This window comes from Nelumbo nucifera, chromosome 1, assembly GCF_055504915.1.
Source record: "Nelumbo nucifera cultivar China Antique chromosome 1, China Antique-T2T, whole genome shotgun sequence".
Lineage (NCBI taxonomy): Eukaryota > Viridiplantae > Streptophyta > Magnoliopsida > Proteales > Nelumbonaceae > Nelumbo > Nelumbo nucifera.
Window position 1 is genome coordinate 81,366,137 of NC_142649.1, and position 60,948 is coordinate 81,427,084.

At 35.1% G+C, this 60,948-nt stretch overlaps 2 protein-coding genes across 6 annotated transcripts; both read left to right on the top strand.

The window, feature by feature from the left end:
- Positions 1 to 12,287: 12,287 nt before the first annotated feature.
- On the top strand, positions 12,288 to 24,139 carry ALN (allantoinase). The gene is made up of 16 exons (XM_088886822.1): positions 12,288 to 12,475; positions 13,240 to 13,333; positions 13,707 to 13,824; positions 14,660 to 14,733; positions 15,060 to 15,136; positions 15,290 to 15,326; positions 15,408 to 15,493; positions 17,423 to 17,482; positions 17,798 to 17,946; positions 19,409 to 19,535; positions 20,612 to 20,767; positions 20,864 to 20,974; positions 21,534 to 21,644; positions 23,108 to 23,206; positions 23,623 to 23,766; positions 23,911 to 24,139. Exons 1-15 carry the CDS (start codon positions 12,392 to 12,394, stop codon positions 23,749 to 23,751), a joined length of 1,512 nt encoding a protein of 503 aa, XP_088742948.1. The 5' UTR covers positions 12,288 to 12,391; the 3' UTR covers positions 23,752 to 23,766; positions 23,911 to 24,139.
- Positions 24,140 to 42,887: 18,748 nt separating this feature from the next.
- On the top strand, positions 42,888 to 59,658 carry LOC104587178 (MLO-like protein 11). Of its 5 annotated transcripts, XM_088886826.1 has the most exons (17): positions 43,980 to 44,130; positions 44,468 to 44,711; positions 45,469 to 45,564; positions 47,076 to 47,133; positions 47,320 to 47,558; positions 47,688 to 47,804; positions 49,083 to 49,143; positions 51,175 to 51,269; positions 52,647 to 52,721; positions 53,951 to 54,036; positions 56,529 to 56,578; positions 56,867 to 56,907; positions 57,570 to 57,740; positions 57,839 to 57,874; positions 58,232 to 58,299; positions 58,398 to 58,458; positions 58,962 to 59,658. In XM_088886826.1, exons 4-17 carry the CDS (start codon positions 47,124 to 47,126, stop codon positions 59,352 to 59,354), a joined length of 1,503 nt encoding a protein of 500 aa, XP_088742952.1. In that variant the 5' UTR covers positions 43,980 to 44,130; positions 44,468 to 44,711; positions 45,469 to 45,564; positions 47,076 to 47,123; the 3' UTR covers positions 59,355 to 59,658. The 5 variants fall into 5 exon arrangements, with proteins under 5 accessions (XP_088742949.1, XP_088742951.1, XP_088742950.1 ...); XM_088886823.1 differs by lacking the exon at positions 45,469 to 45,564 and having other exon boundaries at positions 42,888 to 44,130; XM_088886824.1 differs by lacking the exon at positions 45,469 to 45,564 and having other exon boundaries at positions 43,052 to 44,130; positions 51,178 to 51,269.
- The last annotated feature ends 1,290 nt before the right edge of the window (positions 59,659 to 60,948 follow it).

Genomic DNA, 60,948 nt, shown 5'->3' on the forward strand with positions numbered 1-60,948 from the left:
ACTTATATTTTTTGTTTTCTTTATATAAATTATTATTTTTAATAATTTATTAAATTTTTAGAGATTATATCAGATTTAGATGTCTGATAACCTTAATATAAATTCGGATTGTAACCGATATTTGCGAGAACCAATCAAATCTACTATTTGTATTATCAGAAAGACATGATATTTGAAAAACTTGTGACTAGTCAACTATTATCATAAACATATTAACTATTGAGGTAGTATTTATCAAAATTAATGGATATATTTTAATTTTTTTTTGGTAATAGGGTAGATTTTAATTGGCCAAAGTTATTTTGGCACCATGTCTTTCAGATATCATAAATTTTCACTTTAATAAAACTAGCTAGTTGGCAGGGGTGGAGACAGAGGGGACCAAGGGGAGCCATGCCCCCCCCCCCCCCCCCTATGGTTCAAAATGTAAATTTTTCCCTCCCCCCACTCTATACCTCAATGGTTGGCCCCCTCTATGAGTCCATCCATACTTCATTTAGGTTTTGCCCCCCCCCCCCCCCTTATAAAAATTTCCTGGCTCCGCCTCTGCTAGTTGGGATTTCTTCCAACAAGATCTATATCCACACATCTCACCATGAGTGAGACCCACCAGGCATGAGATGTGTGGACATCGATGTGTTGGAATGTTTTTTTCTTGGGAAGAGATCAGATTTCTTTTGACCAATACTCACAGATGAAATTTCTACTTGACTGAATGACAAATGCAGTCCAACATCGATGTGTTGGAATGTTTTTTTCTTGGGAAGAGATCAGATTTCTTTTGACCAATACTCACACAAAGATGAAATTTCTACTCGACTGAATGACAAATGCAGTCCTCTTCGTTAACGGATGGAGATGGGATTTAGTCTTCACAAAATGATGCTCACACCGTACTTAGAGTCATCACCTACAACCATGTATTGGGAATGCCTCCATACTTGTATGTTTTTCTTCATGGGAAATATTCTAGATGCATAGTTGCAAGTGGTTGCGAGTAAAGTGTAAGTGCCATTTTGTGATCACATCTCAATGTGCATTGGGAACACTTCCTGAACTTGTCATTGCTAGATGTTCCCAATATATGGTTAGGATGTGCTGTGGGACATGCCCCGTAGGTTGATGTGTATGTTGGATTTTAATCTCATTAGAAATTAAATCCAATGCGTTTGTTTGGTCAATTACATGAGAAATGATATCTACACACTTGTTTTGAAAAATAGCTTTTCTCTTACAAAAACCAGTTTTGAACTTGTCCCACATTGGAAAATTACAAGTTTTGTTTTGGGTTTTTAATAGGAGCTGATTTACACTCCTTAAAAATAGAATATGAGAGTGGAGGTGCAACGTGCGTGCGCGCATGTATGCAGTGCAATGAGGTGCACTTTGCTCGCACTTCGCCACTCGCGTGGCTTGCGAAGGGCAGGTTTGGCCTTTTGGTGCAATGCTGACCGTTGATGTGATCAACGATCACGATTCGATCAAGTGTAATCAAACATTGTGTCTTTTCAATGTGTCTTTTCTGAACCAACACCTTCATGACTTTTATTTAAGGAGCACAAATCAAGCATTTGCACACACAGAAAACATTTTCGAAAATCACTCTCTCAATCTGATTTGCTACAGTCTCACAGAAGGTTTTTTTAAAGACTCTTCAACTTTGTTGGTTACAGATTCTCGCCCAAGTCTCTGTTGTATCCTGGGAACAAATTTGTTTATAACCCAACAACAAACTCAGTGAAATTAAGTGGGGGTACTGCCACTAGATGCACCTCAGAGCTTTTCCTCCAAATGTCAATGACCCCATTTCCCAACAGTGTTCCATTTTGTAAGGACTGAATCCCATTTATAGTCTATGCATCAAGTGCCGTCCGTTTGGAATTGGTATCTTCTCTTCATAGAGCATGCTTCACATTGACCTCACAATCACATCCCATTCTGTATTGGAAACATCTTCCCATAAATAATAAATAATAAATACTAAGTATAGGAGATGTTTCCCATATACAATTAGAACATGTTGTGAGGTGGGTGTGAGGCGTGCTGTGTGAGGATAAGATCCGAACTCGTCCCTTTTGTGGCACACGTGAATGAAAAAATACTTTTTTTTTCAATGGAAATATATTAGCTGGACTGATGGGACGTCGAATCAAAGATTCAGAGAATCACAAGCCCTCCCAAGTCCCAAGAATAATAAATACAAAAGGTTTCAATCTGCCCGTTTTTCCCAGGAACTGACATCACCTTTTTTTAATATTTTATTTTTATTTTTCCAGAGAGAGAACAAAGAAGAACAGAAAATAATCAAATTACGAGAGTATGTTCTACAGAGATGGATGATATATAATCTGCGGTGGAGGCTGTACTCTTGTATCAGTTTATAGCATCTGTTTTTATTTTCTACATCAGAATATCCTCTAAGGTCGGGGATTTGATCTCTCTCTTTCTTTTCATAAACTGAGACTCTCTCTCTCATGGTTGAGTTTTGGTTTCAGATTTTCTTTTATATTGACACCTTTTGTTGAGATAGTGTTGATTTCAGCAATTTTTTATTAAAAAAGAAAGATTTCTGTTATACTGTATCTATCAATAAAATAGGTTTGAATGATTACTTTTACAAAAATTGTTATTGGTTCAAGTTTCAAGCAAGTAATTTTCATTTTTTTCCATAAAATAAAATATCAAAGTGATTTCTAGTTCATTGTAATAATAGGATTATAATATTTTGATCATTTTTAGTTTAATTTATTTATATCATTGAATATTTGATTGCAATCCGAATGTTATCCAAATTCGAATATAAATGAATTAAATTTGGATATACGTTTATCGAATTTGATTTGATTCATTTGTAGCCCTATGATTGAGCTGTAGAATCTATTTTATTGATGTATTTATAAGATTTATGTGGGTTATTCTACCTTGATTATGCCATCTACATTGTCTTAGCATTTTTTGTGTATATTGATGTTTCTTAAAATGGTCATTTCACTTGCACCCAAAACACACACGCAAAAAGAAAACCAAACCAAAACCGAATTATAGAAAAACTGAAATAACTGAAACTAAACTTTTTAGTTAAAACTGAATTTCAATAATATATATTATAGCATATATTATAATATATGTATATATACTGAAATAAAATCTCATTATATTATATATTAAATATTGTATGTTACATATTATATATTACATGTTATATATAGCAAAGTTTGGTTAATTTGGTTAACTGAATTTCTAATTCTAAAAATCGAAACTGAAACCAAAATAACTAAACCGAAAAAATCAAAACCAAAATTTTTGATTTAGTTTTTCGGTTTTAACCAAATAATGCTCACCCATATTGCTCTCATTTTTCACACATGTGGTTATCTATTTAAATTAAATTATGAAAAATATAATAAGTTATAATGAAAGCCCTCTTTCTCCAATAAAATCATTCTTAAAACTCCTCTCCCTTCCCGGCCCCAATAGTTAATGTTTGTAACATCTCACTCCTCCCCATTTAAATCTCTCTTTAAGAGGAACTAGTTGGGACCTATGCCATACACGAGCTTTATTAAACAAAATTGCCGAAGGAGCTCTATAACATTTCCAATTTAGTCATGCCCATCTAAGTCTAGTTCAAGCATTTTTTTGGGTTATGTCTAATTTATGGGGTCACAATCTAAGTTGCACTTTAGTGAGAGTAGCCAATTTCTTATGGTCTAGATAAATTTGTATTGTTTTTTTGTATCTTAATGTTAATTTTTTTATTAATTTTTAAATTTCATTGGTTTGTTGTCATTTTTGTGTTATTTTTTAGGTAAAATTATAGAAAAACTCCTCTTATTACAATTCCATAAACCACCCTTGTGTTTCCATCCTAACAAAATCCTCCCCTATAGTTTTGAAAAAGTTCAAATACCTCATTTTTGTTAGTTTTTCAATAACAAAGACATGGAAGTTACCAAAATACCCTTATCATTATTAAGGTGTTACTGTACACAATTTAAAGTTTCAACTTTACCCTCCACTAATTTATTTTGCATGACAACTTTTAAAGAGTAATTCTCTATACTCTTCTTGGACAAAGTAATGTAAAAAGGATAAAGTGAAGTAAAAGGAAACAATTTTTTCCCAAGGTATTTTAGTAAATTTACATTTGAATGTAGTTGGTTAAGGGTAAATTTGGTATTTTAAAAAAGTAATGCATTATATCAGCATTTTCTATTTGGGATGCTAACGAAAGGAACGCATTTGCACTTTTTTCAAAACAATAGGGGAGGTTTTTGTTAAGGTCAAAACATGGGGGAGTTTCATAGGATTGTTATAAAATCCAAGGAGGCTTTTGTATTTTTTCCTATTTTTAAATGGAATTTAAATTTAGTTTAAATTAATTAAACTATATTTAAAGTTAATACTTTTTATTAATTTCTGTTTTTATTTACCCTTGTTAAATTTATTAACTATATTAAATTTTATTTTTACTGGAACTTAAGCTGGTTTTTAATTAATAAAAATCAATTTATTAAATTTTATAACTTTTCATGATGTTTGTAGCCCCGCTATACAAAAAAAAACTCAATTATTGGCCTCAAATTTTAATTTTTTGTTCATTTTCTTTATAAAAAATTAAAAACAAAAATATAAATATAAATTAGACCTAAAATAATATATAGATAGATTGATAGATAGATGGATGACGTGTCATGGTTTTCCTTGTCCAACAGTCCAACTTGGACAGTTAAACCATTGACCTGTGACCTAGAGGTAAAAATTATTTAGCCTTTATGTCAATTTTTAAAACAATGACTTTATTTGTTGAGTGAAATAAATAATATTTATTCTGAAATGCAAATTATTGCTTGATTAGCTAACTTAAAATTAACTATATTTTAAATGGAATTAGATTATTTATCCTAATAATATATCATTGAATATCTCTCCATTTCAATATAACTAAACTTTATTAATAATTATAAATTAATATAAATATATCTAATTAATATATATATATATCAAATGGATACATATATATATATAGACACTTTAATGGAGTAATGGAGAAGAGAGAGAATTAGTGGCATGGGTTATTGAAAGGGAGGGTTCAAGGGTTAGAGCAATGAGTTTTTTATGAGAAGGGCCAAAAATGGATTTGGGGGGGGGGGGGGGGGGGGGGGGGGGGGGCGGGGGGGGCATTGGAGTGGTGAGTGGAAAATATACATGAAAGAATGTAATGTAAGTGGGGATTTTTGGGCTATAAGGGAGCCATGGCTCCCTTGGGGCTTCTTTAGCTCCACCCCTAGGAGAGTTAATGGCATAATTAATAATGAGAGATGATTAAAGGAGTTAATGAGAAATAGAAAAGAAAGAATTAATAGTGAGTTAACTATGAGAGTTAAAAGTTTCAAAGGCAATTTGTCACTTGAGCTATTTTTATTTAATATTAAAATTAGAAAGATTCAAAAAAACCAGAAAAAATTAAGTGATTTGAAAAAAAAAAACAAGAAGCATGAAATTGCCACCTTGGCACATTATATTTTAATATTTAGATATAGAAAAGGGTAGGTGAGGTGTCATCTCACCACAAAGCTCACATAAACACCTTAACTCCCTCCCCCACCCCCACCCAATGGTTAATGTTCTAACATTATATGTATATATTTATACATGTGTCTATATATTAATATTTTTAAAAATGATATGGTTGGATATGTTTGAATCTATGTTAATATGATTGTAATTTTTAATTATTTTATTTTTATTTTTTAAATAAAATAAAAAATAAAAACAAAATGGTTGACATTATAAAAAGGGATAATAGCATATAAGGGCAACTTTTGGGCCCTAATATCAATAAAAGTAATATTTTTAAAAAAATATAAAAAATATGATAACTTTTGAAAAATAATATCAATAAAGGGTAGAATCACTGTTCATCTTCTTCCTCTTGCAGTCTATTCACCAGCGTTGCCGCTTGCCACCGCCCATCGCCGCCTCCGGCAGCGCCTCCGCCTATCTCCCTGCCCACCTCCACCTCCGCCTCTGGCAACGTTGCCGGAGGTGGGGCGGAGGTAGAGGCGGCGGCGGAAGTAGCACTGGTGGTTATTTCTCTACCCAACGCTGCCACCTTCGCCCACCTCCGCCTTCGCCTCCGGCAATGTTGCTAGAGGTGGGTGGAGACAGAGGCCGTGGCGCTGGTGGCGGAGGTGAGCAGAGAAATAACCACCAACGCTGGAAGCGGAGGCAGAGGTGGGCGGAGATAGGAGGAGGCGGCGGCGAGCAGCAGCGCTGGTGAATAGACTGCAAGAGGAAGAAGATAAATAGTGATTATGCCCTTTATTGATATTATTTTTCAAAAGTTACCCTATTTTTGAATTTTTTTTAAAAATATTACTTTTACTAATATTAGGGCCCAAAAGTTGCCCTTATATGCTATTATCCCTTATAAAAAATCACAGGGAGTGGGGATCCCCGCGGGGATGGGAATCCTTATGGGGATGGGGATAACCTTGTCCCCATTAGTGGGGTCGGGGACGGGGATGGGGAGAGGCCCCCTGTCCCAGCCCCATTGCCATTCCTACTCCCCCACCCCAATGGTTAATATTCTAACATCTCACCTCCCCCGTTAAATCTCTTCTCTCTTAAATGTCTTTCGATTCCTTTTTCATTCTTCTAATAAAGCAGGGGCATGGGTATAAAATAAATGGGTTTGTGTTAAGAACCAACCCAACCTTAAATATGGAACCTAGCCTAGATGCAAATTAATGTCAAAACCCAAATTTGCCAATCCAAACCTAACCAAATTTCTATTCAAGCCCATGCATTTGTATGAATTTATTTACTAGTTACTTAATATGCAGGGATAACATTCCAAAAGAAAAAACCTTATATACAAGGATTTACTTGGTACTCAAGTCCAACATAAAAGAGTATTAATACGTAGAAGGACGACAATCCAACCGCACATAGGGAATATATTTATACATTGCCATTCATGAAAAATATTCTCAGGGTCCATTTGGTTTGTAGTCGGAATCGGAATCGAAATCGGAATCGGAATTGGAATGATCCATTTTCATAGTCATTTTGGTTCAGGCAGGAATGAGAATGAGAATTAAAATCAGCAGGAATGAGATTTCATTCCAAAGAGAGGGGCAGGGAGTGGCCATTCCCTCAAATGGAAGAATGCCATTCCAGTAGGAATGGGAATGGGATTCCGATTCTTCCCAACCAAACAGGTGGAATCGGAATGGGCTATTCCAATTCCAGTTTAGCCATGGTTTTCGAATTGTCATTGACCCATACGGTTAGACTGTTCGGCCTGGAAACTGTTTAAGCAATCGGTTCCGTTTTACCCCAAACCCGATCCCTAACTAAAAACTATTGAATCAGTCAATGATCAATTGACTCGAACGATCAAACCGTTAACCCGATTAACAGTTTTTGCTGTTTTAGATTATTTATTTATTTTTAATTTTTATTACGAGACCATCCATTCAAACCGGATGGTCGAACGATCGGCCCAAAAAGCAATGACCAAAAGTGATGCTCGTCAAAATTGTGGTATTGAACAAATTAGTACTGGCCACACCGCCACAGGCCCACAGCCAACAAAATTGAATTCCCTTTTGCCCATGCTCAGGAACTGTAGACGATTCCGTCCCCCTCCCAAATTTCCTAATTTCCCTAGTTTGACAAATTAAATAAGATTCTGTAAACACAAAAAAGAAATGTTTGGAATCTTTATATAGTATCATAGCTACCGTGGGGATGCACCACTTGCACTACGTGCCAATGGAAGTGGGAGCATAAAATCGGTTGTCACTTTCTTATTGCTCCATATATAATCCCTATGCTATCTTTTTATAATAGAGTCAAATCACTTTTGTATTTGAATGGACAATGTGCATCAAACAACAAACCTTCTTTTCCGGGAAATTAATTAAAAAGATCAATTGAACGAAGAATCTTTGTGTAAATGACGTAATTAACTTGACAAGAAAAGAAGATTGATTGAATCTTCCACTAAGGTTCGCTTTTCTTGAATTGTCAATAAATTAATTAATGAAATTTTAATTTTCATTGATTAAGATATGGGATAAAATTGTCCTTTTTAATAATAATTTTTTATAGTTAAAATGACCATTTTCTTATTTACTTAAAAAATAAAAAGACATAGATAGATAAGTGTTTTCTAAGAAATACGTTTAATCCAGCTAAATAATTTCCCGAAAAGTGAATAGAGCCTAAAATTGAAGTAATTTGAGCATTGTTCATTTTTAAGTCATTTATTTGGGTAAATGTATTTTTATTCAGGTAATTGTTTTTTAGCATGATTTTTAAAATCAACTGGGTGACCGAACTGGTCAGGGGTCTGGTTACCGGATCGAACGGTTCGACCGTGAACCAAATGCTCGGCCCACTCTGACAAAAAAAATCAAAAAATAAAAAAATGGTCAAAATTGTTTGAACGATTAACCGCCCAGTTCAGTGGTTCATTGACCAAACGGTTTTGGGGGAAATCCGATTTTGGGGAAAACGGAACCGGCCACTTGATTAGTTCCTAGTTTTTCTGGTCCGATCCAGTTTTAAAAACCATGTTTTTTAGAAAACAATTAGTGGATAAATGCACTTAAACCTCCCCCCCCCCCCCCCCCCCCCCCCATTTACCGGAAAACGAAAGCATGGTGAATTCCGGTCAAATTCCGACCACCATTGGCAGCTTGATATCTCTGGCTGCTGGCGCATTGTTAACGAATTGAGAGATCTTCTCGTCTAAGAGTCCAAGGCTTGAGGAAGGAAGAGGTCCCTACTGGGAAGGGAAGCTTTGCAGAAAATGTAAGAGTTGATTGAGTTGGTTGAATTACAGCCTACCGGAGGCTGAGTCTGAGATAGTGCTAATTTTACTTTTCGAATGATGTATGATGTACAGCATTTTGTACAATAATTGAAGCCGGTTCATGCCCATCTTCCCCAAAACTATATTGGCTTGTTGGGAGCGTGCGTGTATTGGGACATGATCCAGATGCATAATTAACGTGCAGTATGTCAAAACTTATGCTGTGTTTGGTTGTAATGGGAATTTATTTGTACGATGCAAAACCATGGCAGTGCAAATTATGATTTACTTTTATTTCGAATTTATTGGAGTATAAATGAAGTTAATACTTCAAGCAAAATGAAATAAAACTCAAATTAAAATTAAACCAGAATCTACATTACTTTTATTTGTACTTTCATGCATTTGTACTAATGCAAATAAAATTGCACTACAACTAAATACAGCCTTGATGACAATATGAAGTAGAAATTTGTTGTGTTGTTGGTCAGTTGCCTTATATATGAAATAGAATTTGTTGCCTTGTCATGTATTTGCATCTGTTACACTTCTTTATATATAAAATAGAATTTGTTCCTCACATAGTGCATCTCACGGCTCACACCAACCTTGCAACACGTTGCAATGCATCCGAACATCTTCCCATGAATGACACATCGTTTGCATAATCTCTTGCAGTCTTGCATTGAGAATATCTCCCCCATTAAAAAAATATATATAAGTACGGAAATATTCCCAACGCACGGTGTAAAAGGCTGTGCCAACAGTGTGAGCACAGTTGTTGTGAGAACTGAAGCCGATCTCATATGGATATATTCCAGATGTGCAGTTCCAAGTACTGTGAGATTGGTGTAACGAGCGCTTTGTGAGGAGCAAAAGCTGGATTTGTTGTATTACTGTATGCATGTTCTGCATATGCTACCAACATAGCTGGTTTATATGATCTATAGCCACACATCTCAAGCATGATTACAGTCTCAAAAGTAGTGGCTTGTTTATATGATCTATAGCCACACATCTCAAGCATGATTACAGTCTCAAAAGTAGGATCCATCAATGACAACATTCAAGTTTGAAACACGTTTGAGATGTGTTGCTATAAATCAAATAGGAAATTGTGCTTGGTTCAAGTCATACAATTTTAATCAAAGGTAAATTATGAAAATTTCTCTGCGGTTTTTGACAAAGTTTTTAAAACCGGACTGAACAAGGAACCATTCTGAGGACCAATTTCCAGGTAAAATGGTCTGACTGTCTGGTTCGAATGGACAGTTTATTCTGACAAAAAAATTAAAAAACAAAAAAACAGCCAAAACTATTGTCTGAGTCGACAGTTCGATGGTTCAACCGTTTGAGTCAGCAATTTGCTGATCAAATCAACAGTTTTTGGCCAAAAACTGGTTTTGAGGTAAAATAGAACCGATCAAGTGACTGGTTCCCAATTTTTCCGGTCCAATCATTTAATCCGGTCTGATTTTGAAAACACTAGATTTTGACAATCATAAAAACTTCCTTTGAGATTTTACTTTCACAAAATCCCCCTGTGGTATTGAAGAAACCTACAACTAACTCCTTTTTGTTATTGTCTTGGACGGAAAACATTGGCCTAATGAATTTCCTTGAATCAAATTTAAATGAATAAAATAATTTTATTCTGTAAAAAACATTTGGTTTAGTGAAATTTATAAGGGCAAATATGATATTTTGAACTATATTGAAAGATGCCCTAAGATGTAAGATGTAAGAGTAATTTCTAAGTCTCTATTAATAGAACAAAGACGAAAGACTACAGGTTTTTGTGAAATTAGGGAGCAGGTTTTTGTTAAAGTGATACTTCATAAAAGGTAATTATGATAATCAGAAATTTTATGTTTTATCCTTCAATCAAATAAGTGAATAACACATGGCAACGCTTCTAAGCGAGTTGGGATTTCTTCTTGACAAAAAAGCTCTTCCCATTATGTTCCATCAAGATTTGTATCCGCCATGTTTTTAAACCTCAGTTGACCTGGACGATCGGAACACTCGGCTCGAGAACTGTTCAGGCAACCGATTACATTTGACCTAAATCCAGTTTTTAGTCAAAAAATATTGAATTGGTCAGCGATTTGATAATTTAAATAGATGAACCATCCATTCGTTGGAACAGGCCATCCATTCGAATCAGCTAATTAAACTGGTGATTAGAATGGTTCCGCTTCTGAGTCAGTTTTTAAAATCTTGATATCTACACATGTCAACGAATTTGAATCTATTTCTCATAGAGCGTTCCTCACACTAACCTCACAACCACATCCCACTGTTTATTGGGAACATCTCCCCATAAATAATAAATACTAGTACAAGAGATGCTTCCAATGTGCAACCATGACATGCTGTGAGGTCGATGTGAGGAACACTCTACAAGCAGTAGATCCAAGCTCCATGGTGTGTCACCATGCATGAGATGTGGCAGTTCCCATTTTAATGATGGGTCCCAACTCCCAGTTTCATGGTAAGTAAGATTATGTTAGTAGGATATGGGTACATGTTTTGTTGGCAAGAGATACTAAGTCTAGATGAATTCGGATCTGCTATCCACAAGATGTTCCCACATCTCTACCTATCCATGACATGACAACTGCACATTAGGAATATCTCCCTTGTCATTCATGGGAGATGTTACCAATGCATGGTGATGGTGCTCTGTGGGTATGGATGTGGGTTGCAGATCTCGAGTCGCCCTAGATGTGGGAATAGGATCTGCTCCTCATAAATGGGTGCTTCACAAGCAAGGTTCAAAATATCGATGTCTGATACACTGTTATGGGCATATCGGACGAATCAATACTCCTTTTGGTGGTTTTTTTTTTATTTTTTTTTGCCAACTAGTTCAGGGGAACCAGTTTAGGTCTTCGCTACACCTTGATCAAACCACCGATACACCCATTATAGGAGCGTATTGGTGGGGTATCGGAACGATACGTATCGGCCAATACGTATCGATACTTTGAACCTTATTCACAAGCACATCCACCATGGATTGGGAACATCGCTCGCGTGAATAATAACTAATAAAATAATACGTACGGGAGATGTTCCCAATGTATGGTAAGATGCGTGTGAGGTCGGTGTGAGGCGCCCTGTATGAGGAGCAGATCCGGTCTCCTCCTAGATGCGGTCCTCTTCGTTAATCGACGTGTCACGTGACATCTGTTTTGTCGGACACGTGAACAGAAAAATAATATTTTTTTTCAGCGGTGGAAATATATGAGCTGGACTGATGGGACGTCGAATCAAAGATTCAGAGAATCACAAGCCCTCCCAACAATAACAAATACAAAAGATTCCACTGCTGCCTGCTGGCTGTTTTTCCCACTCATGAGGAACTGACACCACCTTTTTTTAAATATATTTTATTTTTATTTTTTTCACTAATGACGCCACTCTTTTGTATTTATTTACCATTGGTTGGCTACTTGGCTTCCATTCCATTTCCATGTATTGAGAAATTCAGAGAGAGAGAGAGAATAGAGGAAAAACAGAGGAGAGCAGAGCATACAGACTACAGTGTGTTCTGCAGAGATGGATAATCTGCGATGGAGGCTGTATCCTCTTCTATCGGTTATAGCCTCCGTTTTTATTTTCTACATCAGAACATCCTCCAAGGTCGGGGACTTGATGTCTCTTTTTCTTTTGATAAACTGAGACTTGCTCTCTCTCTCTCTCTCTCTCTCTCTCTCTCCCTTGTCTGTTTCATCTCTGTTATATCATTTCCCTGTCTTCGATGTGATTGATTATGGTTGAGTTCTGGTTTCAGATTTTTCTATTATATTAACACCTTTTGTTGAGATTGTATTGATTTCAGCAATTTCTGATTGACAAAAAACAAAAAACAGATTTTAGTGATTTATTTAGTAGAAATATACATGAAATTTTATCAAAGTTTTCATTTTATCTCTCTGTTTTACGTTATTCATGGTTGCGTATTAGTTTCTGATATTTAAGTCCTTGAAATACTCTTCTATTTCTGGTAGTTGCCTATTGATGCATCTATTTATTTTGCGCATTTGTCTCTGCATGTACATGCGGGATTATATTTACGTTTATGTAATATCTTTATTTCATATTTTTATAGTGTTGATCACTGGACTCCTGCTTGACCAAAACCAAATCGATTCTAGATTTATAGTTCTTCAGTGATTAACTCTTAGGCAAGAGAGTCTGTTATTTGTTTTCTTCGTTTTAGGCAAAAGATTTAAAACATGTGGTTGACTGGTCAGTATATCTTGAGTATGAAGGAATTATTTTGCCTATTTTGGTTCCAATAGGCAAAAGATTTATCCATTGTATACTTGTATGTCTCTCTCTCTCTCTCTCTCAAAGACTAGCTTAATCTTAATTTAACCATAGCGTGCCCACTTTTGTTACAGCCAGCAAACACTGAATGCAGCCTTCTTCCTTATGAAAGTTATTGGATAACTAGCAATCGCATTGTTACACCAAAAGGGGTCATTTCTGGTGCAGGTTTGTTGTGCGAGATATCACATCTCAAATTTCTTTTTATATCTATTTGTTTCATTTTAAAATAGGTTGAAATTTTCTGAATTCGTAAAATTTCAATTGTATTCCTGCCTTCTTACAGCCAAAACTTTGATTTTCTAGCCTTGAGGGGAAGGGCTACCCCCGTTTTGTGTAGCTCACTTTCCATTTTCACCAAAAAAGGGTTTTATACTTTTGAGAAACCTTTGATGTAATGACATGAAGGTGTTGCCTTAACTCAAATTTATAATAAATAGGCTATTTTTTCCCTTCATTGCTCTATCAGCATCATGGTAAAGCTTTAGACAAAGAAGGCATTATGTTGATTAGTTATTTTATTTGAATCTGGAATGAGTAGTTGAGGTAAAGGGAGGGAACATTGCATCCGTGGTTGAAGGAGAGAATTGGCCGAAGCAAGGACAGGCACATGTGATTGATTATGGAGAGGCTGTTGTCATGCCCGGCTTAATTGATGTGTAAGATGCAGAAAACCATCTCTAGTGGTTTACTCTTTATCCTTTCGTGCATGCTAACCTAAATTTGTCACTTCATATTTATTTTGCTTGAAGCTATGTACCTTACCTTGTGACTCACATGGATTAATGATTCTATTAAAAAATATTAAGATATTGTATGTTGAAAGCAATTATAATTTCTCCTACCATAACAGAAATGATCATCAGAGATGCAAAAATGGTGGTAATAAAACCATTTCATGTTAGGTGAAATCTAAGGCACTCTCCAGGACTGGACAAATGTAAAATTGGAAATTAAAATAAAAAGTCATAGCCTGTCACTTCTATTCTCTTAAAAAATCAATGAAAATTTTATCTAGTTTTAATTTTTTGGTAAAATTTTATAAATTCTAATTAATTATATTTATTCTGTTCCCCCTCTCCCTTGGAGGAAGAATTCCTGGTTTTGACCCTCCATGTGAGTAATTACTAATTTTAGAATAAATTTTATTTCTTTTTATTCATTTAGAAGAACAAATATTTGCATGAAAGAGCTTCTCTTTCAGATTAGAAATATTTGTACATAAGATGATACAATATGAACAAGTACTTCATCTAACATGCAGCAATTAAAAATGTTATGATCATTAGTTTCTTATACAAATTAATCATGTACTATGATAATTTTGGGGACCACATGGTGTATTGGTGTTATTGTTTCAGTTGGTTTTACATGCAAGCACATTCTTGTGTTCCTAGGTAATCAATTAAGTCAAATGCACATTCATTATTTTATTTTAGATGGCAGTTTCTTTTTATTTGTTTTCTCTGGGTTATAACTATTTATCCATGGCAGTCATGCACATCTTGATGAACCAGGAAGGACTGAATGGGAAGGATTTTCTTCAGGGACTGAGGCAGCAGCTGCTGGTATGTATCTTATCAAGACTCCTTATTTAAGAAAAAAACATGTTCTCATAGATGCCTGAAATGTATGGCATATGATTCCTTATTGAACTTTTGGAGAATATAGTCAATGTATAAAGATTATAAAGGCAGAATGCATCTTCATAGCATTGCCTCAAAATGCATTTGCCTTTATCAGTACATGTATACATTTTGCTTGTGGCTATGGGTTGATACCAGACCTCCATCATGTGGTGTCTAACTATTTAGAGCATGAAAATTTAAAAGGTTTTATTATGGTCGGTGTGCAAGAGCTAATGATGCACTTGTTGTAATCTATGCTTTTTCAGGTGGTATAACAACATTGATTGACATGCCTCTTAACAGTTTTCCCTCCACAGTATCTGAAGAAACTTTAAGACTAAAGGTGACTATTGCATGCTTTCCATAAATATTTTTTATCTTACTATATCCATTCTATATGACAAAGTTCATTCTCATTCTATATTCTATTTGTGCTTACTTATTTCTGTCTGCCATGTATGACTTTACTGATCATATTCTTTATCCTGGTTAACAGGTTGAAGCTGCAAGAAATAAGATCTATGTTGATGTTGGTATGCTATTTGAACTATACCTTGGCATACTAATGGAAAGTTGGAAACGGTAGTAATTGCAGTTTGTGTTTATGCCAATAGGTTTTTGGGGAGGTCTTGTTCCTGAAAATGCATTTAATACAAGTATTCTGGAGGCTCTCCTTAGAGCAGGTGCTCTTGGTTTGAAGGTAACTGAATTAGGGTTGTTGTTGTTGTTGTCATAATGTCGATTCATGGTTGAACTGTTATCCTCCGTGAATCACTCAAAATTGGAAGAAGAGTCGACTTAGTTCATCAAAATTCTTTCATTGTCTAAACCCATTGGTTTTGTGCTTTTCTCCAAGGGATATTTTCTCTCTAGGATTAATTATTATGTACAATTATGTTGCTAGAATTTGTTAAATTTTGGAATTTCTTTTCAACTTGGCATTTAACCTGTTTAGGATTTAACATTTTGCATCTTGTACATTGTTGATATATTTTTATGGTACAATTACATTTCTTTGTACTTTCACTTTTATGCTCTTCCTTGATTAGTTGGTTAATATTTGAACCATTTTCTTAGTCCTTTATTCTTATTCCTTTTATCCCTTCTTCATGAATGCAATTTTAGCTTTGCAAAATTTGACTGGACTAAAATTTTTTCAAACACCACAGATTAGATATTCTGTGTTTCTATTCCCTTATATCCTGGATGCATAGGAAGCAGGATATCATCGTTTAAGCAAGTATGGAGAGGCATTTATATGCCATGGACTACTGAACCTTTCCTTTCCAATCTTAATTCTTTTAGAACAAATTATTTTACTCATTACAACCTTAATTCATTAGCAAATCAAGTATGTCCTGGCAAATAGCCATGCTGTTCCATGCAAGTTTTGGAAAGGACATGTTTTGCTATGTTCTGATGTCTACCTAGGATCAGCCCTGAATTTAAGGGATCTTATATGCATATATTACCTATTAGCATGTAATATTTATTATTTTTTCAACTTTTCTATATTTAAGTGGTCCATATTAGCTTTTCTCATGACAAATCTCATGTTTGTAGGACTATTTTAGATGTATATTTTCTCTTTTGGCAGTTCATTGTTTTTTGTTCAGGAAAATTTTAAGTGATCCATATGTATGGATGTAATTTTTCATACTGTTACGCCTCTTGATAGTTTTAACAATATTCAAAGGTCTCTTGACATGGCACTGAACAGGAGTGGTGAAACAGAATTCATGTAACTGTTACGCCTCTTGATAGTTTTAACAATATTCAAAGGTCTCTTAATATGGCACTGAACAGAAGGAGTGGTGAAACAGAATTCATGTAACTGTCCCGTATAGGTGGGACAAGGCTTAGATGATTATGAACATTCAGAGGTCATGCAAGTTTTGGAAAGGACATGTTTTGCTATGTTCTGATGTCTACCTAGGATCAGTCCTGAATTTAAGGATCTTATATGCATATATTACCTATTAGCATGTAATATTTATTATTTTTTCAACTTTTCTACATTTAAGCGGTCCATATTAGCTTTTCTCATGACAAATCTCATGTTTGTAGGACTATTTTAGATGTATATTTTCTCTTTTGGCAGTTCATTGTTTTTTGTTCAGGAGAATTTTAAATGATCCATATGTATGGATGTAATTTTTCATACTGTTACGCCTCTTGATAGTTTTAACAATATTCAAAGGTCTCTTGACATGGCACTGAACAGAAGGAGTGGTGAAACAGAATTCATGTAACCGTCCCGTATAGGTGGGACAAGGCTTAGATGATTATGAATATTCAGAGGTCTCTCTTGTTCTCCAAGAACTTCTTAATTTAGAAGTACAAACACATAAATGGTTTGTTTTTACTCTCATGAAAAATTGATTTTGTCTTTCATCATAAACCTTTTGTTAACTGAATGTTCATGTTTTTATCTGTAAATGCTTTCTTTGAAAACGATTGTATTCTCTTGTAAGCTTGATAAGTATTTAGTATATGGTCTGAAGGTAAATTGATCTTAGGCCACAGATGATCTGCATTTTCATTGTCTATTTTTTAAGCTTGTGTTCCTTCCCTTATTGGAGGTTTATGTCTTCTGACTCCTTATCTTCTTTTCTGTGTTTTTATGTAGTCTTTCATGTGTCCTTCAGGGATCAATGACTTCCCCATGACAAATTCAAGTCATATAAAGGTTTGTATTACTATTTTTTTGTATTATAAGAGTTCCTTATTAAGGTATACAAGGAATCCAGATGAAATAGCCTGATATTTGTAGTTATATAAAATTTACAGAATACTATCCTGATATTAGTTTGTTATTTGTATGTTCCCAGATTGCTTTCCAAAAAATATGCTAATTTCTGCATGCACAAAATGTTTTTCTTGGGTTGGTTTCTGCAGTATATGCATATGCACATGCATTATACTCAACATACATTGTCAGACTTCATTTCAGAGCTGATACATGTGTTCCTTTTTTATGATTTAAACTTACTTGCTTCTGTAGGAGGGACTGTATGTACTGTCAAAGTTCAAAAGGCCATTACTTGTGCATGCTGAGATTCAACCAGATTCTTGGAGCCATCTAGAATTGAAGGATGGTATGGAAGACCCTCGGTCTTATTCAACATATCTTAAAACTAGACCTCCTTCATGGTAAGATAGTTCTATGATGTTAACTTCTCATCTTTTAAATAAGTGAACAAACTAATGTATTTTATCTTAGAAGTATTGTTTTCATTATGGATGTTTTAAGCATGACCAAAGTTGTGCATTTTAATAATAATGAAAATAGTTGTAGAAAGCATGGAATACAAAAAAAGGACCTCAGAAAGAAGATATAGAGAAAAGGGCGGAAAAAAGAGGATAACCAAAACATAAGGGTTATAAACAACCAGTAGAAAAGAGCCTTATGCCAGCAAAAAATGAACCCCTTCCCAATACATAGACCGTCTCCTAAGACCCTTTCTGTGAAGCAAGTTTGCCCTCCTGCTTCTGTCGTACAGCTTCTTCAGGGGTGGACCTTAGAGGGCCTGACTGTAACAGGCAAGCTTCTTTGGAAGATCTTTCCATCTGCTATCCTTTGGGCCCTTTAGAAGGAAAGGAACAGCCGTATTTTTGACAACCTTTCCAATGACATAGTTTCAGTCAAAAACAAAGTTATATGTTTTTTATGTTCCTGGTTAAGTGTACAAAGAGCTTTCACTGGAGCTCAGCTTTTTTTTTTCTTTTTGCAAGCTGGACCATTCTTTATCTGATATCTGAAATCTTTTTGTAAATTCCCATTGTACATGGGCTGATGTATCTGGTTTATCTTTGCAATACAATACTTTACCTTCTTCAAAAAAAAAAATAGTTCCTATTTTTTTGGTTTTCTTCCTGCCTGGACATTCTCTTCATAAGAATGTTCCTATTGTAATCCCCAAGGAGCAGGTATTTACCTGACTCTGACAACTGAATGATCACTCTTACTCACATTTTCTTTTACAAATAAAAAGAAGATTATCATTCACTGTTTGTGATCTTCATACAGCTAAGATTCCCATGAAGAAAAAAATTATGGTCGCTTTTTGTGGTTTTATTTCCGCATCTATCAAAAAATCCACCAGATATATATCTATCTATCTATATATATATGTATATACATACATACATAGATAGTATGTATATATAGTATGTATATATATATATATACATATATATGTATGTATGTATATACATATATATAGATAGTATGTATATATAGTATGTATATATATGGTTATATGGTTTTATGTGTGTGGTTATGGTTATATGGTTATATGGTTTTATGGTTTTTGGGTCATTTCTATATAACTGATTACAAATAAATTATGTGTTTCTTTAGTTTTTCTTCTGGGCAAGATTAGCTTAAAGAATAGCCATCCATCATTAGGAATGTTCAATATCAAACTTCTACCTTGTATACCATTCTTTCATTCATTCACTCATAATCAATAAAACCTATGTTGCCAATCAGAAACATGTGCAATGTGAAACTTTGAAGTTTAATCTGAACTTGCATAGACTTTTTAAATATAATAAACCTTGTAATATGGTTTTCTGATTGTTTCCTTTCTTCCATTTTCCTTTCAATCAGGGAGGAGGCGGCTATTAGAGAGTTGTTAACAGTAACAAATGACACAAGGAGCGGGGGACGTGCAGAAGGAGCTCATCTTCACATTGTTCATTTGTCAGATGCAACAGCTTCCTTGGATCTTATTAAGGTACAATCAGTGTCCTTTTTTAGTTTGTTTGTTTTTGCTTTAAATTGAGTATGGAGCTCCATTCTTGAACTTTTCGTTATGAATATCCCATTATCCTTACTATATTCTGAACAGTTTGATTTTAAAACTTGATTTTCATTCCATACTTAATTAACAAGAAGCCAAATGTTTTTTATCTCTACTTATCCTTTTCATATCCTACGATGAAGACAATGGAGAAGCTTTACCTAAAAAATGGTCTATAAAACAGTGAACACAACCAAATGCAGTTCATGTCTAGGAAAAGGATGTATGTATAACTTAGAGCAACTTTCTAGATTTAACCAAATTCTAGACTAGTCATACTATAATGGAATATTTTAGTATGACTACATCAACGTGGAGAGTAGTGACCTTAGGATAAACCACTTCAAGGAGCTCCTTCCTTTCATCAGTTTTTGTGGACTAGTGCATTTGATTATGTTGTTTTACCCCTGAAGTTTAAAACAAGTCTTACATTTTTCTGTATTTTAGAAGTAATGGTTATTTAGATGAAATACCCTGCTTGTTTCTTGGATGATTCATTTAAGCAGTATATCTACTTCCGTATGTTCTACTTTGAGTGGTGTTGATCTCATGAACTTTTGTAGTTCCAATTCAAGAATCTTATCTCTATTGAAAATTCTATGATAAACAACTATCTTTATAATATTGTATATATACATTTAAACTCTTATACATACACAAACAGTCACAAACAAATATACATAAAAAGTTATGTAGTGACTGGTGAGATGGTAATTTTCTGATCGGAAAACACAGGTTGGCCCCAAGCAGGGTTGTATTTTAATTAGTTTTTAACATTATATCCAAAGTATATTATTGCCGGTACTCATGTTTGAGGCCTAAAATAATGTAGTCCACTTTTATCATGGTATGTACAAGCAAGTTAGATATATGTCCAGTGATGTACAAGTGCAAATCCCCCACCCTTGAGCTCAATGACTACTGATGAAATTTTGATCCCTCTAAAAAAATCACATAATCTAAGAGTTTCCTTCCATGATGAATTTAGAATGATAATCTACTTCTCATAGGGAGCCAAGAGCAGTGGTGACAGCATAACTGTTGAAACTTGCCCCCATTATCTAGCATTTTCTGCAGAAGAGATTCAGGATGGTGATACTCGCTTTAAATGTGCCCCACCCATTCGTGATGCTACCAATAGAGAAAAACTATGGGCGTCCATCATGGTATTTTCTAGTTCCATGATTCTCTTTCTGTGCTTGGTATTTCCATAGTCTTGTTTACAATTGTTTGATATATTTTTCATGAAAACTCTGTCTCAGGAAGGACACATTGACCTCTTGAGTTCTGATCATTCCCCAACAGTGCCAGATCTTAAACTTCTTCATGAAGGTGACTTTTTGAAGGCATGGGGTGGCATATCATCCTTGCAGGTTGGTAACCGTTTATTTCATTACCAGAAGAGGAGTGCAGAAGAGTGTTGGAATTTAGCAAAGAAAACATTCTAATGAAATTGCTGATGCTATCGTGGCATGTTACTAAAACGAAATACAAAAATAAATTTGGTATGTTGGAAAAAAAACACCACTGGGCATTATCTCCTATTTTTCCAAGGGATAATTGTAACCTAGGGTGCTTGTTTTGGGGATTCAGTGGTGGAAAGGTTTTCAAAGAAATTGGCTGCTTAGAAGAAAAATTACATCTGTTTAGGAGGTAGGGTAACCCTTATAAAGTCTTCTTTTAATGGAAGCATAACCCATTTCTAAAAATTGTTTGTGTTGTTTGGTTCATTGTTTATTATATGATAAAAATCTTAGTGAAGTAAAATATCTTTTCATTTTCAATGAGCCACTTCAGTAGTACCAGGACCAAGTACTTAAACATGATTTACGCCCTTCTCTTCTGTATTTGCTTTTATGTGTCTTTATAATTTCTCTTTTTTTTCAAAAATTGATCTTGAAGGTTGACTTGCATGTTAATGAGTGTATGCAGTTTGTTCTTCCTGTGACATGGTCTTATGGACGAAAGTATGGAATCACTTTGAGTCAATTAACCTCATGGTGGAGTGAAAGGCCAGCTAAACTTGCAGGCCAGCAATTGAAGGTTGTATCTTTTTTTGTGAAATTTCATTTTCACCATCAGAATTCAGCAATCTAGATCAAATAGTCCATGTATTAGTAGTACATTTTTTTTAAACAACAATACTAAAAGAGATCTTGTGCCTCTGCAAACTTTACTGGTATTCTTTTCTGGACTGTGAGTTAATGAGGGATCCCTACCATGACGTGCAGTCTTAAGGCATCAGGTTAGAACCTACTTAAATACCGTGCCCCATATTATATCAGTCTTTAAGTCCCTTCTGACACCAATCCATTGGTTAAATCCACACCCTCATGTAAGGGGCCCCATCTTAATTTGTGACCCTTCTTTTTTTATCCCACCATAATATGAATTGTTCATGTGTTAACAAAGATGAGTTCTATACAATATTTTCTTCTTTTCTATGACTTATTTGGGTTTCATTATCAAAGTGTACATATTATGATATGCTTTTTAGGGATATTATACTTAAACCTATTTTGCACTTATAATCATCATCATCTCCTTGTAAGCCTTGTCCCAACTATATGGAGTTGACTACATGAATCCTGCTCTACCATTCTATTCTGTTCAGCACCATATCCATTGTTAAATTATGGGCCCTTAAATCATTTCTCACTACTTTAAGCCCACGTTCTTTTCAATCCACCCCTAGCTTTTCTAGCTCCTTAACTTGCAAGAGATCACTTCTTCTCACTATTGCTGTAGATGGCCTTCTTTGCACATGCCCAAACCGCCATAGTCTACTTTCCCTTATTTTATCACCTGTTGGAGCTACTCCTAGGTTTTTTGAAATAAGATTATTGCTGATCTTATATGGCACTGAACAGAGTATAATGGTGGAACCGGATTCATGTATGTTAGCTATTTATGCATATAAAATCAAGAAAGCTGTATAATATGGAAAATTATAAAAACAATGAAATACAAGTCAAGCAAAAAGGTATATGATCTTGCTATGGCAGTGAAGACCCACTTTACAATGCATCCTCGTTGGCCCCCATTTTAGCTAGACCATCAGCAACAACATTCAAATCCTAGAAATGTGCCCCACAGTTGGACAAGAACCAAAGGGAATCTGGATTTCATTAAGCATGTGGAGCAATCTCCACAGGCCTCTTTCAAATCCTATACTACTCTACTTCTATATGGAAATCCCTTTCAATCAGGACAGATGAAGACCTTAATCCCATGGTGACCCTAAACCAAAAAGAAGCACCATTATTTTCACTTCTATGAATGTTTTTCTTTTCTTTTCAATGTGTAAATGTTTTCTGGGTTCCAAAGGTTTATTATCTGACACTTTATGTACATGAATAGTAATTATATGCTCCCAAAATTCATTGGTTCATTCAGGATACAACTTCATACTTCTTATATAGTATGTTTTCCTGAATTAATTATTATTCTTTCAATTGTTAATTTCAGACCCATTTTATAACTCCAGAAAAATGGAATTCATGCAGGGAGCTATTGCAAGTGGAAACCATGCAGATATTGTTGTATGGGAACCTGATACTGAATTTGAACTCAACGAGAACCATGCTACATACCATAAACATCCTGTATGTTTTTTTTCTTACATGTGCTTTTCTTGTTCAATAGACTTGGTACTTTGAACTAAGAGAAAAAAAATGATCAAGTTGATGCTTGTCAGCTTGATTAAACAACTTCACTTTTGATATAATGCCAGGATTTCATAAAATGAAAAACAAGTGTTCACTCTAGTTTATTTTTCATTGTTTACTATCATTAATTAGGCCCAAAAAATGTAGCAAATGGATGATCATATATTTCTCATTCTCTGTTTTGATTCCTCCATCACAGTTTCCGGTCTTAATGATCTGTGGCCCACAGGTTCCTGAAAATGCTCAAGATTGTAGTCTTCAGTGAAACCATGGCCCAAAATGTCTTAGGATTGACAAAGTTAACCAAGGAATTCTAGCATTTCTTACTGGATTGTGTTTTCCTCTATGCGCAGAGTATCTCGGCCTACATGGGAATGAAACTATCTGGGAAAGTTTTGGCAACTTTTGTGAGAGGGAACCTTGTCTACACTGAGGGGAGACATCCTCCCACTGCTTGTGGTGTTACGATCCTTGCAAATTAAAGGGATAAATTGATGGTATGTCATAGAGCCATTATTTAAAGTTTGGTTAGACTTGGCTGGATTAGAAAATATCATTCTTATAGGATTTGGACACAATACACAATACAAAATATCATTCATCAGCAACTTCCTTATATATATCTATTGTTATTTCAACAGGTTCCAATTAAGGTGGGGCTTCCTGAATCCTGATTGTAGGCAATGCAACAACATAAGTTGTTTCCGCCTCCATCACCTGAACATGTCTGACTGTAGCATCTCAGAAATCATTGTATCCTATCAGGTCATTTTCAGAGCTTGTATTGTGTTTCCAATTGCAGGAAGCTTCTTTCTCGCATGTTTTATCTTGGATATGTGTGATATAATCAGTTTAGTTATTGATCTAGAAGGTTCAGTGCCCCCCCCCCGCCCCCGGGTAAAGAATAACCAAAAAAGAAATAGCATTCTTCTCGTTTTCACCCTAAAACAAATATGACATAATATCAACTTCTCTGGGTATATTTATATATTGGCAATACATCAATAGCTGGATGTCAGATACCAAGATTAGTTATCTTATTGGGATTTGAAACCGATACATTCAATTTCCAGAGATATCTGCTTGTACTCTATTGCCGTCTAGAAGATGAACAAAGAAAAAGAGAGAAGATTCAATGGTGTGGTTACATGAATTGCAGCGGAGGGATGCCCCAGGTTCAGTTAAAATGAACATCTAATGGACTTTCATGAACCTCAAGAACAAAGAACTAGGCAAGTAATTAGATTTTTTTTTTGGTAGGCAAATAAAACTATTCCACTAAATAAAACTGTCACAGAACAATAGGTAATTGGGGTCCATGAAAACAAAAGTCCCCAAAGACTTTGGCCCACTGAGCTTAAAAATTAGAAGGCTTGGTAAAGACACAAGGTTTATAAACAAACTTAACATCAAGAAAGGAATTTAAAGAGTTATAAATAAAACCGACCCAGATGTCCAAAAACCATATGATTGCACAACTTTTCCTATTTAGCGAGTCCAAAACAGCTTTAGCATCTGACTGCTCTGTTGCCAATAAACAAGCTTTTAAAATTGCATGCAGTTTCAGCTTCCATAGAATTTGAAACCTTGCCTAATCTATTACTGGAGCCAAACCGAATTGCCGAGAATAATACAAGGCAAGATACCATGAGAGCCAAAACCTTCTTTAGTAACACCCCAATCACAAAGAGGAATCATAAGCCCTTGACTATTTCAATCTTCCTGCAGAGCATTACTTACAGGTTTAGAAAGAATATCCAATCTCCCATCTACAAACTGAATTACATTGTTAACATAATTCGACACCCAATTATAAGATAACCTTGAATTATTATTGAAAATGTGATTATTTCTTGGGTGTCAGATATAATAAAAAGAAAAGGCCAACCAAGACAAAATTTTCAATATTTCAGACTTACCTAATCCAGAATTTAAAACAAATAGAAATAAAACATTAGAACTCTAGTGACTAGAAAACAAAATAACTCTTGCAAACGATGGTACAGCGTTAACTTTGCAGCGCATTTTAGATGAATAGATCACACGACACTTCTAACCAGTTGGCTTGAGGTTAATACTGATGTAGGGGGTCTGTTTTTATTATTCACTAATATTCCGGATCTGTCTTTATTTGGGTTGGGGGGAAGTAGTGCTGTCAATTGGACTGGATTTGGTCCAATCCGGTCCAATCCAATATTAGTCCATTTACAAATGGATTGGACCAAATCCAGTCTAAATACAAACAAACCAAGTCCATTCTGGTCCAAATAAAATGCAAATGGACCAGATTGGGTCCAATCTAATCCAAGTTGAATCAAACACCAAAATAACATGAGAAATCCAAAAAATATATAAAAAAACTTCAACACCTATTGCAATCCAATCCAATCCAAAGTGAATGAATATAAGTACTTTTGTAAGTCATAAAAGTACGTTGATAAAAATACTTTCATAAAAGTGCTTTTGTAAAAGTACTTTCATAAAATGCTTTTATAAAAGTACTTCGTAAAAGTGTTTTTATAAAAGTACTTTCATAGAAGTGTTTTCATAAAAGTACTTTTTATAAGTGCTTTTATTAAAGTGCTTTCGTAAAAAATATTTTTATAAAAGTGCTTTCATGTAAAAATACTTTACTTTCGTAAAAGTACTTTTCATACAATCTTTTATAAAAGTGTTTTTTGTGTAGAAGTACTTTTATAAAAGTGCTTTTGTGTAAAAATACTTTTATAAAAATGTTTTCATAAAAATGCTTTCGTAAAAGTACTTTTCATAAAATTACTTATATGAAAATATTTTCATAAAAATATTTTTATGCAAGCTTCAGTTTTGATTGATTTCAAATTAGAAAAGAGTTTGGCTTTAAGATCGGATTATTGAGAATTTGGTTTTAGATATTGACCAACTTATTTTACATTAACATTAACCCAATCCAATAATTATAACATACCATCCAAATTCAATTCTAATCCTATCCTGTCCATTGACACCCCTAGGGGAAGGGTACAAGAGGTGGATATGGATCCACTAAAGTTCTGTAGGAGCTCGAATTTCAGTGGCGTAGTAAGACTTTTGTTAGTCAATCGACTTATTGTTTTAATGTTTTATTAGTCAATCTGCTTTATAAGTCGAATTATTGCCGTTTTATGTTTGTCTGGTCCCATTTTAATGCTGCAAGTGGGTCACTTGGAGTTCTCTGCTTGAATTGTTAGTAAGCGACCATCCAGGCGTTGCCAAGATTGAACTGGATACCCATGAGTTATGATGTTCAACTATGTGGCACGGGAAATCAGATGTAAAGTGGGTTTGGTTTGTTGACAAAAAATGGGATTATTAAAAAAAAAGGGTAAATTGCCGAAACCTCTCTTGAAGTTTGCGAGGCAGTTGTTGAAATTTCCCCTTAAGTCTGGTATTTGAACTTATTATCTCTTGAACTTTTTTAATACAGTTGGAAGTAGACTTCTCTATCTCTACTAAAAGGCATGAAAATATTCACAATACCCATTCCATTACTTTTAATGAGAATATTTTTTAAATTTTTTCTTCATATATCAATGACTACTTCAAACTCTTTTGATCTCTATTCTAAAATTGATTTATTTTTTAAATTTATCCTTCATATGAATAGCTCAAAGGTAAAACTGTATATATATAAATTCTTTTGTTCATAAAACCTGGACTATATTTTTTCCCTAAAACCAGCCTCAATAATAACAACTGCATAGGTATTTTAAATATTTGTATGCCTCATATTAAAATATTCTAACAAAAGTTCTGAACCCTGAAGGGATCTATTTGCAATCGTATCAAAAAATTCAAAAAAGGTTTATTGCAATTATCAAACTTTAGCGAGGTTTCAGAAAACAAAAAAAAAAATCTCATATTAGAAGAGAACATGATAGAAAGCAGGACAAAGGAAGGAGTGCAAAGCAACTGTGATCCGGTCACACCGGACAAAGACGGTTCCATGCAGCTTACGTCGTTAAATTTTGACGTATAGGAAGTCGATATGACTAAAATGTACATGAAGAGAGATTTGGTGGACCTACTCGAACTATGACGGGAGTCAATCGCCATTCTCTCCTTGAAAGGCGCCTGATCTGATGATGACCCAGCACCAGCAGCGAGCAAAACATTGAACCCAACCCAACCCCCCAAACTTGAAGTCTCAAATTCCACGAAGGTTCCTAGCTTTCATTAATTGGCACCAAAGTTTGAATAACTAAAACCAAACGAGTCAGTCCGGTACCTGGTAGGAAATCCGGATCAATGACCGGTCTGAGTTTTATAATCATGTCATGGGAATACCTACAATGCCGGAAAGTAAGATACCGGAAGAACTTTGAATTTGGTGGCATTGATTATGACAATTGACAAAACAGAAAGATTAATATAAATTTGAATGGAAAGGAACGTCCTGCAAAGCCCGGAATTTGTTAACTGTGATAATGTTGATTTAGCGTCCATTTCGCATCGATGCCGTTGTTCCAGAAAATGGGGATACATCAACGTTATATAGGAAAAAATGGTGTTTTAGGAAATGCCTATTTGGAACTATTTTTTATAAAAAATAGTGTTTTAAGTCATATTTTGAAAATCAAGAAGGCTTGGTTTAGAACAATGTCGAATTTAGCGTTTTTTTCAGATTACAGCTCGTTGTTGTCAATGAGGACGTGATGTGGCAGTGGCATGGACTTCCTATAATAGGTATCAATGCTGAAAACAAACATGTAGCACAGCTGCACAGGTACCAAACAGAAAGTGTTGTTGTTGCTTCAGGAAACGTCCTACCTGGCAGCAACGTTTCCAAACAGAAAAAAAAAGACACTGTTTAGAAAACGGTGCTTCCAACCCATACATCAGCAGATATGTGAACGTGTTGTATCTGCAGCATCGATGCCAAACATATACTTAGGCAATGTTTGGCATCGATGCTTTTTACTGAGAAAACGGTAGCACCACATAGGCATCACATCAGAGAAAGTAGTACTTCAAACAATGCCCTCTTGTTTGGTACCATTTTTTAAGAAAAAATGTAGCTCCAAACCACACCTTAGAAACCTGTAAAGTGTGGTCTAGAGCAACGTCAAATTCAATGTTTTTTGATAAAACAGTGCATTGTTGCCATCGATGCAATGACATAGCATCAATGTGGCATCATTTTAGACATTGGATAATATAGATCAATGTTGAAAACATGGTTTTCAAAACCGGACTGGATCGGACAATCGGACTAGAAAAACCAGGAACGGGCCGAGCATTCGATTCGAATGATCGAACCATTTGACCCGATAACCGGACCTCTGACCGGTTCAATCACTAGGTCGGTTTTAAAAATCATGATTGAAAATATTATTACTAGCACTGATACCAAATAAAACCAGTATTATTTTCTTAAAAAACACCTTTATGATAACACCGATTTAGAAAACGATACTCGTGCCTAACATTGTTTTCTCAAAAAACAATCCGATGTTCCCAGCATCCATGTCAAACACCTACTTAACCGGTAGGGATTAATCAATTTCTACGCATCACATGCGGATGACGAAGGATTTCTGACTTTTCATCACATTAGTTGTAAATCATGAACAGCCGTCTATCTTTTATACAATAATATTAAATGGACCGATTAGTGATTAGCGAATGAAACCGAACAAAACAAAAGTGAGAAGTAGTGACATTTCTTTTCAATAGAAAGACAACTCATGGATTAAGATAGCTGATAACATTGATTCTGAAATCACATAATTAGATTATTATGCATGGATGTATGGATGTGCTTTCAGCTTGTCATAATCTAAACCCAGAAAACAGATTAATCCATCATCTATGCCTTACCCAGAACAAATTATTTATTCTACCATTTTTCGATTTTATTCATACCATTTTTGGTATACTTCAATCTCATTTAACCTTTCAATGTGTAACAAATTATTTATTCTAACTGACTGAGTTTATGGTTTTTTATGTAAAATCAGATTTGGTGTTTATAAAATTATGCTCACACTGCTGATACTAGGATTTTTAAAACCGAATCGAATAACAAATCATTCAGGGGTTTGGTTCTCGGGTTAAATGGTCCAATCATTCGAATCAAATGGATGGCCCATTCTAACAAAAAAATAATAAAAAAACAGTCAAAAACCATTGTATGGTTCAACCGCTTGGGTCAACGGTTTGCTGACCAAATTAATGATTTTTGGCCAAAATGACAGTTTTGGGGTAAAACAGAACCGATCAAGTGACCGGTTCTCAATTTTTCCGGTCCGACCATCCGACCCGATTTTAAAGACCGTGGTTGATACAACCCTTTTCAACCACGCATTGAAAACATCACTCCATAAATAAAAAAAATACAAGTATAGAGATATTTCCAATGCATGGCTGAAAAGGTCTATGAGAGTGGTGTAAACACAATTTTTGTGAGGACTGAAACCACCCTCCTAGCCGGCTTCAGTCAGTGCACATCCGTTCCAACAGCCTTTACAGCCTTGCATTGGGAATATCTCCATACTTACATGTTTTATTTCATGGGGAGATATTCCCAATGCAAGACTGCAAGAGGCTATTTAAACGGTGTGAGCATGGACTTGCACTGATCGAAGCCAAACTCATTATCTAAGTAGAACTAGAAAAATAGCTTGACAGTGCATTGATCCCCTCTATTTTTTGGTCAATTTGCTTTTAATCTCATAAGCTGGTTTCCTGGCCGAATTTACTGTATTCTTAACAAAATCAACTCAAGCCTTTGTTGGGTTTGATTTGATTGGTTTCAGTTGAGGTCTAAAAAGAGAGGAAAAGAAATGGAGATGATGAATTGAAAGGATTGCTTAACGAAAAAATAATTTATGGGTTCAAATCAATGGATCAAATTAAATGTTTAACTAAAACCTAACCAACAAAGACTTATTTATTATTTGATAAAAACCTAAGCCAAGATTGCAAGCTGGCAACTTCAAATGTGAAAGCTCTCCGTCTCTGTAGCCAGATGGTACAGTACAATAAATAGCCATTTCTGATGTCTGATCTCTGAGTGAGCCTTGAGTCCACCAGAACAACAGCTGCACAGTCGAAGAACGCCAACCATGGAAGACTGGTGGTTACGGGTTACTGGTGGCAAAATCAGGTGAACATATGTCTGATACAGACGGCTCCGGCCTTGGAACCTTGGAAGCTTCCTCTGATCCAAACAGCTGGATCAAATATCAATTCTTTTAGGGATTTTTAGTGTTCAGTCCACCATTAGAATTGGAAAATTATTTTTTTAAATATATTTATGCCTATCTCCCTTATAAACACCATCCCACGTGAATTTAACATTTTTTCCCTCGATATTGACCTAAATTATAGGTTTGAATTATGAATTCTGAGGTAGAATGAACGATAAAAACCTCTTTTTTATTATTTATTTATCTATTTTTATTTCTAAGGTGATAATAAGATTATCAAATCTGGTTCTGCCATTCCCTTCTACCTTCCTTCCATTTAATGGTGTCGATTTTTGTCTTTAAGATTTTAAGAACGCGTTTGGTGAAATATGACGGAAAAGGGGTTTCCAAATCGATCGAATTTGCATCAGCACCCTACAGAGTGTGACTCACAGCCCATCCATCCGCGTAAACACGGGAGATGTTCTCAATATATGTTCACATGTGCATGTGGGGCGCCAATCTGATCTTCCCCAAATCAAATTCCCCCAGAAGACGAAAAGCAGGATAAAAAGAAAAGCAAAAACAACTACAACCAGAATCCACCAACCATTTATTTATGAAGCTGAGAGTGACATTTTGTACTTTGTTGTGCTTGTGATTTGTAACGATTAATTAGCAGGTTTATTTGGCATGAAATTTGCATTTGTTGGTATTACAAGTTTTGTATCCCAAAATTTGAAGCAAAATTTACTATTTTTTGTTGTCTCGTTTACACTCATTATTAATCATTGGTCCAGTGAATTCTACATCCAAAAAATTGACATTCGTTAATTTATTGGTATTACAAATTTCGTATCCCAAAAATTGAAGCAAAATTGTCTCATTTGCATTCATTCGTCCAGCGATTGACACATTCCAAAAAATCGATACAAAGTTTGCACATTTATTATATGATGTGACATTTGCACCAACAAAATACCAGACAAAAAATTGAAAAAAAAATGATTGTTTGAAACTTTACATATGCAAAATTTTATATTTTGATTCAATTCCATTTGCCCATTTGCCCATATGCCCATATTGAGAGTATCAATACTTTGAATTATGGTTTTCAAAATCGAATTGGACCAAAAAAATTGGGAATTGATCAGGTGACCGGTTTCGGTTTTCCTCAAAACCGGATTTTCTTTAAAAACTGTTGATTTTGGTCAATAAACTGTTGACCCGGGTAGTTAACCGTTCGAACTGTTTTTTATTTTTAATTTTTTTTTAATTTTTTGTCAAAACAGGCCGATCATTCAGTTCAAACGGTTGGACCGTTCGCCCTGATAACCGGGCCCCTGATCGGTTCAATTTTAAAAACCATTGTTTGAACTTGATTCTATTTCATTTGCACAGTAAATAAAACAAGGGGTCAAAGACCCAAAAACACCACCCATTGGATCAGCATCATTTATCTAGGGGATGGGAAAGCCCAACACATCCATGAAGGCAGTCAGTGGGCCTCCTCAATAGCAATATAACCAACATAGCAAAAAGAAACATCCAAACAGCCTGTAATGCACATGATATATTCTAGAAAGAAGGCAACTTCTGATGGGCATTCTGCAAAACTTCAGGGTTTACTTAGCTAGAAACAGTCTTTCCTTTATAACAAGCTTCCACCATTTTAGTTGCAGCAGCATCTTTTGCAGCAACAGAACTCCCATTGGAAAATTGTGTACGAGGAAAGTTCCTAATGAGAATTTAGGGTCGGTTTGATTTGTGGTTGGAATTGCAATCGGAATTTAAATCTTTTGAAATCTGAATCAGAATAGTTTAGGGAATGTCATTGTCATTCTACCAGGAATGAGAATGGAATTTCAATTCTGCCCAATCAAACAATTGAAACCGAAATGGGTTATTCCCATCCTGATTCTAGGCCCCTATTCTCGCAAACCAAATGGGCCAACCCTCGATTAAAATCAACTTTGATACAGGAAAATAGAAGAGAAATTGTACCATTAGCTGTATTGCTGGGAATGGGGCAGGTAAAATCCTCGAAATTAAAGTAAAACCATTAGGCATTGCTAAAGTAAAACATGGATGTGTCATTGACAGCTCTTGAAGCCCACAAAATGGCTCTCGAAGTTAATTATAGAACGCCTTACGTCGAAGTTATCGATAGTTATGAAGAAATGATTCCGCATATATTATGTCATTAAGGAGACTAATTAAGCTGTTGACTGGTTGGTTAATGCTGGGCATGATTCTTACTTCCTGGATGTTTCTAGGAATCCTTGGCTCTTTAATTATATTTGTTTTTGTGATTGTTGGGGGCGTGTACCCCATCTCTCCCCCTGTCTTGTGTACTCTTTTCCTAATGCCCATAAAAAAAATTTTCCGTCCAAGTATGGGACCACATTGTCTGCTTTCTCAAATGATAATGCAAAAAATTGCATCACTTTCCTCTTACTTCAATTTTTTTCCATTTTGTTAGTCAAACAACCTTCCTCCTAAGCCCCCACTTTCAATCTCTCTATATAAAATTTGTAAAGATTTTCTTACATTTTCTTTTCTTTCTCTACTTTTTCCTTCAAACCAAACACAGCCTTATAAAAAATGGGGATCACATAATTTTACTGCCATTGTCACTCCTTCCAAACAAACATAACAATGCCTAGAACAAAAGTAAATCAGAATTTGTATTCAGTTCATTTGTATCACGAACATAACAATGCCTTACCCAATGTTGGTCTCAGCTATCTAAGGTGCTTTTTTCTATGGAATTGGGAAGGGTAAAATGGATGTAAACATAAATACTAACCTTTGGCATTTCTTCTGCACAATTGACTATTCACGAATACAAATCCGTGTTATCAGCCCAAAATTCACCTTTACATCAAAAGCATAAGTTACATCAAAATCTAAGTATTTGCATACAGACGGTTGATAATTAAAATAAAATATTTAATTTGCTTTTCTTCCTTTTATAAAATTAAAGATTCATGTGTTCAAATACAACAAATACTGTGCATGAACTGTAGTGCACATCCGACGCTTTTGAAGTCATAATAGAAATTATACATTGTGAAACATGGACCAATAAAAAATAAACAGATCATGGAATATCTTTAATATAATTGATAGAAATGTTAGGCCCTTTTTGTTTTTCAAGGGGCCATTTGCCCACATAAATGTTTCTTAGAAAACACTTAACACTTACACATGTTCTTTTCATTCCCAAATAAATTATACAATAAATTTTTTTATCCATAAAAAGTCATTATTAGAATGGGCAAACTTGTTTCTTATGTTTTGTCAACTTTTCCTAGGTAAAAAATTACTTATTCACCTAGGAGATGAGTATCACTTACTTATTCAAAGAAAATAACTTTACCATAGGACCCACGACTTACAAAAAAGAAAAAGAAAAGAAAATTGGTCATTTTGTGACCCCCTCTTATTCACCCAAAAATGAACCTTAATTTAAAGCGTCACAAATATTCAATAATGTGTTGAATTCTTCAAATAGATACTCACTTGCTAACATTTAATTCTTTATGAGTTAAATTTATAACTTTTTAGAGTTATTTACTTATAAAAAACTATTTATGCATACCATGGTTTTCAAAACTGGACCAGACCGAACGGTCAGACCGGAAAAATCGGGAACCGGTCACGTTTTTCCCCAAAACCGTTGATTTTGGTCAGCAAACCGCTGAACCGGCCGGTTAACCATTCGAACCATTTGAATGGTTTTGACCATTTTCAATTTTTTTAATTTTCTTAAATTTTTTTTATTTTTTTTGTCAGAACGGGTCGACCATTCGGGTTGCCATTCAACTTGGTAACCGGACCCCTGACCAGTTTGGTCACCGGGTCGGTTTTAAAAACCATGGTGCATACCCTAAACTTTCAAAACCAACTTAAACATGCCTTGTTGAGAATTTGGATTAGCTGAACACGATGGTTGTTCAGCTTACTGTAAAACCAACGATGAGGTTTCATGTCAGTAATAAATTCGCAGGTCCCATGGTAAAAAGTACGGGCCCATGTATTTTACTACCTTATTATTGGTCCCACAGCCTATTGAACAGCCATCGCATTCAACCAAACCTTACCTTTCAAAAGTTAAATTGGAAAACTATTCATTAAATTTTCAAAACATGTCGTTTTCTTTCTTTTTTTTCTCTCTCCTCTCTTTCATCCTTCTTTTCTTCAACGTTGCAAGCACTATACCTGATTTGGCCGTTGATACCCAAATGCCATACCAGAGTTCACAAGATTAAAGTTGTGTTGTGGAAGTCCAAATGTACTCAACTTAGACTAATTAGACAGAAACACATGTCTAAAAGATCCCCAAATGTTTGAAACACCACTATTGGTATATTATATACTTGGTTTGTCTACCATTGGCATGTGCATTAGACATGCACACATGTGTGTTTAAAAAAAAGCTCAGTTTGTAAGGAGTACAAATGCAAACATGTACACTGTAATTACATACAAAATACAAGGTTTTGCACTCTACATACTTGAATTTGTACTCCTTCCAAACTAAGCCAAAATTTCAAAACTATCGTGATATTTTTGGCGTGTTCACTAAGATAAGGAGTTTGACTCGGGGATGAGAATCAAGGAAGCTTGGTTGGGTTCTGGTAGGGGTGCAAGTCAGGCGGGTTGGGTTGTGTTTATGGTCAACTCGAGGCCGACCCTAAAATTTGTGCTTAAGGCCTGAGCCCAGACCAAGTCCAAGGTTAAGCCCGATCTTCCCAACCCGAGCCTAGCCCACACTGTGATTTGATGCACTCAAGTTGGGCTTGGGCCCAAGCTAGGCTTAGGTTGGTTAATGAACCCACTCTAAAATATATATATATATATATATACATATATATATATATGTGTGTGTGTGTGTGTGTGTGTGTGTGTGTGTGTTTATGCAAAATTTACATATACAATCTGTATATTTGGGCCGTGCTTGGGCCAAGTTCGAGCTACCTAAGGGTTAGGCACGGGCTTGAGCCAAAAAATAAGAAAGCCCGACTTCTTAGGCCCAAGGACTGAAAATCCAAGCCTAGCCCATGTAAAATTTTGGGTTGGCCCGCCCAAGTTGCACCCCTAGGTTTTGGTGGACAAAAAGGCCGGAAGATATGAAAATGGTAGAAGATTAAGAAGGCTTCAAGAGTTTGTTGACAAAATAGATGGTTATCCAGCCCTCTTTCTTATGTTCTTGTACTTAAAACCACTTTTATCTTCTTAGTTAATTAGAGAAGTATTTCAGTTGGAATTTTCAAAAATTTGGGTGACAAAACAACTAATTCAGTTGTTATGTTCATGGTTTTAGATGAAAAAGATGATCCCAACATTTTGAACATAAATTGGTATTATAAAAGCATTTGAAGTGAGCTATTAATGGTTCTAAATGGTTCATTGACATAGATCCTATTTGGGCCCGTTCGTTTTATGGATTTTGAGAGAGGGAAAGTTGGTCAATGGGATTTTGATTCCCATTGACCAAGATACCCATGATCTTTTTTCATATTTATATGGAGTCTATGAAAAAATTATCTTCCCGAGTATCACTTACTCCGGGGAGTGATATCCATCTCTTAGGTGGATAAGTAACTTTCCCACATGGGGGAAAGTTGCCAACACTTTGGATGGGACAAAATTGTCTCTTTTAATAATGGCTTTTTATGATTAAGATGATCATTGTCTTATTTACATGGGAAATGAAAGAATATGAACAAATACACTTATCTGGATAAGTATTTTCTTGAAAATACCTACCCAAGTAAATGAATTTACTTAGTAAATATAACTTTTCGAAAAACAAGCAAGGTAAGCACATCATATATCTATATAAATATATTAAGCTGAAATGTGTATGAAAAAAAGCCTAAGGATTCAAAAAATGGAATCTAATAGTAACTCTTGCCTTTTTTCCTTAGAAATTACAAGAATGTCACATAAAGACAAACCCCCTTATGTGATTGACTTGTAATCGCCCTTATGTTATTCCAAAATTACACGACTACCACATATATGACAAACCTCCCAACTTGTAATTGCTTCTATGGTATTTGAAAATTATAAGACTATTACATATAAGACAAACCTTCCAATTTAATTAACTCTAAGGCACTTAAAAATTACAAGAATGCCACATATAAGACAAATTTACTCTCTTTATAACAATGCCTCTATGATATTCGAAAATTATAGCAATGCCATATATAATTATTTACGATTATGTCATCCTATAAAATAAAATGTCATCCCTCTTCTATCTCCTCCTATTCTTTATCTCAACTTTTATTTATTCATTTATTTATTTTATTATTATTATCTAAGCATTTATTTATTTAATAAAATTAAATAAATTATTTTAAATCAATAGAATAAAAGAGATTTGACATTGAGAGAAATATTTTAGTAGACAATTATTTATTTATTTTATTAAATTATTTATTTAATTTATTATTATCTAAGCCTTTATTTAGTTAATACAAGTAAACAAATTATTTATAAATCAGTAAAATAAAGGAAATTTGGCATTGAGAGAAAGATTTTAATAGACATTTATTTATTTTACTAAATTATTTATTTTTTTTTATCTAAGAATTTATTTATTTAATAAAATTAAATAAAATTATTCATAAATCAATAAAATAAAATAGATTTGACATTTAGAGAAAGATTTTAATAGACATTTATCATGAATCAATTGTTGATGAAGTATCAATTTTTTGTGCCAAGTACCTCATCATTTGGTTTGCTTCCAAGTGGCCGATGACTCAGAGGCCGAAGTGAACTTCTGCTGGATGAGGACCTGGATGCCAAGCTGACCAGGCCGAGCTGGGGGCAGATTAGGTGTCGAGTTAACTGGACCGAGCTGGGCAGGTTAGGTACCGAACTGATTGTGCCGAGCTAGGCAGGTTAAGTGACAAGCTGACTGGGCCGAGCTAGGCAGGTTAGGTGACGAGCTGACCAGAGTGTCGAACTGCCTATTAGGTGCCGAGCTAACCAGAGGACTGAGCTGCCTAGTGGCGAGCTGGATTGATTGTTGAGCTTCGTCGTTCTTTAGAGACCTGCAAGGAATCAATGTTAGAGGACCCGAGGTGGCTAACCCGGTGAGGTCACTCCGATGCTTAAGTCAGTACTCTCATAGTAGACTGTGAGCTAAAATTCACAAAGTATGAGAGCTAGAATATGCTTACTTGCCCCCCCCTATGCCATTGGGGTTGGTGCCTTTATAATATAGGCATTGTTTCGCGTGGGCTTCACGCACCGCATCCGAGATTTCCGAGAAGTCGTCTAAGTGGTCCGAGATTCCCTGAGGCAATCGCCATGCATGTTGACCACCCTCCGGATCGTTCAGCACATGGGCCAACTTCCAAGGATCGTGGGAGTGTTAGGATATGCACGTCGAATTCGTCGGCGAACACGTCTCGTAGGTCGCCAAGTTGGTGCCTGTGCCAGGCCGCCAGTTCGCGCCTAGGCCAGGCAGCCAGGTCAGCGCCTGTGCCAGGCCGCCAGGTGGGACACCATCAACTTGGCTAAGGCAAGTTATTGCCTACGTGGTTCCGGGTGTCACCTAGTTGTTGTTCCAAAGTGCCATGTGTCACCAAGTCAGTGGAGTGCCAAATCCGCCCTCATCAATTTATTTATTTATTTATTTTATTAAATTAATTCTATCATTATTTTTTAAGCATTTATTTAGTTAATAAAATTAAATAAATTATTTATGAATCAATAAAATAAAGGATATTTGGCATTGAGAGAAAGATTTTAATAGACATTTATTATTTATTTATTTTACTAAATTATTTATTTATTTAGAAATAATTTACTAACAAATTATTCTCTCCCCTTGAACCCAATATTTAGGTAGGATTGTCAATGGGATGGGTTCAAACCGACGAACCTGATGAACCCGAACCTATTGGGCGGGTTCTATTTCTAGGAACTAGAACCAATGGGTCGATTCTAAGTCTTGATATAAGGTCCCAATTACTATCAATTTAGAATATATATATATATATATATATATATATATATATATATATATATATATAATGTATAACATATTAAATAAATAAATTATATATACTATACATATAATATATATAGAATATTTAATATATATTATACATAATGTATAATATATTAAATAAATAAATTATATATATACTATACATAATATATATAGAATATTTAATATATATTATACATAAATATTTATTTTTTATTTATTATAATCGGGTCTGTCAGGTCTGACCCGATTGTCTCGAGAATTGATCGATTCCGTTCTGGTCCAAAAATTACAAACCCTATCTAGTCTAGGTCCTTAACATTTCATGTTAGGTCGGTTTCGGTTCTAACTAGTTTCGACCTAGACCCGACTCATTGACAATCCTATATTTAGGGCTATCAATAGGTAGGTTTGAGCCCAATATTTATGAGGGGGGCCAAAATGTACATGGAATGGGGGGTCATGGCTTCCCTGCGTCCCCTTGGCTCCACCCCTAGGGTTGGGATTAAACTTATTCACTTGCCTTTATATCAATTGAACATATTCAAGTCCAAGTTTGAGCATAACCTGACCATCGGGCCTAGATCTTGAGCCCAAGCCCAACCCCCATATAAAGCCTAAAGCTCGACCAAAAAATTGAGAAAAAAAAATTGTATTCTTTATTTAACAACATAAATGATTTATTTATATTAAATTGACTTCAAAAATAAAAATTTTAATTATTTATTTATTATTTTATTTTATTAAATTAAATATATTATTATCCATAATTTTTATTTATTTAATTCCACATGCACCCAATATTTAGGGTTGTCAATGGGTCAGGTTTGGTTCTAGATAACTTGGACCAGTCATGTCCCAATAATAAATGAATAGTTACTTATTTATTTTATTACAATAAATAAATAATTTATTTATTTTACAAAATTAAGTAAATTATTATCCATGGATTTCTATTTATTTAATTTACTAAATTATTCAATTAGTTAATAATTTATTTTACTAAAAATTTATTTCTCTTTCTCCTTAAGCCTAATAATTTAAGGCTATCAATAGGTTAGGTCTGCATTGGGCAAGGGCGGAGCTAGGAATTTTTTTATGAGGGGGGCTAAAATCTAAGTGGATTGGTGGGGTGGGGTGGGGGGGGACCATTGGGGTGGGGAGTGGGGGAGTGGGAAAATATATATGAAGAGTGGGGATTTGTTGGGCCATAGGGGGCCATGGCTCCTTGGGGTCCCCCTGTCTCCGCCCCAGGGTTGGGTGGCCAGACCATCGGGCCTAGATCTTGAGCCCAAGCTCAACCCCCATATAAAGCCCAAAGCCCAGCTAGGAAATTGAGAAAAAAAATATTAGTATTCTTTATTTAACAACAAAATTGATTTATTTATATTAAATTGACTTCAAAATTGAAAATTTTATTCATTTATTTATTGTTTCATTTTATTAAAAAATTCATCTTGGTATCCTTTTTTCCTAAAAACTATTAATTAAAAAATTCACCTTTTGCAAATTCATTTTTTCTATACAATAATTTAGCTTCTGCAAGCCCCTGCAATGTAGGGGCCCCTCTGCTAGTACATACTAACAAGGAAAATGGTGTATAGAAAGAGCCCTTAGAATTCACAAAATGGAATCTTTGGGCTCTTCTCCATTCATCTTCACATGCTCAACGCGTGTGAAAACTTAAATGTAAAACCAACACATAAAACTCAATGTTAAACGTAAAAACCCACATGTAAAACCCAATGGGAGATGCATGTGTAAAAACCAAAGTGTAAAACCTAATGTTAAATATAAAAACCAACATGTAAAATTCAATAGGAGATGCGTGTGTAAAAACCAAAGTGTAGGTACATAATAGTCACTAAGACTATCAAAGTACAGAGGGTGTCAAACCAACACTATACAGATGCCTGCGATGAATTCATAACCCATCGTACGTTTGTGATGAGTTCATAACTCATTGCACATCTACGATGAACTCATACCTGAAATAGGTTACGATGAGCTTGGCTTACGCGGATCTGCAATGAATCTTAGACACGCGTGAGCTTGCGATGAGCTTTAGACACGCGCAGACCCGTGATGAACTTCGAACAGGTACGAAATTACTATAGATCGAGAATAAATATCGGAAACACGTGCTTCTTTAAATTACACACGTGGCAGGACATCCCGTGGGCCTAGTAAAAATGAGCAATGTAAATAATGACATCACTCGTGCCACGTCGGTTTAAAATGGTCACGAAAGGAAGTAGCATACATGGATTATGAGAATCCTTAAGAGAAAAGAGACTGTCTTCGAAGGATCTCGCTGGACACATGGTGAAACCCCAATAACGCTCCCTTAATAGTCAACATAAAGAAAAGATCCCCTTTCCTAACAGAAAATGTCTCCTTTTAAATCCTTCTCCTTATAGCCTTGGATTTCTATCTATAAAAAGGGAGAACAACTTTTCCCTAAGGGGGATAAGATATGAGATAATCTTGACCTAGGGTTTCTCAGAAAGGGACTCTCCCCTCTCTCCTCTATTCTTCTCTCTTCCCCACGTCCCCTCTCTTTCCCATCGCCTTCTTCAGACCTTTGAAGACTTAACCAACCTCCATAACCTTACCATGGCACCAACACAAAGTGTGAAACCCAATCTCACCTTATTAAACCACCATTTTTCTTTAACTTTCGTGTAAAAACCAATGTGTGATATTCATGAGCATTTGCTAATTACAAAAGTGCCACTATTTATTTACTTGAATTTTCTACTAATTACAAAAATGGCATTATTTATCTCCTTGAATTTTCTATTAATTACAAAAGGGCCATTGAAAGCAATCATTGCCTTTTTTTAGTTATGCATATGATATTAAGTTTTTATGTAATTAAAAGAGTGCCATCAACATGTAATTATAATATTGCCACAAAATTGTTATTATTCTCAATTTGGATTCTATTCCTGATATATTGTCTCGATTCTTATTGGGCCGAAGCCTATTCCACCTAGTCATGAATTATAAACATATTATTTATATTGCATTTTTGTAAATTTATTATATTATTTATTTTTATAAAAACATGTATATATGGATGAAAATAGTTGAAAAGATACTTGTAGTTTTTGCTTTTTTTACTCAAATTGTTATATTTTAATAATTTATTAATTTTTAAAAAATTAAATCAAATTGGGTCAGATTCGAAAATCTGACTTCTTCATCGGATTTGAATTCAGACCCATGTTTTATCATATCCGATCGGATCTTTAGATTGGATCTACAATTAATAGTGCCAGATCAATTTGGATATACCTTATTCGAATCTAATCCGATCCATCTGCATCTCTAGTCAATGGATCGGGTTGAACCTGAAGGGTCCAAATTGATTGGATGAATTCGATTTTTGGTTCATGAGATATTGTCCTAATTCTTATCGGGTCGGAGATGGTTCCACCCAATCACAAATTAATTTGGAGTTGGGTCTAAAATTATATACATTGAATTGGAAATTTGTAAGTCTAGTGTGAGCTCGAGGGGGTAAAGCTTGGGGTAAAAATTTGTGGGGCCAAAACCAGACCAAGTGTAAAGACAAAACTTAGGACCAAGCCTAGAATTTTTTGGCCAAGCTAAGCCTTTTCATTTTCATGTACACCTCTTTAACATCTCAATCGAAATCCATGGAATGAAAGCAAACTAATATTTTAAAACATTTCCTCTTCTCCCAATTTCTATCTCCAAGAACTCAACTACTTCCTCCTATACCTCCCCCATTCTCCCAATCCATGGAATGAAATCCATGGAATGAAAGCAAATATGTCTTAGTTAAATGTATTTTTTAAGATTTTATTAATTATTTTAAAGTTATTAGTTATAATTGTAAAATTATTTGTTTTAAAATTTGAGTAATTAATTTAATTTAAGTATTTAATTATATTAATTAAATTAATAATTAATTGATTTACCATAATTAATTAATTAATAAAGTTAAATTAATTAAATTAACTAATTAAGTAACACTAAATTAATTTGCTTCATTTATTAAAATAATTAACATTAAATATGCCTGAATAAAATTACTGAAATGTGTTGTTGTATTCTGTATTCTTATTGCGGGGGCACTCCGCATCTCCGCTGGTATAAGTTGTTTTGAAATGTCCAGAGTATATACAAGTAGTTTCTTTATTTCTTTCTTTTTTTACCCTTTTGTTCCGTTGTTCGTACGACTCTTAAGTTTTTTGAACCTAAGCCCTACTAATCCGGCCCGGATATCATGGGTCATGACTGCATGAATTACCTGGTACGGTGGTACACTGGTACGTGGTACCCCACCCCACTTCTGTTCAGCATGAATTAGTGGTAAAAAGATATGTTTGGTTCCATGGAAAAGAAAGTGAAAAGGGAAAAGTGAGAAAATGTTCTTAAAGAATTATAAAAATGCCATTTAACCAATTTTCTCTTTTTCAAAGTACATACTACAGATCCACGGTTACACACTTTACTCCAGCCAAGGGGGACAACAGAGCCAGCTTCTGACTGGAGCCTTTTTGGCATCTATCTCTCTTTCTTTCTGGTTTCCCTGCGTCCCTACTACTACTATAAAAAGGTTTAGTCAGCAGTTTCTCTCTCCCATCTTCTGTAAACTAACCACATTTTTTTCCATTTTTCTATGCGAGTGCGAGATTCCGAGATTTCTGATTCAGCTCCAGCACCATCACTCAACATCTGAAAAAAAAAAAAGAAGAAGAAGAAAGAAAACCTACATCTAGCATAGGGGAGGAACGAACAGAGGACCTCGGTGATGAAGAGAGAGTGCTTCGAAGTCCCCCTCTGACGCTTCTACGTTTTTTGTTTTCTCTTTTTGCAATTGGTTACAGAAAATTCCGGCAAGTTTTATAGCTCGAAAATTCTATGCGTGAGGAAATATCGCTACTGCTACTGATTACGGTTAATCGAAGTCTTTCTCTCGAGCTCTGAATTTGATGATGCGTGTTGGAAGGTGTTTCCATTTTGGTTGATCGGATAGGGAGATCGGTGTGGTTTGTACAGACTGGAATATCAAAAATGGAATAGCAGTTTCTGTGGAAGAAATCCGGAAGCTCTCATGCAATTAAGATTCGCAAGGTTTGGATACGTAGAGTTTTAGAAAATTTTCTTACATTGTTCCTAGAAATCCGGTGGAGAATCAGCAGATGTATTCGTGCCGAGTGTTTTGAGGGAGTAGATCTGAGGATGTTAGGAGTGAGTGATGGAGTAAGTTTTATACGTTTCAAGAAAATTGAGGATCTTTTCTAAAGCTCCAACCTCTGTTTTCCGAAAGTATAAGTAGGGACTGTGCCATTCAACAGCTTTCTTTTATTTTCCTTTTTACAGCACAAGTACTACTCCTCCTCTTCCTCCTTTTTTTTTCGAAAAATGAAAGAGAAACTATCAAATACGACTGTCAGAAGAGTTTAGGTGGTGACGAGTAACAGCCATCAACTCATCCTCTTAAGATCTTCTGAGCTCATTTTTGGATTTCCCAGCGACCAATTTTGAGGATTAACCGCGGTGCTAGAGGTGGAAAAAGAAAGGAAAGAGTGACCGATTGCTGAAAGCACGTTAAATGGAATGGAATTACAATTTTTGGCCGTTTTCCAAAGTCCAGTAAGTCGGTGGCAGAAAATGGTTTAGACAAGTCTGAATGCAGTAAATGTTTCCTATGAAAGGTTTGGAGTTATCCTGATTCTATTCTCCTTTCTTTTGTGGTCAATTGGTTTCTATGGCATTTCTTCTTTTCTTTTTTTTTCCTTTCTTCTTTTCTGATTGACAAAGGAAAAAGTGGCGAGATCCCATCTTTTTCTTTTTCTTTTCTCTTTTTTTGTTTCCTTTATTGTTTTTGCATTCCCTCTCTTCGTTATCATTGTAGAAAAAGAAAAAGAGAAAATAAGACCTTTGAGAATGACTAATTGTTATCCCGGACCCTGTTTTGAGCGAGATTTTGCGAGTGTTCACTTTAAATGTACTGTCTGTATTCTCTAATATGGGTTTTGTTTCATAATCTAGGAAGCCAGCTTTTTCATCTTGAAGCCTCTCCGTGAAAGTTTCCTACCGGAACAGGAGATTTCTGTGGTATACTGGTATTTATGAAACAGAGGCCTTGGGTATATGAACGAGTTTTGGGATGGCAGATGATGCAAAAGAAGCGCGGTCACTGGCCTTGACTCCAACATGGTCTGTTGCTTCTGTATTGACGATCTTTGTTGCTGTTTCCTTGCTTGTGGAACGTTCCATTCATCGGTTATGCTCTGTAAGTGGCCATGCATGAGTGAGACTTTCTTATGCTTCTGTTTGGATGCAATTATTTCCATTATTTGATTCATGCTTTTCTGCTCAACAGGCTGAGGATTTCCTCGCTCATATAATCATTACATTTCCTATCACATCATGGGGGAACGGCTTTAAGCATCCCCACTATAGTTCTTATCCTTTATGGAAATGGAAAAAAAAAAAGTAATGAAAGAAAGAATACCACTTCATCTAAATAGATACTGTATACACAAGCATGCATAAGACACGGTCAGTTTCACACACATTCAAGTGTTAGTTTGATTGAAAATAATAGGCCGAGGGATGGTATCTGCTTTAAGTTGCATTTGTTCCGATGTGTTCAATTTTTGTTTCACTGATGAGCAAATTTGGGAAGCCAGTGGTGCATACATCAGTCTGAGAACTCCAGTTTGTGAAATTTTATAAAAAAATGAAAAGAAAAATGAAACAATTAGATTTACTGAAACATTCTTTAACATCTGGTGTTTCATTATTAGCTGGATGAAGGAAGGTACAGAAACCAATTGTCTACCTACTAATCATTCCAGCTGTAAGGGCAAAGATGGTTGGCAAGTTTACAATATTGGTGTTACGGTTACTTCCTTTCTCTGTTCAGATTATTATTACACCCTTGATTACTTGAAGAAGGCTTTTTAGATTTACGACTCATTTTCCATTTCTTGCAAATACCTCTCTGTACATATATGTTTTGAGTATTTTTAATAAGATCATTTCAGAGTTGCAGCTTCGGTGTGTCCTTGGATGATTTTGTAAAGAGAAGAAGAGAAAAGATAGATGGGAGAACAGAGAATTGAGAGAGAGCCGATTTTTGGGTATGGAACCCATCTCATTAGGTTTTATAGTGAAGTACATAAGTTACAAGGATAAATCCACCAAAAAAATATCATGACTGCTTAAATTAACTTGAAACTTACATGGAATTTCCTTTAAAATCTTGCTTGATCAGTATCAAGGTTTTTCTAATTGAAGGTTATAGCTGACTAGTCAGCTATAATTGTTTCAACTAGTGATTAGTGAGAAACCTACTTTGATACCAAGTTACAAGTTTTGGCGTGTTCCCTTGGGTTATTTTGTGATAAGAGGATGATAAAAAGAGAAGACAAAATAGAGGGAAAAGAAGAAAGAATTGAGAGAGGCAAAAATTAGGGCTGGTACCCATCTCATTAGGTTTTACAATGAAGTACATAAATTACAAAGATACCCCTGATTGATAATTGGCAAGTATATCTGTGCTAGAATATCTCAACAAGTTCAAGAAAAAGAATTTATTTCCCCTTTAAGGTAGAAAGACACTTCTTATTCTCCTTATGTCTGACTGAATTGAACCCAGATTTCTTCCATATATTTATTTTATTTAGCAACAGCATAGCCAACCTCAAATAGTTTGTGTCAAGGCTGAGTTGAGTTGAGTTGAGCATTTCGCAACAACATCAAATAAGTTAATTTTTATAAAAAAAAAACAGAAACCCTATATTCCTTCTTTTAAAGGGGATTAGGGAAAAAGGAATGAATACTTCTCCTCTTTTAAGGTAGGGAGATACTATTTATTCTTTAGTAGAGTTAAGACCTCCTTTCTTCTTTATTTCTCCATTTATTTACTTTATTTTTGTCAACAACATCAAATGCTTTTATTGAATGAAGAGGATTTGTATAATCTCTTCTAATTATGAGTTTCAGGGAACCAATCAACTAGGGGGTGCAACTCGGGTTGGCCCAAGTTAACATTTTACACTGCTTTGAGTTCGGGCCTTCAGGTTGGGCCCATTCAAATTTTGACAAAAGGCCAACCTTTTTTCTGAGAAAATTTTGACAAAAGGCCAAGTTGCACCCCTACAATCAACCAGAGTACTTTAACAAATGAAGCTATCCCAGAACATAGCTCACCAATACAAAGAATTTCTACTCAAGTAACTCAACAAGCATCCATCAAAATTCACCTTAACAAATCCTTGTGGTGGTGAGGCATCCATGCTCACTGTATTAGCTACATATGCAAGATTTAGGTCTCTTCTTTTAAAAATGGGATGATTGTTTATTGATTGAGAAAGGAAGAAAAAGAGAAGATAACATTATTATTTTGTCAGAATATCAAATTACTCATTCTGTTCTTTAATCTTATATTCATTAGTACTTTACATCATATTTTCAATTCCCTATTGTAGACACTCCAAATTCTAAAAGTTCACTTTTCAAAGCTGTGCTTTTGCACAAAGTTCATTCATTTACTACCTTCTGAATTGTGTCTGATAACTCCAAATTTTCCTAGTATTTAACCTGGATTGTGTTTCTTTTCAAGTGAATTTATGATGTTTCATGACTTCAGTGGTTGCAGAAAACCAATCGAAAACCTTTATATGAAGCTGTGGAGAAAATGAAAGAAGGTATGTGGTATTAATTTTAGAAAATAATATTTGTTCACATATTTAGAGGTATTTTTTTATGATGCATTATGAGAAAACATTGCCACTGCAAATAGAAAGTTTGTCTTGATATGAATCCTTTATCTCCATCTTGTCTTGTGTCCTACTTTTTCTTCTAGCTTCATTGTTTTGGTTTCCGTTCTACAGAGTTGATGCTGCTGGGATTTATATCACTCCTTCTAACGGCTACCTCAAGCATGATCTCAAATATTTGCATTCAATCAAAGTTCTATGACAGTAACTTCTCCCCATGCACCAGGTCTGAGGTTGAAGACACAGAAACTGAAAATAATTCTTCTAAGGACCGTAAACTGTTGATGAGTTACGTTCTTCATCGTTCATTTAGGAGGATATTGAGTGGTTTGAACCAGAATACCTGTAAAGAGGCATGTCACTGAATTCATCTGAAATATTACTAGATTTTGGAATTATGGGAGCACTTTGATAATTGATATTTAACATATTAACTCTCTTTGGCTGCTTTCTTGGCTAATTCTGGATTTTCTATTATGCAGGGTCATGAGCCATTTGTTTCATATGAAGGTTTGGAGCAGCTGCATCGTTTTATCTTTGTCATGGCAATAACACATGTATCTTACAGTTGCTTAACAATGTTACTGGCAATTGTTAAGGTCAGAAAACATTAAAATTAGTTATGTAGGTGTTTGAAGTATTTGTACATACTTCTGATCTGGTATTTCTAAGTTGCAATGATTGCAAAATTTTTAGTTAGATATTGCTCTTGTGCATTTGCAATCCAACAGTCTAATTCCCGTTAAATTTTGCAAGTTTAGGATTACACTATATCAATAGGTAGACTATACTATCATAAATATTAATTTTGAATTCATGTTGAATGATTGATGATGTTGCACAATCTGTTTTAGAACATAATCGTTATATTGCTTATCTTTCATTGCTAAACAATGTACAAGATGCCACTAGGAGAGAAATTCGGAGCAAATTTACATCCTTCAGGATAACTAGTTGATAATAATAAAGATGACAGAATGAGTTACCAAGTGCTGCAACAATGAAAATGTTAATTGCTTGGAGAAAGCCTATGGAAGAAGACAAGCAATTCCACTAATCAATAGGGGAATAATGTACTGTTAGTCTTATTGCCTTAGGAACTTGTATATCATATGTGCTTGTATGGATAGTGATCAAACATTTTTTGTACAGTGAATCAGTATTGCTTCAGGAGCTTGTATATCTATCTTCTATCTTATAAGCTTCCTTTTTTTTTTTTTTTTGTAATATCTCCATTCGTTTTTTGTTTAATGAAACCTTTCAATGCTTGCACCTGAAAAAGGTTTAAATTACATCTTTATATAATTTTCCTTTAATATGGTTTTCCAGCATTTATAAGAAACCAAGAAAAATTATTCCAAAGAAAATGGATTTTGGGTGTGTGTATTGGGCCTAAGAGCTAAGAATGTGCGGGTTGATGATTGTTAATAAAGCAGCTCATGTTCTTGTCAAGGCTCCTAAGTTTCTGCTTCTTATTGGTCATAGTGTTACTACTTGACTGTCCTTGTAACAAAGTAACTTCTACCACCATATATGATTAGGCAAACCTTTTTTTTTCTGGTCATAAAGGCAAACCTTAAGGAAGTTTTTTCATAAAAGACCTTAATGTTTTGATTTATCATTTGTTATGCATTTCCATTTTCTGTTCTAAATGGAAAGTTGGAATAAAAAAAATGTATTTTGATGGATATTATCTAATCAAATTTAATGTATAACTTGTCAAAATATTTTCTGGTAAGAGATAATGTATTAATTTCTTCCTAATGTGCAGTTAACTATATTACTAATAAGCATACACATTTTAAACAGAGAAAAATGTCTATTAGTTTTATTTGTTTATTTCTCACGTATAATGAGTGTATTGACACCATGGACAGATACATACTTGGAGGAAGTGGGAAGATGAGGCTCATATGGACCAGCATGATTCAATTTCTGGTAAGTAATAGTGTTGGAATATGGGAATATGACATGCAAGTTCTATATCTAGATGGAAAATTAATTGAAAAATAACTATTAAGTTTAGAACCAGATCCTTAGTTGGATGAGATCAATATACGCCCATTTAATACCTCTTAAGGTTCATGTTTCATAGACAAAAAAGAGAGTAATCATTAATTCAATAGACATGTATGGCTGATAAAAAAAATCAATAGACATGTATGGAAAAAATAATTGTTAATTTCTACCTTTCAACTATTGTGTGAGTAGTCCAAATCTCTTTCTCTCTCCAATAACTAGTTTACATAACAGAAGCAAATTTAGATCAATATTTTGTTAACATAAGATTGGTATTAATGTTATAACTATATGTTGATTTGTACTTGAAGTTATAACTATTTATATGAATACTTTTCTGTTCTAAATTCTTGTTGTTCATTGAACCAACAATTCAAGGATTGTTATCTTGAATTACCACAATGCAAAGAGATGGGTGGTTATGTTGGTAATAGGTCTTTTATCGGTTCTTGTTTTTGAGCAAAGCTTTAATCAGTAACCAGCAAGAGATTAGAAAAACAAAAATCTGTCTTCAGTTTCTCAGGAACAATAACAAAGGTTTAGGTATTTGAGGATTTAACTTTTTTTTTATCGAAAGAAGTCAAGTAAGGTGAAGTTATTTTGAGGGTATTGTTGATTTCATTTTAATGTGGCGAGAGAGCTCGTGAAGATTCTTGGAGTTCCAAGATTTTTGCTCAATAGGATCTCAAGTTGTCTGCCAAGAAGTCAACCCCCAGTTTCTGTGGATCTTTGCTGAACTTTTTCAAGTAGGGATGTCAATGGGTCAGGTTAAGTGGTAACCCACCTTGACCTGACTGGGTTTCGAATCAGGTTCAAGTTGAAGCAAATCTGTATCAAATCCAACTCATTGATATCTTGTTATAGGTGTCATAATATTGTTGGTTTCAATGTTTTGGTGATATTGTTTTATGTAAACCTCTCTTCTTTGTTAGGAGAAGACTTGAAATTATTTTCTTTTCTCTTTAAATGAAACCTAAAATTATGTTTATCATAAGCCTTCATGAGTATACACTAGGTAACAGATATTTACAATAAAATATTCATCAAACTTCTAAATGGCATGGTAACATTGAAAAATTTATAAATATAGCCTCTACTAAGAATAGGGGTACTGCTACACCCCATCTCCAGTCCCCATTCACTTCTTTGGTTTGCAGGATGGTTATATCTTGTTCTTCCTTCTTTTAATGTGTGTTTCAGAAAGAAGTCCATCATTGGGATTGGGATGCCTATTGGACTTTTTTGATGCTCCTGACACTTGTAACTTATCTAGTTAATTGTACTAATGCATCCTTTAATATTGTTTCCAATAAAAATAAATTCAACTTAACAATTAGGAAAAAGGTTCTCTACTTGGATTAAATAGGGAACTTCCCTACATGGCCTGCCATGTTTCTACCACATGGAGGGTGAGGTAACTGTCTGAGCCATCCACGAACTAGGGAACCTGTGATTGGCCACCTCTGCAATCCTTCTGTCCACATCAACACTGCACCCCACCTTTTTTATCATCTAAGACAGGTAATATTGACCCTTGAAGCTTTCATTATTTTAATATTAAAATTCCCTGAAAGGAATGGTTTATTCTGGACACACAGCATAGCTTTTGAGGCTCAAACTTTCCCCCGCTAATAAAGGATAGTTAGAGGAACCATTGGGGCCATTTTGGGCTGTAAACGAAATTTGCCACATGGAATGTTCCTTGGTTGTTCAAAAATCTTTGTTGAATGATCCAATAGCAAGCCCATACCCTAACAATATATGATTTAATTATGGTATTGTTCATGACTTATACTTTTTAAAGATATAATTACATGGTATGTAATAGGCTATAACTTTAATAGAAAGTTTGTGACTGTTGAACTTACATAACTTATTTGGTTTTCTATTCTTTATTTTTTTACCTCATCCTGTTCACATATTCTTACTGATTTTACATTTTTGCTACAGAAGTTACAAGAGAGTTGACGATGCAAAGGCAATCTACATTTGTAAAATTTCATACATCAAATCCATGGAGCAGAAATAGGGTTCTTGTTTGGGTGGTAAGTACCTATGTTCTCGTTTGTAAAATTTAACAATGGACATGGCACTGATCAGAACAGATTGGTAGTACAGGATTCATATATGTAGTCTACTGTCAAAGTATCAGCCTTTTGCTACCTAAAGGCAAGGTCTTTTGAGGACTCATAAGTGTAGCATGTAGTCTACTCTACTGCAAGTCTGCCACTAACTTCTTGATGAAAAACTTTGAACCTCAATATGCTTCATCTTATTAATAGCTGGGTAGAAATAAATATAGATATCTAGTGACTATTTCAAAAGGGCTTCAAAAATGAAATTGTTTTAAATTCTATATCTCTTGCCTGGGTTTTTATTTATATATCATGCTGCCATCTTCTATATGTCAATTATTTGCTTAAAACAAAAAGAATTTGGTAGAACTTTCTGCTTCTTGGTTCTTCAGTCATTAGATCCCCCTTCCCCCAATATAAGCACAGTTTCCAGATACTGAGAGGATCAAAGTTTCCTTATGGACACTAACATGGTGAGCAGGTGAGAGGGTGGATGCCTTGGGGTTGTGACCTGAAATCATGTGAAATTGCACCTTTGTATCCTATAGTTTCTTGTGTCAACTGGTCAATGGTTGAGCATCTTGGCACCTTGAACTTTCTATGCAACTGGTCAAGAATCTTTGTTCCATCCTATTGTAGAAACATATTTTTCTGTAAACTAGGGGATATAGTACTCCCTAATTTTATTCACCTTTCAAAACTCTTCCTCCTACATTTTTGTTATTTCAATTTTATTGAGATCTTGTCCAATAGAACTTGGTTATGTTTTGGTATTCAATAAGAAGGAAAGTAGATTTGCTATATAGACAAAGTTATTTTTTGTTTTCTTATGAAACTGTCTGAGCAATGGTATTCAATTTGATTTGGGTTGTTGATTTGTAAAGGGCACCTCTTCCCAGTTTTTATGTCATTTTATCTTCCAATTATTGGCACTTGTGGAGTAGCATAAATTCATCTAAAGTCACATGGTAGTCAAAGTTGTCTCTAATATTTTCTTGTTTTACCATTTATTTACTTGTCCTCTTGTTCTCCTCCCTTTTGCAACTTCTGACATTCTGCATGATTTAGATGGGAATCTTAACTCATAGCCAAAATATTTGAGAATTAAGAATTTGAACTATTGGTAGCCATTGGAGAACAGTGTAAACTAGCCACCCATTTAGGTGGCTTGAGGAGAAAAATAAGCTTCCCTTTTGACTCATCTCCCATCATATACTTTATATTTTTTCATTGGGTTTGCTCGCTGTCTTTTAAAGCCATCTCCATTCTATCTTTTATTCTATTTGAAAGCGTTTTCTGATTTGTATATAACAACTTGTAATTAATTTAAAATTCTTATTTTTGCAGACATGTTTCTTCCGGCAATTTGGTCACTCGGTAGTTCGTTCTGACTACCTGACACTCCGCAAAGGCTTCAACATGGTATACAATAAACCTACAGAATGAAGAATATGTCCAGCTTATGAGTTTATTAAGCCCCTTATGCTTTATATCTGGATTTCTCAGAAATATTGCTCAAAAATAAAAGGGTTCTTGCCTCTTTTATCCTTTATTTCTGATTTCCTTATATCCTAATATGGTTTGTACCTTCTTCAGGTAATCTAAACTAGGGGTGATCATGGGCTAGGTCATGCCAAACCTGGGCTGGGCTTAGCACCTGTGCTAAGGGCTCTAGTCTTGGCCTGAGCTTGGCCGGGCCTAAACTCTGGACCTGAAATATTAGCCCAACCCTTGGGCCTGGTTCAGGCCTATTTGCAAAAAGTTGGGCCTGGCCTAGGCTCTAGGGTAGATTTTAGATTTAAAGTTTATAATATTTGGACAACCACTATTTGCAGAATGTTGAAAAGACATTAAGATTTTGAAATTATTCATTGTACTTTGTACTTCTTTAAATGTGTTACTTAAGCACGTATTGTTTGCTGTGTTGGGCTAGAAATGATCACCCCTAATCTAGACAGAAAGCACACAGAATTGCATCTATCAATTAATCAAGAAAATATAAAGTCGGTGCTTGAAGAAAGCAAAATCTTCTCTAAGAAATTGCAATATCTAAATAACAGTTAAACTTGACCTTACTTGAATACTACATAAACACAGAGATCCACATATATAGACAAACTAGGAACTGTCTGAACTCACACTTGTGGACTTGCATCAATTCTTCTCCAGTTCTTATGCTTGGATAGAGTCCATGATGAAGTATCACACTACCACATAGAAAGCCCATGAACAGCATAAGTACAACCAACACAAAAAAATGGCCATAAGTCTACCCTGGAGGGCTGCTCATTGATACAATATAATGTGCAAAAAGCCAAATGCTCAGTTGACCTCTAACATTCTATGAGTCTCTTTCTTAGCATGTGGCACTGGCAGTTCCTGGCACTTTGGGTGCATATACTAATTTATAACTAAGCTTGGAAGTCATGTTTTGGTCCAAACATTTTCAAGGAGCCCCTAATAACCAAAAAATAGAAATGCCTTTCCTTGTTGAGATCATATTTCAATTGCAACTTGATTAATTGCATTATTATGGTCTTGTATATAATGAAACTGTATATCTAGCAAAGAACAAAGCTGTTCACTATATGTGGATGTTCAAATATTATTACCCTTTATTGATAAGTGTGTTTCCTTTTTTTTCCCGGCAGAACCACCACCTCACATCAAAATATGATTTCCACAGCTATATGATTCGTTCTATGGAAGAAGAGTTCCAAAGAATAGTTGGTGTGAGGTCAGTTATAGTTTGTTATAATTTGTTAACTAGTCAATTTCTAAATAGAGGATTGTTTAAGCAATTAGATCATTTCTGCTTTCTTAATTACATGCTTATTTCAAGAATCTTAAATATCAAACTAGACACAGCTTATGTAATTTCAACTAGTCAAAATTTTTGTTTTCTGTAAATTGTTATAAACAATCATTGTCCACATGGTGATCAAGGACATCTTAAAGTAACCTTAAATATCCTCTCTTGGTGGTTGGAGTTCTTGGATTGTATTTGTTGTGCATTGAGGGGAGTTGCCAAAACCAGGGGGTTCATACACGTACCCAAAAACCTAAGCCATTGGATTATGGGACATTCTTGCATATAAGTCCCTTGCACCTCTCATTCCCTTTTTTTTTATAATTGTTGCACCTCTCATTCCTTTCCAATGTGGGACTCTCTTCATTCCACACACTACTCACATGTGAATCCCATCAATCTCCCTCTCATGTGTAGGGGTGAGCACAAAAAACTGAAAAACCGAACTGACCGAAACCAAACTGAAAAATCAGTTAACCGAACCGGTTGATTTGGTTTCGGTTTGGTGTTTTTAAAAAACCGAAGGTACTGGTTCGGTTTCGGTTAACCAATATAAAAAACCGGCAGTTAACAAAACCGACCGGTATACATGTTTTTCTATCTATTTTCTATATATTTATGTATATTATATATATTTTATATATTATAAATTAATAAATATGCATTATATATGAATGTATATTTATAATATATTATTTATTATTTAAAATATAATATTGTATATATATTTATAAATTTTTATTATATATTTTTATAATATATATTATAAAAACTAAAAAACCGAGAAAACCGGTGAACCAAACCGACGGTTAACCGAACCAGTCAACCAGTTAACCGACTGGTTTCGGTTCAGTTCCGGTTACCGGTTTTCCAAAAACCGGTACTACCGGTTCAGTTCAAAAAAAAAGGCCCACAGTTCGGTTACCCGAACCGTGAGCACCCCTACTCATGTGTGAGTCTCTTTCACATTGGGAACTCCGTACTCCCACTCAAATGGAAGTTGTTATCATATTGCCAAGCTTGATGCACACCATCCAAGAGCCCTTTGCCCACGACTATTGAGAACTAACCATGGGAGCACATTCCCATTGGTGGGTTCATCATGGGAGACCAACCACTCTTGCGAACTACTCAACCATGGGGAACACCACAAAGTTAAGGGAGTTGTCGCATGCATCTTTCAATACTTGCGCCCAGCCAAACCTTTGGCTCTAATACCATTGTTGGGTTATGGGCCATTCTTTATATAAGTCCCTTGCACCTCTCATTCCTTTCCATTGTGGGACTCTCTTTATTCCATACACTACTCATATGTGAATCCCAACAGTTGAAATCTAAACTCTCAATGATATAATGGATTTTTGTTCATTGTTTACCAAAAAAAGGAGGAACCTTAAATATCCTCTCTTGGATGTAAAAGCTCTGCTTGGTCACTGTCAACAGTCACTATTGAGTGAATTGTCAACTCAGAAAATGGCTTTTGATTCTGAGTTCTGCTTAGCTCAGTTGAACCTGGTGATGTTATTTCAGAGGAATATGGAACTCAATATTGGACCTCTGATATAGATTGGACATGCTTAGGTCTAGCAAAAATTTTGGAGGGTATCTGTATTTTTACCCCCCCTGGTCCCCTCTCTTTTAATCAGGAGTCCTTTATATTAGTCCTGTTGAACTATATTGATACAAGATGGCAATGCAGGTCTTCCATGCATCATTAATCAACCCATTGGTGTAGGCCTACCCTCTATGCCAGGGCCAACACCACAAGCTTTTGCCCAGGCTCATCCTAAATTGAGCCCACAGTAAGGATTTTCCAGCTAGCTCATGTTGGAAAGAGGTGTGAATAACTAGCATTTAGCCCATTAGACTCCTTTTTTAAGCTTCTTTTTTTCTTCTATTGGCATTTCTTATTGTAAAGTCTTGCCTTTATTCAATTGTTTGGTGGGAAAGTTGGGGCTTGTAAGAGTTTGTTAAGAAGATTCCTTTCTTTTCTCTGAGTGGTGATGCACTCTGCAAGTAGAAAATGAAGATTCTTTTCCTGGCACTCTTTGAGTTATGCATGCAGAGTGATTCCTCTAATAGTGGAGAGGCTACATACTTGGATTAGGGATTAGAAACAAGATTTTAATCAATCTAATCATCTCTCCCCACCTAGAGAACAGAAAAAAAAAGAAGAGACCTCTTTCTGTCCACCCTTTTCCATTTCTGCACAAACAGTTATTATTTCTATCTCAAAGTAGCATATCCCTTCCTCTGTTGGTTGTATTGCAGTTTATCATCTCAACCCATTGAAAATTTTGCAGTTCAACTATATTGCATGTGCTTCACATTTTTTACTTGTAAGAATGGCTGCTTCAAATCTTTAGTATTGACCATTCGAACCTGGCCAACTAAATACCTGGATATTATGTATATTGCAGTGCACCACTTTGGGGATTTGTCGTTGCATTCATGCTGTTTAATATTAAAGGTAAGTCATACAACATAATTTTTTATCATTTGTCTCTAATAATGGGATGTTTCATACTACTTGTGAAGATATACTTTTGTTCCTTAATCATGTTATTTATCTCGTCCCAGACAATATGGCAAACATATAGTTTAAGTGTTTCCTTGACTTGCCCAATTGCCAATAGCCAATAGCCAATAGCCAAGATTATTACTTTCTTTGGATGTAATTACTGGTTTATCAATAACCTTAATATACTTAACTAGTTTTCAATATACCTAGCTCTTGATTTCCATATTTTATATGCAGGGTCTAATCTCTATTTCTGGATAGCCATCATTCCCATCACTGTAAGTTGTCATACAATCATTTTCTTTTTCTTCTTTTTACACACATGATCTGGATCTGGGAATACTTTTGTTATACAATCATGTACCTAGAATATATACTGCATATAACCAGCAAAAAAATTGAGAGGCTCAACACTCCAACATATTTTAATACAGTACACAGTATTTTAGTGTGTAAAACTTTACAAAATGAAAGGAAAAATGCCATCTGGAGTTGATAGAGTTTGGCAGTACTGAGGTGCTGCCAACCCTGGCAGTTGTAGGGATGGTGGTTGTTGGTCAGTCACTTGGGTAATTGAAGGTTGGGACCTGGGAACCTTTTATATATATAATGCTCTGGCTTGACCCATCGTTCTTCTTATCACTTTATAAAATTTTTGTCATTGATTAAAAATAGGATCCATTAAACAGAAAGGAATTGCATAATAGGATTCCACATAACGGACCCTATATAGTTGGGATAAGGCTTTGATGATGACTAAAAATAGAAAATATTAAAAGAAGGGACTAAATCAGAATAACTTGCTTAAATAAACTTAGAATCCTAACCACCTACATGGCCTGCATTTGCATTATTAACAAATAAATATCAAGGTGAATAATATGCTATTGGCCTCTCATGAGTCTGATCACATTATCCTGAATCCTATGCTCTTTTGCAGCTTGTTCTTCTGGTTGGTACAAAGTTACAACATGTTATAGCAACTTTGGCCTTAGAGAATGCAGGCATAACTGGATTTTTCACAGAGACAAAGCTAAGGCCTCGAGATGATCTTTTCTGGTTTAAAAAACCAGAATTATTGTTATCCTTGATCCATTTTGTTCTTTTCCAGGTTGGTTGCTTTTGTTGTTAATGTAAAATTCCTTTTATTTGCCATTGTGGAGTGTGAACTAAGGGCAAATTCCGTTTCCTCTAAAATTCTGTGTGCAGAATGCGTTTGAGTTGGCTTCATTTTTTTGGTTCTGGGTACATTCTCTTCTATGACTTGTTTGGTTCTCTTTTCTAAATGAGATTTATATGCTTCTTTCTCTTTTCCTTCTCGGTCTTTAGTATAGGAACTGACTTGAAATTAATTCCTGTTTTTCTGGGTTAACCCCGGTTTACTCCCTTCCCCCAATCCCCCCTAAAAGAGGAAAACAAAAGGCAAAAGAGTATTCCATTTTCCTGTTATAGTTGAAGCACTATAGAAAGAACCATCAAAATGGAAAAGTGATCATGAAGCAAAGGAAACATAGAGAGTCAGATATTCTTTTTTTTCCTATTAGTTCCAGTGTATCTGCAGGTTTTTTCTGAAGCTACTCTCTTCATTGATTTATTTTACAGTGGCAGTTCGGGTACGACTCTTGCTTTATTAAGAATCACTCGCTGGTGTACATACGGTTGATTTTGGGGTATGCAGTTAGCCTAGACATACCTCTACTTCTTAAGACTCAAATTGATAATACATTTGAAGTGCGAGCCTCACATTCCTTCCTATATTGCCTCGTAGGTTTGCAGGGCAGTTCCTCTGCAGCTACAGTACCTTGCCATTGTACGCGCTGGTTACTCAGGTATTCCTAATCCATATGGTTACTCAAGATTCCAATTTTGAATTATGAATTCAACAAATAAAAAGGTAGCTCCTAAGGTGGGATCCATGTGATTATGGCCCCTTACAGCCAGATTCAGCTGAATAAATAGAGCTTGGTTGCATTTATCTTCTAATAGTTACAATAGCCTTATATGTTCTTGGTACCTGTAGCACTTGCTTTTTTCACCTTCTGTGCTTTGCCTCCATTTTGCACACACATACATAAAAGAAAAACAAAAGAAGAAAAAGGAAAGATGAGAAAGAAAGTTATGGCAAACTCCTTAATCATACTGAAGATTATGAACAATGGATTGCCTACCATTCAGAGTTAAAAGAAAAGAAGATCATGAACAATGGATGTGCTTCAAATCATACTTGATGCAGAAATTAAACCATTTAGAAGACTGAACATAGCACACTTCTGCTGTTTTCTTTAAATCATAAAAAAAAAAATTCCTGTTACATCTAATATGTACTTTCCAGATGGGGACAAACTACAAGGCCGCCTTGATCCCACAAAGAATAAGAGAGACAATCCATGGATGGGGGAAAGAAGCAAGGAGGCGGCGGCGGAGGCTTAAGGGCTTCACCGATGATTCAACCATACACACAGATACAAGCACAGTGCATTCCCTTGACGAAGATGATGATCCCGAATCACTCGAGGGCCCTTCCGTGGGTACATACACAGAAATTGAGTTACAACCTGCACCTACTGTTACAACGAGTCCTTCAGTGGTTTCCAATGAAACCTCTAGCAGGGTTGGTACACCACTTCTTCGAAATGCAGCTTCTCACTCTTCTACGATTCCCTTAGGTCTTCAACAGGAGGAATTTCACAGATCCTCATCAATGCCAGTTAGAAGAGATAAATGAACCGGAATTTTCCATTGATGAGTGCTAGAATAATAAGGCTTTTTTTAGTTTATAAATGTATAAAGAATTTGTGGTCTAATAGATTAGCTTTAAGGTCTTGAAGATCTCAAGTGCTAATTCAAAGATGTAAAAAAGAGAAGTTTTAGTATGAGCACCTATATTTTTGGCATACTGGGAGGGAGGTGACATGTCGGGACGAAGGGCACTCAAGTCGAAAAAGTTTCATGTTCTTGTATCATATTTTGTAATTCAAGCACCAAAATTGAAGGAATGATCATACGAATTTGTTTTTACTTCTTTGTAATTCACCAGATTGCATGTGAGAATGCAAATTCTAGTTTAAGAAGGCCACTTCGTGCCAAGGTTTTAAAAACTGACCTGGAATCGGAACCGCTTTAGCCACCGGTTTCTGGGTCAGTGATTCGACCGTCCGGTTTGAATAGACTGCCCATTCCAATTTAAAAAAAATAATTAAAACCATTATCCAGCTCAAATGGGTTGATAGTTCGACTGTCCGGGTTAATGGGTCGTTAACCAAGTCAATGGTTTTTTATCAAAGACCGGGTTAAGAGTTATTGGCTGCCTGGACTGTTCCTGAGCTGAATGGTCTGCAGTTTAGGTTAATGATGGTTCAAAAACACTTCTTCGTACTTAAAAATTGCAGGAGGTTCAAAAACCCCAAATTGCACGGACCCGCATTTGATGAACTTATTTCACACTCAGGAGTTGCTACCCTTTCAAGGTGAGTACAAAGTACAAAATTTCTTATGTTCATTCAGTTTTTTTTAAAAAAAAAAAAAGAGAGAAGAGCTTCTTCAATTATCATCTAGAGCCATATTATATATGTAACTGCCCCATGAATGACATATAGGCAAAAAGGTGGGCAGTTTGATTGTGTTGTCTATTAATATGTACAAAACGTATAAATAAAAAGTCAGAAATGAGATGCTTATACTACTGCGATGTAGTTGTTCCACCCAATGCTTAGCTTGACGATCTGTATTTACAAAGCCTATTAGTTCAGTACTATCAGAAAATACCAAAAGATGCCTGATGTTACTGGAAATTGCTGCTTTAAGGCCCATTACGAGCGCTCGTATTTCGGCATCGTAACTATTGATGGCCCAGCAAGAACTTCCTTCTGCAATATGTAGTCTTTCAGTGGAGTTCTTGATGATGAATCCTCGTCTTACACTTCCTATAGCTGGATTAAATGAGCCATCAGTATACATGGAGGGAGTGAATTGATTGAAGTTACAGAATGGGAATGAAGATGAGATTGAGATCTGATGCTGGGTGATGCATTTTGAATACAGTGTTGGAAAGCCTTGTGCACAACCAGGAGTGGATCGGTGTTGGTGCTTTCGAAAAGTAACTTGTTACGTGCTTTCCATATAAAGTAGCTGATCAAGCTGAATTTGCTTAGACTTGACAAAGCTTGTTCTTTACCAAAATGGTTTTGCATTGTTTTGTACCATTCTGAAATGATGATATGGACTGATTGGGTTGTGAGTGAGGATGGGTTGAACCCAATCTGCGAACCACACCAAACAGCTCTTGCATAAGGGCATTGAAAGAATAAATGAAATGCTAT

Bases quoted from the DNA above. Each gene is read 5' to 3' on its own strand.
- ALN (XM_088886822.1), top strand. From the start codon at position 12,392: ATGGATAATCTGCGATGGAGGCTGTATCCTCTTCTATCGGTTATAGCC. The intron at 12,476-13,239 runs GTCGGGGACTTG...CTTTTGTTACAG, and splicing joins ACATCAGAACATCCTCCAAG to CCAGCAAACACTGAATGCAG. The intron at 20,768-20,863 runs GTATTTTCTAGT...ACTCTGTCTCAG, and splicing joins AACTATGGGCGTCCATCATG to GAAGGACACATTGACCTCTT.
- LOC104587178 (XM_088886823.1), top strand. From the start codon at position 44,586: ATGGCAGATGATGCAAAAGAAGCGCGGTCACTGGCCTTGACTCCAACA. The intron at 44,712-47,075 runs GTAAGTGGCCAT...TCATGACTTCAG, and splicing joins CCATTCATCGGTTATGCTCT to TGGTTGCAGAAAACCAATCG. The intron at 58,300-58,397 runs GTATGCAGTTAG...ATTGCCTCGTAG, and splicing joins TACATACGGTTGATTTTGGG to GTTTGCAGGGCAGTTCCTCT.